Source organism: Onychomys torridus, chromosome 3 (genome assembly GCF_903995425.1).
Source record: "Onychomys torridus chromosome 3, mOncTor1.1, whole genome shotgun sequence".
NCBI lineage: Eukaryota > Metazoa > Chordata > Mammalia > Rodentia > Cricetidae > Onychomys > Onychomys torridus.
The window spans coordinates 35577805-35649893 of record NC_050445.1 but is presented as its reverse complement, the minus strand read 5'-3'; the positions used below and the strand labels follow the sequence as shown (position 1 = coordinate 35649893).

Here is a 72089-nt window from a genome sequence, read left to right as displayed (position 1 = left end):
AAAGAGGAAAAAGGGAGAACAATGACCAAGACCCACCAAAGGTTCATTTGAGGTCAGTGGTCCTAAGTTTAAAGTAAAAGCAGTTGCCCTGGGTTTTTCTTTCTCCAACTCTGTGCAGTTGCTTGGGTTCAGGCTTAAAATGAAGGTGAATTCAGTTTATCCTACATCGTATATACTTTACCCAACAGCTTCCAATATGTAATTTTGCTCTAGGATGAGATAGAGGAATTTGCTAAGAAATATTTCCTTAGGAACATAATCTCAAATTCCAAGTCTTAAGAACAGAACTTACTTGGGAATAAGGTCATCGCACTTGACTAAGTTAGGAATTTGGGGGTTAGATGATCCTGGATTGAAGGCAGGTTTGAAACCAAATGCCTGGGTCTTTGTAGGAGAAAGGGGAGGATTTGTGGCACCAGAAGGTGATGTGAGGATGAAGGCAGGGTTTAGAGTGCTGTGTTGCAAGGGCCCAGTTTGCTAGACACCCCCAGAAGCTAGGAGATGGCATGAGACCGTTCTCTCTTATCCACCCCCCAAAAGAAACAACCCTGCTGACAGTTTGACTTCAGATTCTCTCTTATTCAACTGAAAATAGACTTCTATTGTTGTGAGCCATTGGTCTGTAGTAATTTATTATGGTAGCCCCAGAAGCTGAGCCAGGGAAGGAACTCATACTTCAGGGAAGTGTAAAGAAAGTGGTTGGGAGATAGACAAGGAAGTTTTCTTGAGGCCAGCAAAAGAGACTGGCACCACCTGAAGTTCCTGAAACCTTATGACATTTCCAGTAGGATCCCTCTAGAACACCATGACTCCTTCAGAAACCACACACAGAAACAGCCTGGAAACCCTGCGGTTATTTTGAGTCCATTGTCCTATTCCCATGAAAGTATTTGCAAATATTTTGTTCTCCAGGAAGTCTTATCCCTGTGGCTTACTCAGCCTGGTTCTGCTGTCCTGAAACAGCTTACAGTAAGTCTGTGCGAGGTCCGTCCTGGAGGAAAGCAGCCTCCCACTCATCTGAATGTCTCTGGGTTCTCGACTTGTCTCATCAGGAATGAGAAGAGTCTGCAACCAGCACCGCACTTGGATGCTTCTCTTCACAGATGCCTTACTTGAATCTAGTTTCTGTGTCAGGTGCCCCCAGCCTCCTCAGGGAATCCCTGCTTGTCCTTAAAGATTTGTCTCAAGATCTTCTGCTTTCTTCATGCAAGGGAGACACTAATTATAGTTTCTTTCATTCTCTCCAAATTGTGTATTTCTATGAAGAACTTACTGAATCCTATAATGGCTTCTTTCATTTATGTCTACCTGAACCATTGGAGGAGCTATCCTGACTTATGAATCACTGGCCCTTAGTTTAGAATCCAGGTCAATACTTTTTGTATAAGTCAAGGAAAGTTATGTCAAGAATCTACAACCACCACCTTCAAAGTTCTTATAAAACATGCAACTTCAGTGACTGGATTTCTTTTATTTACTTGAGATTTCAGGTTATTCAAATTTGACAAAGAAACCAAGTGACATAGAAATTAGTGTGTCTTACACCAAAGAGTTCAGCAGAGACTTCTGAGGAGGTTAATGCTTCGCCCTACAGATGGAAATGACAATGTCATTCCCAAGATCACCATCTCCTTGCACTCAGAGCAGATGGGGTCTTCTATTTGAGATCAGTTTAGCAGAAGCGTCCCAGAATTCATCACCAAAGAAGCCCCCTGAGTCCCACTTTCCCATCTGGTCGATGCAGAAAGTGGGCTCTCCACCAGCAGATGGTGTCCTGCCTGATGCCATCGATCTGCACTTGATCCAAATGCCCCCTTTCATTGTGCTTCACTTGGGGTCACATCTGGAGTATTTGCATTTAGAAACACTCAAAGTGAGTCCTTAGCTGCATTCAAACAAAATCAGATGCTGTTCCAAGCATCTAAGCATCTATGTGAGTATGCTTCTCTGGGAAATATAAAAACATTCCAGTAAACAGGAGCTCAGGGCAGAAACATTAAAAGCAGTTTGGGGGAGGTAAGCGGTGTGTTCCTGTGGGACTAAAACCGTGGGAAAAGGCTACAGATTCCTTTTATGATTCAGACTAAACTCAGATTTATAAAAGAGTAAGAAAATACATGAGTCACCCCCACCACACTCACCATCATCGCTATCTCTAAATCAAAACCTGACCAAAAGTCACAATGAAAACCAGACTGTTGTACACTTACAGATGTTTACACTAGAGATTCTTCCCAGCAAGGCAGTCCAACAGTATCTAACATCCATCACATAATATTCCTTAGCTTATTAAGACTCTCATAATCTGACACAAGAATCTCTCTCACCTAATTGAGGACCATCTTTGCATTTTGATGAATGTGAGCTTCCGTCATGTCACAAAGGCAGGGAACTTATTCATCTAGGACCCCCCAAAACACACAAACCTCCTAGAATGGGCCTTTCTAGATAGCAAAGCCTAAAAACATAGAGCTCCATGTGTGGCTAGAGAGTACTGTCACATTGAATACTAACTGAATCCACAGTTCTTCCAGACACACACTGTATCCAGAAATATCCTTGGGACTTTTTACACACTGGTCTCAGGCTGAAATTAAAAAAAAAAAAAGAAAGAGAGAGAGAGAGAGAGAGAGAGAGAGAGAGAGAGAGAGAGAGAGAGAGAGAAAGAAAGAAAGAAAGAAAGAAAGAAAGAAAGAAAGAAAACCCCATGTGTCTTCTAGTCTAGTTGGGCTAGTTAGAAGCTAACTTTGGACCCAGTTCCTGTGGTATAACATTTTTCCTTCCCTATCCCCTCACAAGGGACCCTAAAAGAGCATATGTTGTTCTCCCTGAACAAGTTAAAGTTTTTATTTCAGAGCCTTGCTCTGTTCGTTTTAATAAACTCTTTGTCTGGAAGCAGAGTTGAATCCAAACCTATCTCGAACCTTGTTTCTCCTTAAAACTTAACAGTACTTTCCAAACATTCATGACCATTCCCAACTCCAGTGTTTTCTCCTGTGATGGAGCTTTCTACCACCTAGCTCAGTTTCCATCCTCTTCATCTATCTGCAATGATTTTTCCTCCAAGGGCTGGCCGCATCTGGGCTTTAGAGGTTGTCCTGCTTCTCCTTTCCATTCCCACCTGGCCTGTCTGATGAGCAGGACAGGGAGGAGAAGAGTGACCAGAGTTCGGTTAAGCAGAGTCAGGAGGGACACCCAGCAGCGGAGAAGTCCACTGTCAGAGTAACGGTGAGACAGAGTAGGACAGAATGAATATCGGACATCTCTCTTGTCCCATAGGCCAGAGCACAAAGAAACTTAAGCAACACATGTCACAGAGGTCAAGAAAAGGAGGTAGTGGAGCAGCAGAGAAGGGTCTGTGTGGAACCAGAATAACCAACACACATGTATTAACCCTTGCTGAGAAGGCAGGAGAGGGTAAGAGTTATGTTCACAAGGAAACTGGCTACAGGGAAATCATGAAGTCTTTGAGTTGCGTTCCTCCCAAATGGATAATTACAAAATTTGTGCCTCAGCCAGTTGCTATCTGTCTTTGTTAGAGTTTCTATTGCTGTGAAGAGACACCAAGACCACGATGATTCATATAAAGAAAACATTTAATTGAGGCTGGCTTTCAGTTCAGGGGTTTAGTCCATTCTTGCTATAATAGGAAGCATGGTGGCATGTAGGCAGACATGGTACTGGAGAGGAGCCGAGAGTTCTACTTCTGGACCAGCAGGCAGCAGGAAGTGACTATAACACACTGGCCAGGCTTGAGCTTCTGAGACCTGCAAGCTTGCCCCCAGTTACACACTTCCTCCAACAAAGCCACACCTACTCCAGCAAGGCCACACCCCCTATTAGTGACACTCTCTATGAGCCTAGGGGGCCATTTTCATTCAAACTACCACACTCTCCATGCGAGGTACTTGGATGGCCTCAAAATTATCTTTGAAGAGATCATGAGACATCCCTGTGGCGCTAGAAGGCACTGATAACATACAAAGTTAGAAACACATGGAAGAGGTTTATTGCCAGGGAGGCTATGGAACTTAACTCCAAGCCAAGTCCCTGGGTCTTGAATTGGTTGTGTTAGTGCTAGCAGACTCCTGAGCCACATAACCCTGATGCTGCTTCAATTCCACAATACTTCTCTTGACCTATGCAATTATTATGTGAATGCTTTATCAAGCTTATCAACCTAAGACAAGTCCATAAGCCCAAATCCTCCAGAGTCTTTTAATTATTAATGTTTGGGGAGGTGAGTGTGGATGGTGGGAAACTAATAACTTATCAGCTCACACCTACACCCTGGTATCAGCTATTTCTCACCAGCAAAAATTACTCTTTCACTCCATTTTTCTAATCTAAAATGGGCAAAACCAAAATGTCAACATATTAAGGATTTCTTTTATTGCACATACAAGTGAATACAGTAGGAAACAACAGTTTTCTTTGAGAAGTCAATTAGCTGACTGCCTATCTCAATACAAATATGAGACACATTTCCTTAGACTAAGGATTATTTCTTAATATAAGTCTGTATCTGAGGAGAATGAATGCTCTACAAATAATATCTTAGGAGTTGGGAATGATGTCTCATGCCCTATAATCCCAACACTCTGGAGGCTGAGGTATGAGGGCTGTTGTGTGCCAAACGTCAGTCTGAACCACATAGTGCCAGGTCAGGCTGAGCTACAGCACAATTGTGTAAGACCATGTCAGCAAACAAAACACCCTAAGGACAATACCACGTAAACTAAGTGAACTGTAAATACTGAATGTCAAGTGGGACATTAGAATATCAGAATATTTACTTATGTTCATCCTCGTTACTTTAGTAATGATTCTGCTTGATACTAAATTAGGCCTGGTCTATTTCTTCAGAGCAGCCCCCAAGACTTAGATTGAGTGTTGGTAGTTTATTTAGACAGGTGACTCTAGAGTTTGGATAGGAGCAATGAGTCTGAGAAGAACAGGAAGCCAGCAGACGATACAATAATGAGGAGGTTACTGCTGTAGGGAGCTCATTGCTACTGGGCAAATTTGGAAGGTAGAGTACAGCATGCCTTGGAGTCGTACTATCCAAAGGATGAGAAAGCTAGAGAACTAACATTTGTCTTTCACTGGAGGGCCATTGCCAGTGAGGCTAACTTCTGAACACCTCCTGCCGGTCTGGTACTCAAGTAGCATCCTGTAGTTAAGAAAGGATTATCGCTAAGAGATACAGGCATTTACTGTAGGGAAAAGGGGCTGGCTAGAGAAACCCACCCTGGCCCTGGAGCCCAGAATTTGGGAAGGATGGCTCAGGTAAGGCCAGTGAGAGAAACATAGTTCAGCTCAGATCAGAGCCATCTCTGCCCCTGTCCAACTGACTTGTGAAACCAACCAATCACAGAACAGGACAGTAGAATCCTGGCCCTAGGGCCCAGGACCAGGGGAAAAAACAGCCTGTGCTTGGATCTTGAGCCAGAGAAATAAACACTTTATCCCCAAACTCAGGAAACATGCCCTGACTCTGAAACTAGTACCAAAATAACACTCTTGGGCCCTAGAATCAGAGTCAGTGAAAGAAATGTGCCCTGGTCTTAGAGGTAGTGTCAAAAAGCCAAGAAAGGCCAGTGAAAGAAACACAGTTTGGCCCTGAAATCAGGGCCATCTCCGCCCCTTGCTCCAATCCTTGGGCAGAAAATAAACTAACCAATCACAGTTGACTCCACCCCCTGGACATCCTATATAAACTGCCCTGCCTGGTTAGTTGTGAGCTGTTCTCTCCACTCTGGTTAGGCAGCTACTCTCCTGGACTCCTACTTCCCAAATAAACCTCTTTCTCAAAAGAGTATTGGGTGAAGACCTTCATTGACGGCTGAACAGAAGAACTTTGCTGGGACATCCCATAGTGGACTGAGCAAAAGGAAGCTGAATAGAAGAACTTTGCTGGGATGTCCCATAGTAGACTGAGAAAGGGGGAGCTGGTAACACTGAGTCGGAGATTGTGGCTCTCCAGGAGAGGAGCAGGATTGCTGTGTCCTGTGGGATACCATCCCCCATCACACCAGGTATATCCTGACCTTCCTGAAGAGTCAGGATACCCTTCCTTGCTGAAGCAGTTCCAGGCCTGACTCTCCTGAGAAGTCAGAAATTTTCCTTTCCAAAGTTGGGCTGTTTCTTTGCAGTTCCAGCCATAGAGCTGTGCTAAACAGCTCCAGGTGTCTGGGACACCTTCAGGGCAGAGCTCTTGTTCTAAGTAGCTCGAGGTGTCCAGGATACCTCACCCTCTAGGGCTGAACTGTCTCCTTGCAGTTTCAGCCATCAATTTACTAACATTTTGGTGCTGAAACCTGGGACACCAAACCCAGAGTTTTTGCAGTTTACTTACATTTACTTTAGGCTATGAACTTCTAGAGGAATGTCAAATGTGGAGGAGATATCTAATAGAGCACATAACTGTGACTGATAATAGTCTGCTATAAACACTTCTCTTAATAGGAAAACCAGCCGAGCGGGGGTGGCGCACACCTTTAATCCCAGCACTCGGGAGGCAGAGCCAGGCGGATCTCTGTGAGTTTGAGGCCAGCCTGGGCTACCAAGTGAGTTCCAGGAAAGGTGCAAAGCTACACAGAGAAACCCTGTCTCGAAAAAACCAAAACAAACAAACAAATAAACAAACAAATAAATAAATAAAAATTAAAAAAATAGGAAAACCAAAAGGTTGGCAACCAAAGGTACTAGATGTGGAAGCATAAAGTGTATCCTTTCTTTCCACACAGGATCTTTGCATGCTCCTCCTCAACCCCCAGGTACTATATAGATGGCCAGAGAAAACAAGTTTCCCCTCTCAGAAGACATGAGGGACAGTCCAGAGAAGCTCTATAGAGCATACTCAGCAAGAGAATGCACTACTTTTCTTATCAATGAGAACTTAGTGCCTATATTGCAAGGAAATTGTTTTCATGTGCTGTAAATTTTAACCATATTTATTTACAGGTGAAAGCCACAAGATTATCATTTCAAAGGGAAATGCTGAGGCCAACATACTGTGTTTACAATCCTTCTCTTTAGATTCTTTGGATGCACCAATCTCCACTCAAATGTTAATCGCTTTAAGTTTTTTGTGTGTGCATGTGTTCATGTGCTTGTGAGGTTGTTACAACACATGTGTGGATGCCAGAGGGCAATCTTCAGGGATTGGTTCTCTTTCCACTGCGGGTTCTGGGGGTGGAACTTGGGTCACCAGCAATGCACAGCAAGTGCTTTTACCCATTTCTTCAGCCCTCAAATGCCACTCTTACTGAGAATAACACTTTATTTCAAATAAAATATCTTCATGCACCAGGCTGGAGAGAAGGCTCAGCAGTTAAGAGCACCTGCTACTCTTGCATAGGACCCAAGTTTGACTCCCCACACCCATGACAGGCAGCTCAAACTACCTGTAACTACAGTTCCAGATTTGACACCCTCTTCTAGTCTCTGCAGGCACTCATGTGCATATGGGCATGCACACATCCTCACATAAGTAAGAGTAAATCTAAAAAAAATCTCTCTATGTGGCTGCTATGGTTGATTATAAATAAATGTGATTATTTAGTTAAATTATGAAAATTCAATACAGATGTTGTTGAAGGAGTAATAGTAGAAAGCTTCTGTAACACTGATTGAGTAGCATGCCTGAAGATATTGATATTTCCTCAAAGAAACAATTCTTCCTCTAAATGAACAAGATGCACTCACACACTTATGACAAATGTGCAGCTATGAAGAACTCACATGTAACTTCTCATTTACTGCACACCTGATAAACAGATACAATGAATGATTAGAAGTCTTAATTAGTGGAGTGCCAGTAAATTAACTCTCTGGATTTATTTTTTCCCACTAATTTACAAGAAAGATAAGCAATATCACAGAAGGGCGGGGCTTTCAAAGCAATGTGCTTTACTTCTTAGCTTGATCTGTTTAATCCTGTATTTATGTCCATCCTATGGTGCATTAGCACCTTGTACCTCAGCTTCTGTCAAATAATAGTAATAGTGACTCCATTGACTCTGGAGTCACACTTTACAAAGCCCTTCAAGTACATCATTCCTTTAAGTCCTGTTTTATTATATTATATTATTTTGTGTATGGAAAAACTGAGTCTAAAGGGAGGCTAAGTTGTGTCTGAAATGCCAATTCTCCTACTCTATATTACTCCATGCTTTAGAAGAGCTAAAATTTAAGAGTGAGGACCTCAACTATTGGTAGGATGTGGAAGAAATAGAGCTCAATTATGTTGCTGATAGAAATATAAAATGATACAACCACCTTGACCATAGTGGCAACTTCTTGAAAGTTTAATGCACATTTAACCTTCAAATCCAGAAATACGGTCCTAGGTATTTATCCAAGATCACTTAAGCTCACAAAAGGATTTATTCAAGAAGGTTCGCTGCAGCTTTATTAGCAAGAGTATAAAATGGGAAATCACATAAGTGTCCATCCACAAGAGAATGGGTGAACATGCTATGGTACAGCAGCACTGAGCAATACAAAGACTGAACTGCTGCTGTACCTGTATATGGAATAATGTGAACAGATGTTAAGAAGAGAAGCCAGATACTAAAGAACACACTGTAAATTCCACTTATTTTAAGTTACAGAACAGGTAAAAAAAATAACCTAAGGTGAAAACAGATTATTGCTTGCCTGTGGGGTTAGGAGATGGACTCCAAGGCAGTACTCTTTCTCACGAGATAGAAATGTGATAAGCATGTAGGTATACACTTACATCCAGCTGTCAAAATAATTAAGACTTGTATATTCCAATATATGTAAACTTTTCCTTACAAATCACAATGTTAATAATTGAGCATCTGAGGACTGGGTGGCATAGATGAAACAAGAATGGCAGAATATCAACCACAATTGAAGCTGAATGATGAGTAAATGGGGATCATTGTATTATCTTATTTATGTTTGAAATTTTACACACACACACACACACACACACACACACACACACACACACACAAAGACAAGCAAAAATGATCAAAAGGCTTTCAGAGATCTGAAAATAGCCCAGCATGGCTGGAGCAGAACCTCTTGCAGTCTTGGCTCTCATAGGAATTTTCCAAGATTGCAGTGAGCTGAAAACACCAAATCTCTTAGTCACGACTCACTCTAGAGCATGGATGCTTACAATGACTAACAGAAATGAATAACAGGGTTGGAAAAACGGGGTTTTTTTTCAAATGTAAAGATAAATCAAACACTGTTCCTTGAGTTACCTGAAGCAACATGGGCCATGTAGCTACTACCATGGAATCTGGACATGTCTAATGGTACAGGTTCAGACCAGGATAATCCCCTAATTAAACTGCACCACACCCAACCAACAAATAGTAAAACAGTGATAAATGCCTCATTTATTTTCCATTTATTTCAATTTCTGGGAACTCACAAGAAGCATGCTCAACGAATCACCCTACTCAATATTATATCAACACTTTAGATCACTGACAAGACTGTTAAATTTCCTTCATTTTAACACAGTCAATAGAGAGAAAACAAGGATGAGCACAAGAACCATTGAGACTCTCTGGAGACTTAAAATGAATACATGTTTGTATAAGTGTGTGTGTGTGTGTGTGTGTGTGTGTGTGTGTGTGTGTGTGTGTGTGTATAAAATGAAGTCATGCCACTTGGACTGACAATACTACCCACAAGAGTCACAGACTATCTAATAAGACTCCTAGCACCTGGTATGAAAAACCCCATTGTTGCTCACTCCTAACATAATATGGGCTATTGCTGTTGCCCTTGGTAGCCTTTCAGAGGTTGAAGATAGTTCCCTATTGCTGAAGACACTGCACACTTTGGACATAGGATTTGGAACATTAGAGCTGGATCTAATCTGAAAGCTTGTGGAATCTAGATTTCATAGTACCAGAAGGTGCTAGCAAGATGACTATGGAGGAAAGCAATCAATAGTCTGATGAAGCTGTGATGCCTATGAACCACAGCAATGATCAGGGCAAGATATTCCTAAAGATGCAAGAGTGGCACTTAGACTTGGGTGCTAATCAACTATTGTCTAATTGGACTTAAGGCTCAACACTCAATAGGAAGGAAATCATATATAGTACTAGAAACTTAACAACTGTCTGGGACTAGTGAGATCATATATCTTAGAGGAGACCTTTACTAGAACAGCATAATTCCTAGCTGCATTATAAAACTTAACCTTATGACCACAGAGATGTGTAGATCTCACCCTACCCCCACCCTCAACCCCCTGCACCAAAGAAACACTTTGTAGCAAATGGATCATAGAAAACCACAAGTGGTCAAAATGCAGAGATCACCTGAGCCCAGTCCCAATGGATAAAGCTGAAGCATAAGTTTTGCATCTAGGACTCAGGGAAGAGTTGGTGAAGAGACTATAAGAGCCAGAGAACCAAGAAGTCTGCTATGAGATTGTCTCCAAAAAATGACAGAGAAGCTACACTCATGGTATTTCAACAATATTGTTGCCTAAACATGACCAAAATAATGACAATACCAATAGACTTACTAACACGAAAGTGGGGAAATTCCATGGGGGTCCCACCTACTAGACAAAGAACTACAGGCAACCAATGACTCTCTTCTGGAAGAGAAGAAGATAAGAACTTGGGGTATAATTTTATTTTCTTTATATATTTAATACATGGGATAGGGATATAACTTACAGCTTGTCTAGCATGAATGATCCCCAATACTACATAAAACCCTGCATGGTGGGGCATGCCTGCAATCCCAGTACTCAGAAGGTAAAGGTAGGAGGATCAGAAGTTCAAGGTCATCTTCAACTACATGAGTCTGAGGCCAGCCCATCAAAAACAAAAATGATCATTGCCTTTTAAAAGATTTGTTTTTATTGCCAGGCGGTGGTGGCACATGCCTGTAATCCCAGCGCTCGGGAGGCAGAGCCAAGTGGATCTCTGTAAGTTCAAGGCCAGCCTGGTCTACAGAACTAGTCCAGGACAGGCTCCAAAGCTACAGAGAAGCCCTATCTCTGGGGAAAAAAAAAAGATTTGTTTTTATTTATTTGTGTGTGTATGTGTGTGTATGAGCCAAATGTGTGTGTGTGTGTGTGTGTGTGTGTGTGTGTGTGTGTGTGTGTGAGAGAGAGAGAGAGAGAGAGAGAGAGAGAGAGAGAGAGCCATGTGTGTGTAAATGCCTACAGAGGCCAGAAGAGGGTGCCAGATGCCATAGAGCTGAAGTCACAGGCTTGTGAGCTACCCAAAATGGGTACTGGGAACTTGACTCAGGTCCTCTGGAAGAAGAGCATGCACTCTTAACTGCTGAGCTCTCTCACTAGCCCTCACTATTGCTGAAGTTCTAGCATACAGGTATAAATATTTCACTTTATTCTCAAAGTAGCAGTGTGAGTAGATGGAACAGGGTACATCATTTCTCTTTAGTTGGTGTGATGCCAAGGCTCGGAGACATTCTGTAATGCAGTGGAAACTACGCAGATACTTGTATGGGGATCTAAACCACCACCCACATCTTAAGACATCATGTACAGGAACGATCTTTTGTCCCGTGGCCCATGTCTTTTCTTACCCCTTTCCTTGATTTCCTGTCCTTTCCCTTAGCTTCTTCTCCTTCCATCTTCTCCTTCCTAACGATGTAATATTTTCATATATTTGTAAGTAAAATGAACTGGCATTATCTCAGCATTCAGCTAAGAAATGGGATACTGTCAATACCTCTGAAACCCAGGAACTGCGTGTTATCTCCAACATGTTACCACTATACTAGACTTGGTAGTCACTGTTCCCTTCTTGTCACTTACACATCCTTACAAACATACAGTGCTTTATCACCAGGCCTCATGTTAGGGGAACCACTGTATTCCTTTTTATTAAAAACTACATATCTGACAGTTATCCATGCTGATTTGCAGATACATCTCTTATTTGTTTTGATGGAGCTAGAGCATTCTGCTTCAGGACTGTGCTGTGTTTTCTTACTGATGGGCATCTGCATTATTTTCAATTTTGTGCTATTAAAGTTATATGACTCCAATCGCACATACACAAAGAGTTTCTCCAAGATACTCATGTCACATTGCATAAAATGACTACTTCATAGAATGTATGTACCTACAACTTTACTAGCTAATGTCAAGTTCTTTTCCAGATCTTGGTTCACATCTTGGTTTCTAAGCACTGTTTTGTAATCAAGAGAACAAGTGTTCCTTGAAGAAATATTTGATTACAGGGCCAGCACAAAGAATACACAAGAAACATGCTGTGATGCAAGAAAACAAGAAAATACTCCAGACAAAAAAACAAAAACATACTCCAACTTGAAGGAGCACTAGAAAAATGAGCAGCAAAATAAGTTAATGAAGCACTCAATCATAAACCATAAAATATAATAAACACCCAAACCTAGAAAAATCAGAACTCAGGGTTCATGAATTCATCTGATAAACAAGTCACCGAAGTGCTTGCTCTGGGATGCTGGGTGGAAAGGTCTGAGGAAGAACACAATTCACATCATTTTAAAATAATTGTGAAGATGTTTATTAAATACAAAGAGAAGAACAGTAATTTTAAAGGACAGGAACTTGGCCAAGGCACAATAACCAAGTGACTACCGGTGGAATAAGTTGACAGGTCAGTATCGCAAATTATGTGCTATGACGCTGGGTGGAAAGAACACCGTTTTGTAGCATTCTCAGCCCATGTGCATAGCTTCAGTGACAAGAAAACATCAAACTCAAAGCTGAGAGATGTCTGACAAAATAATGTATACACTTCAAATATATCAAAGTTGGGAAGAACAAGAAAAATGGAGGAACAAGTACAGACTGCAGGGGACCAAGGACAACTAGCCAACTAAATGCCAATGAGATCCCAGATAAGATCCGCAACACAAAAGAGCCTCAGTGGGAAGTCAGCGGCAAGACTTAATTGAAGATTTCAGTTAATGTTAATTTCCTGGCTCTAGCTACTGGGGTATGGTTATCTAAGATGTTACAGTTAAGAGAAGCTAGGTGAAGAATACATGTAAATTCGCTCATATTCTGGCTATTTTTTAAGAGTATAAATTCAGTTCAAACCTCTCAAATGTCTTTTGCTAGTCTGAAGCTGTAAGATGATAACTATGTCATGATGGCAGCGATCAGAACATCAGCTCTATTTCTGATAAGGCCATTGGATTACATAGCTCAAGGAAAAGGCACTTATAAGCTTCTTAACGCCAACTTCAGGTTAGTGCACACAGCAGAGGCGAACCTGCAAAGGAGGCACGGGTACTGCTAATACTACTCATGAACATTCAATTCCAAAGGAGGGGCTGGACCAGATCCATCTCAGCTTTGCTCCAGTCTCCTAAACATTAGGGGACAGAAAGAGCCTAAGTTACACTAACAGACCTCTTTCCACACTACAGGAAAAGCAAGCCTTGGGAGTAAGGTTCCCCTTGACCATCACCTATAAAATCATGTGGGCCAGAAGGCTTCCTTTCTTTGTATTATTATTTTTAAGGGAAGATTTTATACTATGAACCTCATCCCTTTATTGATTACAGAACTGGTTATGTCTCCTTCTTGAGTTCTTTTTAATAAATCACTGTCAATTCAGCTTTCATTTAAGAAGATAAAGGAATCAAAAGGAGAGAAGGATGAGCAGTAGGAACTGGTGAGTGGTGTTAAGGTCCATGAGAAAGGGTAGGAAAAAGATAATGAAAGAAAGCCCGGCTGATGAGGACTTTCAATTCTAAAATAAATGTGGGTGATGAAGATACAAAGATCGATTCAACAGAAAGAGGAAGGGGAGAATTGTGGACCAAAGAAAACAGGAAAAAGAAATCTTACAAGAAAAGAGAATATCCACTCATTCTAAAAACTTTTAACCACTTGCTAGACGATCACTGAAAGGTTCAATGAAACCCGAGGCCCTGAGATTCACCACAAAACTACAGATATGTCTGTTATCTGGCAAAATATGGCTGTTGCTAAATAATAAAATACTGGAAAACTATCCCTTAAGGAAGCAAATGATGCAGAAAGAAAGTACACCATTGATGGTCACATTTTATAGTGAATGCTGTGACTAATGAGACAAGGAGACACATGAGGATGAAACAAAGGAGCCCTGCCTTTAAGCTGAAACCAGGTCACGACTATAATCCCAGCACTTTCGAGTCTGAGGCAGGAGGATTGCCATGAGTTCCAGGCAGCCTGGCCTACATTGAGACCTTGTCATCAAAAAGGGAAGGGAACAACCAGACAGATTAAAGAGAAAGAATAAAATGCTAAAGGGAAGGATGGCAAAGATTCCTGATTTTCCAGTACATATTTGTGTGTCTGTGTGGTGTTTGTATGTGTTTGCTCATGTCTGAGCATGTGTATAGAGGGCAGAGATCTGGTGTCTTACTCGGTTACACTCTATAATCATCATCATAATCTCATAATCACCTCATCATCTTCTTCTTCATCATCTTCTTCACCTCCATCTTCATCATTGTCATCACTGAGACAAGGTTTCTCACCATCCCTGGAACTCACTAACTCAACTAGGTTCTCTGATCAATGAGTTCCAGAGACCTATATGACTTAGTTCCCTATCCCTGAACTTACAGGCACACATCACCACACCTGGTTTTCACATGGGTGTTGAAAATCCAAATTCAGGTCCTCAGCTTGTGCAGGAGGCACTTTGCTGAGTGAGCCATCTTCCCAGCCCCAATATTTTGTTTTAATAACAAATCCCCAAATGATGCACATTTATAATATAAAAGGGATTTACTATGTACACGTGCCTTCTATTTGATTCTGTCCACCATTTCAGGAGAAAATACTGTAAGCAGGCTCTTTGAGGCATTTAAGATGGACTGACCACAGAAACTTAACATTTGAAAATTTGAAACCATGAATCAACACCTACTGTATTAGGAATAGGGATGTAGACAATGTGTTTATAAAATGAGACTCTTCAATCTCATATCATGGGATGATGACATCGTCTCTACATATTGGTCAAAGCACTTCTTGCCAATGAAAATGGTCAGTTATTGTGTAAGTTATGAATGGAAGAAAGACTTGACTGAATCTACTCTCCATCACACTTTAATGCCAACACAAAAAACTAAATTAACTCACAAATTTGTCTAATTGAAAAGTTATGAAGCATAGCAGAATATCAGGGTGTGATAAATCTGAGTTTTACGTAATATTTTCTAGTCTTGTCTGGGAATATTACATAACTTTAAAATGACCAAAGTAGTAATTAATGATTAGTTCAGGGAAGAGGGTTAAGAAACACATTTCAGGGGTTGAGGAAATAGCCCAGTAGGTAAAGTGGTTGCTGCATAAGCATGAGGACCTGAGTTCTGATCCCCAGCAGCCACATATAAGCTGGGTGTGGTGGTGCATGCACATCTGTAACCCTAGTACTCAGGCAATGGAAACAGGCAGAAGCCTGGGAGCTTTCTGAATAACCAGTCTAGCATAAGTGGTGAGGTCCAGTGAGAGACCCTGTGTAAAACAATATCAAAATTAAAATCATAAGGTGGAGGAGCAATCGAGGAAGACATCCAGATGTCAACCTCTGTCCTATGCATGGATGCCTGCACAAGCAAGTGCATGCCCTCACTAGCATGCAATCACACACATGCATAATACCCCCCCCCCCATGGAAAAAAGAATGGGATGTACAAAAATACAGAGAAATATTACTAGGCAATAGGTAAGAGAATTGGTGCTTACAGGGAGAGAAAGAGAAAGAGAAAGAGGACAGTCAGTAGTGGGGGTAACAGAGTCACATTGTAGGCAAGGACACCAGAAGAAGCTACAGGTGCTTTCACTGCATTTCATGACCAGTAAGCAGGAATCTGGAAGACAGTGGATATAGTTACTCATGAAGCACCTCTGAGAGAGAAAGGGAACTAACAAATACTAGACACCTATGTAGGTAATTCTTTAAATTATCCTATTTTAGCTTCCAAACAAACCAAAGCTAGGTATTATCCCTGCTTCACACAAGAGTCCTGGAGATTAGGGAGGTTAACTAACTCATTCTCAACTAGGCAAAGGCAATAATTTGTCCACATCTGCTTGTCTCTCCACAGCCAATTGTCGCTAAAAGTTTTTAGATATAAATTATCCATTTGAAGAATACAATGGTAAATTTTGACAAGTTTAACACAACATGTAGCCATCACTATAATCCAACTTGGGAATACATGCTCATTATCTACTATAAAGTTCCCTAATGCCTGTTTGTAGTTTATCTCTGCAACTTTGCATCTTGTTAGTTTTATGTAACTGAAATCATACACTATATTGTCTCAAAGGCTCTTTTATGTCACATAAGTTCCTAAGAAATGCAAGCAGCAGTAAAAATCATGCACCATTTTTAAAAGAGCACACAGAAACTCCATCTATCATTTTATAAACAACTGAAGGGATGGTTCTCTCCTACTCAGTTTACGATGCATATCTTTAATAAACAAACAAACAAACAAACAAACAAAAAACCCAACCCTTAATGGTTCCCAAGAGTGCTACAAGAGAGTTTCTAGTCCTATCAGCCCTATTAAACTTTTAGTGACAGATGATAGATAATACATTGAATTAACTATTTCCTTTCAGTTCACAGGTTGTAAGTTATAAAGATAACTGATTAGAATGTTAGGGAAGGGTACTTCCTTGAGAATCAAGCCAGAGCCATCATTTATGTAGGGACTTAATTCCTTCAAAATTTTGGAGACACTCTGCATAGCTGATTATTTGCCAATTTGATGTGCTGCCTGAGATAGGGTCCTGGACATTTTTTAAGGAAACAGATGGATTTACAAAAGACATACATGTGGAAAGCATTTGCCTTAGTATCTTCTTAGGCTGGTCTACTCTTGTTTTGCTTAATACAATGAGTTTGGAGTAGACAGCACATGTCCTTTCCTCTGGGCCTTGAACAGATTTCTCCACAGGGAAAAATCTCTAGTGATGCATAGATATACTGGCCTTTGTACATATGCTTAGTGTTCCATTAGTGAAGAACGTAGGTCACTGGGCATTGAGGCTCCTTGCTTCAGCTGTCAGAGCGAACATGGATCCCAACAACCTGAATTTTGGTATATCATCTTTCTTAGACTAGAAGATTTTTCCTTTGTTCTCGATTCATAGGCAGCACATGTCTCAGAGCAGCTTTCTTCTTCTTGATTTCCATGCTGTGGTTGCCCACACATTCATCTATCATGTGTCTGATGCCTGACAGAGCAGTCATGAATAGCCAGGGCACTCACCCGTCACAGAGACAAACTTCAGATGTCAGTTTTGAATGAGGAGACAAGCCTAGTGACGAATTATGTGCTCTCACTTTTTCTTCCGTGGAAACTTACTAACAAAAGAAACCAGTCTATTTCCCAAATTTATTTTAGAAGGACCAAAGAAGGATGTAGATGAGAACAGAGTGAGTTTTGTCTGCCTCGTGTTGGAGTCGTGGATCTGTAGGTAAAACAGCTTCTCCTCAGAATACACTAATAGCACCTACAGATAGTAGCTACAGAAACAGCTCTCCAAGCCAGTAGAGAACATCATTTTAGGATAGTGCTATCTGGTACTGTGAATAGCTCTCAAATACTTACACCCCAAGAAAGACTATGTTATGCTCAAAGGGCTCATTTAAAATTTTCTTAATTTAAAATTTTTAAAAAATTTATGTGTCTAAGTGTTTTGCCTGCATGCATGCCTGTGTCTGGCATCCACAGAGGTCAGAAGAGGGCATCAGATCCCCTGGAATTATAAATATGGACAGTTGTGAATCCCTATGTGGGTCCTGGGAATTGAACTGAGGACCTCTGTGAGAACACATGCATTTAAATGCTCAGCCATCTCTCCAGCCCCTAAAAGAGCTAATTTATGCTTAAGATGATTTCATCATGGATTGACTTTTGTCGTCTGTTGCCATTTTTCTATGGCATTCTAGATGTCTTTAAAATGTTTATCTCACCATAAACTTTTCAAGTCCCCAAGGCTGCATTCTTTCTCACCTGACTGACATGTATGGCCCAGCACTTATTTTGACTCTGTGATCACATGCCTTTCTCTACTAGCACGGACCCTGAAACCTTATCTGCCAGGAACAGCCATCTGCTGCCCTGGAAGGCCTCCAAGTGCACACTGCATTTGTTTTTCTTAGAAGAAAATGAGAAAATCAACCAGGGTGATTTGACAGTTTACATAAGAAATTGTACTGGGTCTTTTACATTAAGACACTTTTTAAAAAGATTTCTATTTTATGTATGTGAGTGTTTGCCTGCATGTTTGTGTGCTGTATATGTAGCTGGTGCCTGCAGAGGTTAAAGGAGTCAAATCCCCTGGAACTGGAATTACAGATGACTGTGAGCTGCTATGAAGGTTCTGGGAACTCAATCAGAGTCCTCTGCAAGAGCAACAAATGCTCTCAACCACGGAACTATCTCTCCAGCTCCTATATTGAGACTTTTTAAAGCTAGAATTTATTGGCTGGATGGTGGTGGTGCACACCTTTGATCCCAGCACTCAGGAAGCAGAGGTAGGTGGCTCTCTGTGAGTTCAAGGCTAGCCTGGTCTACAGAGAAGTTAGAACAGCCAGGGCTACACAGAGAAAACCTGTCTCAAAAGCAAAACCCTGGAATTTACTGAGTTATTGCTATGCAAAGGAGATATTCTTTAAATACATAATTTTACGAGGTAATTAAAATTATTATGCCCATTATATAACCAAATGAGAGAAAGCTGTTAAACAACCTGCCACAGATTATACAGTTAGTCCAGAATAGTCCCTTCTGGAAACCAGGCAGACTGGTTCCAGAGTGCACACCCTACATGGCTGTACATATTTGAATCTATCATTACTGCTGTTCTCTAGTGGATCATGATTAGTTCCCAGTAATACATCCACATTTGCTCTTCACACTGGGACTCTCAGCTTTAACTGTTTTTATACCTACTGTCTTCACCCACTCTGTGCCTTTTTCTCAGCTGTAAAGTGAGGAGAGCTGAGGGGATGGAGCTGGAGGACACTATGTATATAGAGTAAGCAAGCCAGGACCAGAAATAAGCACACGTTTTCCTTCACAAGTGGATGCTAAAAAAGTTGATGTAGTACAAGTATAGAGTGAAGCAGTGGTTACTGAAGACTTGCAAGGGGAGGTAGGATATAGAGGGTTTGATAAACTGCTACCAAAATAGATAGTTCTGGTGTTCTACAGCATAGTAAGGTGACTATACGTTATAGGGACTATACATTTTTGTAATGAACTAGACTGAAGGAGTTCAAAAGATCCTAGCACAAAGAAATGATGTTTAGAGGGATAGAAATTATCATAGTATCCATGATACAATGTATGTATATATCAGGTTATTGTATTGTGCTTAATATACATTTATAATTATGTAAACTGGGAAAGGTAAACATTAAAGAAAAAAGTATGGGTGTAGCACATGCCTGTAATCCCACCACTTGGGATGCTAAGGCAGGAGGATTGATTATGAGTTCAAGGTCAGCTTGGGTTATACAGCAAGTCTGAGCCCAACCTAGGCTAGATAGTAAGATCCTGCCTCAAAAAAACAAACTGAAATAAACAGAATTACTTAGGGAAAAACATGGGTGAATCCCTAACCCCAGGAGAAAGAACAGTCTATATGAGGAACAATGGGAGGTCACTGTTCTAAACTAGAGGAAGGCAGTGAGGATGACTTGTGCCATAATCACAAAGGTTCCCTACTGTTACCAGCCGGGTTCCCCAAGAGTAGAAGCAGATTCAGGGAGCCTTATCAGTAGGCTGCTGAAAAACTGCAGGCAGAATGTGATGGCAGATGAGACTACGGGAATATATGTACATATACTCTTTAGTTTCAGGGAAGGGGAACCTGCACTCAGGTCAATGGCAGAAGGCAGACATGGGCCCACTGCACTAGATTAACCTGACTCTGAAAAGCAAGAGTTGGCGGGAGACTGACTACCAGCAGCAAACAGCTATCTCACGATGTTAAGATAAACAGACAGTCCTGCACGTGGGATAGAGGACCAACTCTGTAATTTACTGGAGAAAGACAATGGTTCTGCCAAACTAGATAAAGGTAGAGCAGTCCAAGTCAGTGGGTAATGTTTTTAGGCCTCATGGACCAGCTCAGCCCTACTTGTAAAAGACTAGGGCCTCTGTTTACACAGCTGTGAAATTATTTTGACTAGGTAACCATGCTACTATAAAATGTTACTTTGATCAGGTTATTAATGGGACAGTTCTTAATGTATCAATGGGCTGATAGCAGCATTTCAATATACAGAGACAATAAAGACAAAGAGGCAACAGGGTTAAAATAATTCATTACTTTTTCATTTATTTGGATGAAAACTACACGGAAAGTGAAATGAACCCAAACAGTCTTGTTTTCATAATACCTAGACCATATCAAAATGAAATTCCTCATTTTAAGTTTTTTAAAAATTCACTCTTGTTACTTTTCTTTTCCTTTTGAGACAGAGTCTCACTGTAGTCCTAGTAGTCCTGGAACTCACTATGTAGACCACGCTGGCCTTGAACTCACAGAAGTCTGCCAGCCTCTGCCTCCATAGTACTGGGATTAAAGGCACTGACCACCACGTCTGGCTTTCTTATTCTTATTATTTTTTAATTATTGGATAGATGTGCACATGTAAACATAGGTGCCCATGGAGTCCAGAAGAGGGTGCTGATCGCCTGGAGCTGGAGTTATAGAAGTTGTGAGACATCAGATGTGGGTGCTAGGAACTGAACTCAGGTCCTCTGCAAGGGTGGTATGCAATCTTAACTGCTGAATCTCTCCAGCCTTAGAATTAAACTCCTCATGACTGGAATATATTGCTTGTGGGAGTCTGGTTCAAGAAGAGAGCATTTCCCAGAATGATCAATTAGCAATTGGGTTTTTGTCCCAATCCTCTATAAATACTTAATGTCTGATCAAATCACTTTAAATTAATTTGTGCAAAGAACTAAATAGGTTTCTTTTGAAGGCCCTGTGAAGTAATGCATTAATCTAATATTTTTGAAGGTCATCTTTGCCTTAAATGGGTTTATGATAATCTTTGTGAGCACAAACTCACTCTTTTAATGTTCCCAAGGAAAACAGTCCATGGACAGATCAGAACACAAGGTCCAGGATATATTCTTATCTGGCTAACCATGAGAACAATCTTGCTGTGACAACAGTGACTCCTGACATTGTTAGCTTCTGTGAATATCTGTGTCACAAAGACCATGCTTGCGCCTAATATTTGCTTTTTAATTCCTATTTAAAAGAATCACTGTTAAAATTGTTTCTTCTATAAAAATACACATGCTATCGAGTCAGGTGGATAATTCTAAAAGACAAGTATGGTTAAAGTTTTATATGATAAGCTAACATTATTGGGTATTAAAGTAAATCAAATGAGTAAGCATCCTTAGGTTCAGAGTATCCCTAAATGTCAAATACTGTATTACTGGTTTTGTTTTGCTTTGCTTTGCTTTGGAGACAGGGTTTCTCTGGGTAGCTTTGGCTGTCCTGAAACTCACTCTGTAGACCAGGCTGGCCTCAAACTCATAGAGTTCTGCCTGCCTCTGCCTCCTGAGTGCTAGAATTAAAGGAGTGTGCTGCCGCCGCCACCACCACCACCACCACCACCACCACCACCACCACCACCACCACCTGACTAAGTATGACTGTTTCTTATGATTGGTTTTGAATGGCTGCCATCATCCTTCTTGAGTAGAAAGCTTTGACATTACCATGCAGTAGGAATGTTTTCTGCCTCACCTGTCCTCATCTGCACGAAGAACAGGTTGGCAAGTGTGTAAGATTGGGAAGCTTCCTTCTCCAAGTGTTCCAACTTGAACTCTCTTTAAATCTTGTTCAAGTTACAACTATTACTAGTGATTGGTGAGATGGCCAATCACCTGCTGGGAGCTGTCAGGCTTTGAAACGTCCAGAAATGAATGCCTGTTCTTTGAGAACCCAGGTGCAATTACCACACACTAAAATGGGTAAGTGGGACATACAACTTGCTACAAGTAGATCTAATGTCATCTAATGTCATGTTCATGTGTTATCAGTTCATAAAGTGTCACAGAAGTTTAACCTGTGGCAAGATTATCTTCCTAATGTATGGCTAATTGATCCGAGAACCTGTTAGCTGGTCACAAACCTACTGGACTTGTGTATTGGATTAACCAGGAAAAATTCAGGAGACACTAAATACTAGGCAGGGTTGCTTTTAGCAATCAAGAAGGGGGATTTTCCCGTGTGGTCAAGCAAATATACCATTTCTTATCTTTCTCATCCACCCTCAAATTCTGCCACACATGATTCAAACCTTCTGTGGTAGTTTAAGCCTGCTTAGAAGCTTCCAGCTCTGGTGCCAGCTCCGAAAAACAAGCTGGCATTTTCATAGGTTTCTCTACAGAAACTGGCTTTCCACGTTTACAATTCTCTCCAATTCCGCCCCATTCGCCACGACCCGTTCTGGGAACTTTTAGGATATTCTATTACTCGTTTCTCTTCCCTTCAGAATGTTAGGAGAAAGTAAGAATGAGCTACACTTTTAAATAAAGGCTTTCGTTTTCATCTCTAGTTACAACGCATACATATGCGTGGCAACCGAGCTGCCGTGAGGTTCATGAATCTCGGGGTTCATGAATGTTCGTGAATCGCCGGGGTTCAGCCCAGGTAGAATCTGAAACTCTCCACTGACTAAAAGAAATATCACCTCGCCTCTTCCACGGTTCAGCCGGTCCCGCTCTTCACGGCAGGTGTCTCCTGTGACACCTCACGCTTTCTACAACTTCAAACTGTCCTTTGAGCCTCCAGGCACGCCTCAGCCTTCTCAATTGCTCCAGAGACCTGCGCCAGGGTTTGACGGCCAAAACCCGCCCACCCACGCCGAAGCTATCATCTTATTGGTCTATCCCTACGTCCGTCTCCTCACTAAACCAATCAAAACCTCCCTTAGTACCGGAGGGCTTTGGGTAAACGGAAAGAAACCCTGGCTGGTCGCGGGTGGGGGGGGCGGGGCCGTGGTGAGTGACAGCTCTGTCCTCCAATACACAGCGCCATCGGTCCTGCCTTCTCTGGCTTCTGGGCTAGAAAAGAGCGTTGGTGTTGGTGGTAGAGATGAGTCCTTGCTGGCTCCCACGGCCCAGGGTCGCCGAGGAGCGGCCGCTGCTTCTGATTCTTTGCAGGTGAGTGCTTTCGTTGTTGAATGTTACAGTTGGGAGAGTTTCTTTTCTAAGAGGCGGGGTCTTTTACGGTGCGAAGGCCAATTCCTGCCCTGCCCGGCTTTAGTATCTGGTGGGAATCTGATGCCCGTTCCACCTTCTCAGCGGGGACCCTCACGGAACCCCACCCCCACCCCCAGGTCTCAGCTGGCCCTTTCTCAGAATGCATCTTTCAGGAACAGTAATTCTGTTAGCTGGAGGATGAACCCACCAGTGGAGTGTTGGTGGCTTTTAGCAATGTTGAACTCTACCTCCTGGACGGCTCGGACACGGTGTGGCAAATTGTCTTTGCTAGTAGATTCCCTGGACGGCAGCAGGGTCTGCACTGTGTGTAGGTGGCAGCGGACCTGACCCTAAAAGTGTAAGTTAATAAGGGGAAGGAGGAAAAAAATGCCATGGAAGGCAAAGAGGTCTCATAAGTAGAGATCTCAGGAGCCAAATTACAGGTTCGGGAGAGCACTGAAAACAGCCCCCCACCACCACCACCACCATGTCCAAAAAGTGTAATTCCTTTTGTTCAAGGGGGCAGGAGCCAGCATTTCATTACAGTAGGTCAAAAAGCAATGCAAAATTGTAATTAAGTTCACTATTAGACTTTGCAGTTCACTATTAGACCTCTCTCCCTCCCTTCTAAATTAGGAAGGATTTATAGCTTGTGAATGGTTCTAGAATTTTAACTAACAGAATTCAGACTCCTTCAGAAAGAAATAAAAAAAAAGCTGTTACATTTTGCCAACAGGGACTGATGTTTCTATAATAAAAGCAGAAGCCATGTCAATTTGTCTCTAAAACTGTCCCCCGTGAATCCAGAGACAAGGTTTTACCCATTTTCCTGTGCTGTAGCAAACTCACACACTGTGAATACTCCCTGCATAGTGTTGGAATTTTAAAAGACATAATTCCAACAAATGGCATAAATAAAGAACAGTGAATTAAACTGGGTGTGGCATAATTATAGAACAGTGAATTAAGCTGGGCGGTGGTGGTGGTGGTGGTGGTGGTGGTGGTGGTGGTGCAGCACACCTTTAATCCCAACACGCTGGAGTCAGAGGCAGGTGGATCTCTGCGAGTTCAAGACCAACCTGGACTACAGAGTAAGTTCCAGGAAAGATGCCAAAGCTACATAGAGAAACCCTGTCTCGAAAAGCTAAAAAAAAAAAAAGTGATTTAGAAGCCATGGCCCTTTTAGTTTAGAAGTTGTTACTATTTAAGTGATCTTAAATGATTTCAATGCTGACTTTTGATTTTCCCTATCTTTTAAAAAAGCAGAAGTTATATTTTTGAGGCCCATACCCTCATTAAAGTCTACTTAAAAGTAAGGATGGTTAGACAATTTTCCACTACCACAAGGAAAATCTCACTGTATTAAAGGCTGTATAAAGTCTGTATCAAATAAAAGTGCCCAGCCTCAAGGCCGTGTTCTTTTGTGCCCATATTTAAACTGAACCAAACCAAGCAAATCATTGTAAAAAAAAAAAAAAAAAGGAAAAGAGAAAAAAATTTTAAAGGAGAGTATAGAAGTATAATGTAGCAAAAAAGAGTCATTTTTAATACTGTTACTCTGAAGCAACCACTATTAGTGTTTGGATTGTTTGATTTTAGTTTCTCTTCCTCTTTACCTTTTATGGTTTGTTGAGATTAATAGGGTTGTTTTAGTTTAAGTAGTGATTGATGCATCTACATTCACCATCCATGAATCCAGCTTTGTGTGTTTAATCCAGAGAACACAAAAGGTTGTACTGGTGGCTTCTTGAACATTCTTGAAATTGAAATCAAGTGTGAAGTGATATTTTTATGGAGAAACAGAACAAAAGGTATTACTCTCTGGGCATAGTGCCAGGCTCCTGTAATCCCAGGATTTAGAAGGTTGAGGCAAGACAATTGCCACAAACCTGAGGCCAGCCTGGACCACACAGTGAGACCTTGGATCAAAAGATATCAATAACGAAACACCTTCATTAGGAAAATATGGTGATAAAATCCTTTATAGATTTAACATTGACCTCTTTACTAACACATTTGGATTGCAGAACCTAACAGTAGTTGGTGCGCTTCTAGGACTGCACAATTCATTCCGCCTTCCCTTTCATCCACATTCAATTGCATTTTCCTTTGTTCTGTTCAGGTTTCTCCTCTCTAACCTTCCTTTTGTTACTTTATTTCTAGATTTTGAGTATCTTCATACCATCAGCCCAGTAGAATCACTTTGACGGGCCTGCAGTCTATGCCAATCTTCATGAGTTAGTTAAAGCCTAGCCCTTTCTGCCTCTCACTGTTTGGTAGAGTGCTTTACCATAATTCATATAATATTCCTTAACAGTCCCTAAGAGAGTGATAGTTTTGTTATTTATGTGGACATGGAACCTGAGGGTCCCAAGAATTTAATATATTCATGATCAAACTGTCCATAAGCTTCTGCCCCGTTTTTTGGCTTTGAACTTTTGGGATTTGATGGACACTGTATTGACAAATCTATCATCTTAGGGAAGTAGCCAGAGATAGAAAGGAAAAATCTTGAGTGGGTGTTTTGCACACACACTGGTGATTCCAGGCAGGCTGGAACAAGTACCACAAAGCCACATCTCAGTGCAACACATGTGTTATCTCTTCCCTGGAAAGAGAGATCTACCTGCTATAAAGTGTTGCCTTTGCTACACATTGTGGGGGTCGTTAGTAGATGTAAGGTTGATGGATGGGAGATTTTAGTGTCTGAGACACTAGAACTGCACACATGGAAAAGTTGCCATATCAGCCTTTAGGGAAGTAATAGGTGTTAAGTGCCATTAAGACTTATGTTTGAATTTTTAATACTGAGCTTGAGTGTGGGGAAGGCATATTTTGTTAAGATGCTTGAAACTCTATGGAATTAAGTTCTGGGTTTCATTTGCCTCAAGAACCATTCCTTTTTAATTGATTAGAGACTTTGGTAGTCTTTCTCTTTGTCCTCAATTAGAGCTGGCTCATCTTCCATAAAGTTAAATCCCCTGTGCAGTGGGAAGTAAAGTTGCTGAAAGCTGCACAGTAAGGATCTGGACTAAGAAAAACATCAGAGTATTCTGAGGTAGTGTGGGATATTTAATTCTTAAAAGTAAGCTTTGGATGGACATGATTCTGGTTCCGTGTCCCTTATTTGATATTACTTGACATATCATTGCTGTTTCAAAAATAGAAGGAAATAAAAGGTTTAGGTCCGTTTTGCACTGTGATCTCTCCATTTTTTCATGAGTCTTATGTGTATATTACTTCCCAGACACCTGAAAGAGGAAGCACAGTCCTAGCAATGTTAATTTGTAAACAGACGGGGAAAGAATGCAAAATTATGTGGCTTAGTAACGGATGCATATTATTATCTATTCAGGTTTCTCCTCTCTAATCTTTCCTTCTGTTACTTTATTTCTAGATTTTGTTTTGTTTCTTCAAGACAGGGTCTCAGTATAAGCTGGCTATTTTATAATGTTGGGACTGTCCTCTGTGAGGGGATACTTGATTAAGGCCAGAAATACTGGTGTGAAGAACACATCCAAGTACGAGGTCTAGCTAGGCAGGATTTGCATACTAAAGCCTCTGGTCCATTATTTTTATAGACCACAGATATAAATGGGTGGGTTTTTTTTTTTTTGGTTTTTGTTTATTTGTTTGATTTTTAGATTTTTTTGCATTTTAAATTGATGAAATTGACCTAGTAATAAAAATATATAACATGAAAATTATATGAAATTCTAATTTTGATGCCATCATCATTTACTCACATATGCATTGCATATAGATAAATACTGTCAGCCATAGAGACAAGATTGTACAATTGTAACTTAGTTATGACAGAGATCATATAGTTTCAAAGCCAAAAAAAATTCAGTTTCGATTTTTACAGGGATTATTGACAACATCTTAGCATCTCAGCTAAATTATAGTTTCTTTGTCTCTGATCTATCTTCTATATTCCTTTTTAACAGCATCTTCCTGGTCCAGGCTGTCATTATGTGTTACCAGGGTTACTGCAAAACTCCTCACAACTAATATTTGTACTTCTCTGTGAGTGTAAATGCTGCTTGGTCCTCAAAATTCATGCTATTCAGCCTTTAGTGATGTCTCAATATTTATAGAAGAGTCTGCATTCTTTGGCACAAGGTCCTCCTCGAGCCTTGGGTTCCAGTACCAGTGTAGCAGAATGGTTCAGGGCTTGGATGTGTCCTTGGGGCCCAGCTGATGCTGAATTGTACTTCTTCCATTTACAGCCCATGTTGCTTTAGGTAAATTCTTCCTTTCAGTTCTGCATCTGTGAAATGGGCATAATAGAAATTACTGCATGAAGAATGGTTGAAGGTTGGGACACACACTCTGCTGTGGTTAAGATCCCCACCAGCAGCACCACCACCACGACCACCACCAGTACCACCTGCACCGGCACCATCATAACATAGGTGATGGTAGGATAAAACAAAGATCCGAGACCAGAATGTAAAAGTAGGAGAGCTGGAGGAAATAGTACCAGAATCCTAGATTTTCCCTGAGGACCTAATGGGCTTCATAGGAGTCAGAGCAGCATGGGCCCTGAGAGAAGATGGTTTCCGTGTAGAAGTGACTAATCATAGTCTCTTGAGAAATCACTTCAGTAGAGTAGACAAGGCACATGTTCATAGAGGACTAAGAAAATAATGTCCAGGACTAGAGAGGTGGTGTAGTCCTATGCAAATATGAAGACAGATATGAGCTTTGATCCCCAGTATCTATGTAAAAAAGCTAGGCTTGGTGGTACGTGCCTATTATCCTAGCACTGGGGAGGCTGAGACAGGAGGGTCCCTGAGGCTTCCTGGACAGCTAGTCTTGTTTAATCTGTGAGATCCAAGTTTAACATGAAGTCATGTCTCAACAATAATAATGATGTGAAAAACAATAGAAGAAAACACCTGGCCAGCAACCTCTGGCCTATATACACACAAGTGCACATACATACACATAAAGCGCACACACCTGCCATAGCCACATGCACTCATAAATCATAAATTTGGTACACACACACACACCCTGCCCTGTGGTGAGGAAGAAAGAAAGAACACAGGATCTAGGAAAGCTCCATCTTTCCCTAAGAGTTGCCTCTACTATGTTCATACCGTCATCGGAATTCACCATCATTCTGACTGCTGCCCATAGTCTGGTGGCACCTTCTTCTCACGACAGTCTTACTGGTAGATGCTTGAGTTTGCAGCCCCTGCCTTGAACTTGTCAAACTGATAAGTGTCTCATATCTGTTGCTGAACATTTTTGGTAGGCCAACTTCAACAAATACTGAGAGCTGTCTTAAAGGTTGCCAACTCAGCAGTGCCTTTTCAGTAGGAAATGAGTTGATAGTACCACGCTGTAGAGAAGGAAACTTGGTTTACCTGAGATAGACCGTCTAGTTTCCTACTTTATCCTTTGCTCACCTCCTGTAGGTCAGAGTGAAGGAACGTGCATAGTTTTGTGGCTGTTCTGCTCCACTATATATATATATATATATATATATATATCTTTAGTAAAAAGGAAATCAGAATTGTTTTTTTTAAAAAACCTAGAAGCATTTGTAGCAGATTAAGATACCGGGAAGCTTGGTGGTCGGTATCTGGGTACTGATAATGCCGTTGCTGCTTGTTTGGTTCCCTTGATATAATTTGTAATCCAAAACTGATTGAGAAGTGCTTTAGCTTATAGAATTTGTCCGCCACGCCTGTCTTAGTTTCTTTTCCATTGCTGTGATAAAATTCTCTGACAGAAGCAACTTGAAGGAGAAAGGGTTTACCTAGCTCACAATTCCAGGTTACAGTCCATAATTTCAGGATAATCAAGGCAGCAGGAACGGGAAGCAGCTGGTCACATTACACCCACAGTCAAGAGCAGAACAGTGCATTAATGCATCCATGCTAGGGTTCTGTTCCCTTTCTCCATTTTCATATAGTCGTGGGTCACAATCAGAATGTCCCCAGCCACAGTGGGTGAGTCTTTCCAGCCTCAGTTACACAGTCAAGGTCATCCCCACAGGCATGCTCAGAGACCCATCTCCTAAGTGACTCTAGATTGTCAACTGTCAGTTAGCACTAAGATACACCCTCCTTCATTTGAAGGGAAAATTCTTTCACCAGCTCTTTAGCCTGGAGGCTTCGTGCTTGATGTGGCAAATTAAGGGTTGAAGTAGAGGAACAGTTGATAGCATGCTTCTCATTTCTTACCCACAAAACAAAACACATGATTTACAAGATCGAGTATGGTTTTCAGTAGGCCAGGGGCTTCTATTACTTGGCTGATGGAGGCTTTTCAAACAGGAGTATAAAAAAAAAAAATACCTCTCTTGGGGCTGGAGAGATGGGTCAGCATTTGAGAGCACTGGCTGTTCTAGAGGACCTGGTGTCGATTCTCAGTACCCACATGGTGGTTAACCACCATCTGTAAATCTGGTTCCAGGTTTCTGACACCCTCCTCTGGCCTTTGAGGGTACCAGGCACAGATGTACATGCTGACAGAACACACATACACACACACACACACACACACACACACACACACACACACACACACACACACACAATCTCTAACTCTGTGTACCACACCCATCCACATGAATTCATTGCTTGGTCTTTCCCGGATGAAGATCCTTGAAGCTGGAGCTTCATCCATGTGATTATCCCCTGGGCTTGCAGTCACCTGACAAAGCCACTGCTCGGAAGACTTTCATCCTCTTTGCCACCTTGATGCTCCTCTGAGGCCGAGAGGGTAGGCATTGTGCGGCCTCCCTGCAGTTTCCCAGCCTTGTGAGGTGCTTGCACCTGAGCTTGGTTCTTCTAGGCACTGGGTTTGCCCTTCCTCCATGTTCACCAAAGATTCAAACCTGATGCTCAATAAAAAAAGAGAAATTTTAATTCTAATTCGTGTAGCCTTTCAGCTACTTACAAACCACCTCAGCCACCACCACCCCTGTTCCCGAAGCCTTATTTTATTGACGCTTTTCCCCTTCAGACTCTCCAGGAATTACTGAAAAAGAGTACAATCTAGATAGAGGCTCCAGTGAACTCTGTCACTGCTTGTTCTATAACCGTGGGTGAATCACAGCTCAAGCAGGACTGAAAATCTCCAGTTACTGGAAGTTGCCAAGAGTGGCAGAAGCCAGGCCCTGGTGTTCATCTAATCTTTGCTCCCCAGTGTGGAAAAAACCCGGGTGGAGATGGAAGGTGCCAACTGAGCAACGTATGTCAGTCATGACCCACTCCTGTCCCCAGCAGGAGAGGCGGTCTGATGCAGCCCTGTCTGCAGGCTCTCCATGGGACAGAGTAGGCCCACAGATCTTTGGGGGAGTAGCAACAGCGTAAGGGTGTTCGGAATTGCCTTAGGGCTGCTTGGGCAACTCTACTAGCTTCTCACAATGTGTGGCTGATGTGGGTAGAATTTGTACAGGAAGCGGGAGGAGGAGGAGGAGGCAGGCCTTCTTATGGGCGGGGTTCCCTGCACTACCACAGACCTGTTCTGTTAATCTTTTCCTACAGGCAGCACCTCTCAGCTGCTTACATTTGATAACTTGTTTTGCATCCGGATTTATTCCTGCCAACAGCAGGTGAAAAATTACTTCAGTGACTACTACATTCGCTCTCGTTGAGGGCACTTATAATTCTGTTTGAGTGTTGAACCAAAGTATCTCCCCATTCCCTAGATTCGTGAGCATCAAAGAGTTGGTTGCCACCTGTCAGAGAGGTGTATGACATAGATGCAGTGCTTTCCTGAGTTACCATGTTTATAACGTCCATAATAAGGCAAGACTGGAAAAACTCTGAACCCCCAAAGGAGAGGGATGCTCTGGGTAGAGTCAGCTGCTAGGAGCTGGGCGTTCCCAGCCACCAGCCACTCTTTTTGAGATCTATAACTCGTGTATTTTGTCCTCTCCTTAATAAGCATAAACTGCCTACTTGTTGGGTAGAAACACACCATTAGGATGGAGTGCGTCATTTTAGGTCATACAATTAACATACTATCTAGCCATCAGAAACTTTTAAGTCAGCAGGGCTGTCTGTAATTATCTGAAGAGTGTGCCTGTATGTGCCATACATAGTATATGAACACCAGACGTTTGACGTCAAAACTGTTCAAAGGAATTTCAGTTTATCTTAGAAACTGGCTGGTGTTTAATTGTTCTCCATTACTGGGTAGTCATTTGAATAATGAATATAATTTGTATTTTTTTTGTCTTCTCTTTCTAGATATACTCCTGTTCTTGAACATCATCCCACTGAGAACACCAGGGAAGTTCAGCCACCAGCATGTCCAAGCACAGACTCATTGTACTGAGACATGGAGAGGGGGAATGGAATAAGGAGAACCGATTTTGTAGCTGGGTGGACCAGAAACTTAACAGCGAAGGACTGGAGGAAGCTCGGAACTGTGGAAGGCAGCTTAAAGCCCTGAACTTTGAGTTTGATCTCGTCTTCACATCCATGCTTAACCGCTCCATTCACACAGCCTGGCTGATTCTGGAAGAGCTGGGGCAGGAGTGGGTTCCTGTGGAGAGCTCCTGGCGTCTCAATGAGCGTCACTATGGAGCCTTGATTGGTCTCAACAGGGAGAAAATGGCTCTGAATCATGGTGAAGAGCAGGTGAGACTCTGGAGGAGAAGCTACAACGTGACCCCACCTCCCATTGATGAGTCTCATCCTTACTTCCATGAGATCTACAGTGACCGGAGGTATACTGTGTGTGACGTGCCCCTGAATCAGCTGCCACGTTCAGAAAGCTTGAAGGATGTTCTGGAAAGACTTCTTCCCTACTGGAAGGACAGGATTGCTCCTGAAATCCTAAAGGGCAAAACTGTTCTGATATCTGCTCATGGGAACAGCAGTCGAGCCCTCCTGAAATATCTAGAAGGTACTGCCTTTCCATCCTGCTTTAGAGCTTGCTTAGTGTTGCAGTTGGGTCTTCCTCTAGAAAGTGACAGCACTTTTCACTCCGTATGCCCCTTGTCACTTCGTATTTAAGAAGCCACCATCCCATAAACCAAAATTCCTGTAGTTTTTATGGTCATCGTGGCTGGAGCAGGAGTTTTCAGACGTCAGTGTGCGCCAGTCAGGTTCCGGGGAGTTCAGTATGACAGAGCTGTGGGTTGGGCCCTGGGAGTTTCAGAATCAAGAGGTACACTTAAGACCTGGCATTTCTCAGCAGTTACTGGTGATGGCTGCTGCTTTGGGGGCTCTGCGCTTTGACAAGCTCCGATCTGAAGGGTCCTGTGGTTTCTGCTGTAAAATGAAAAGAGGCTAAGAATTGAGAATAGATTTATCTGAGCCTTTGAAGTAAATTATCTAGAATTCCGTTTTGTCTGTTTCTTCCACTTTCAAACTCTTGTGGCTGTGTTTGCCGACCTGGATTTCCTGAGCGGTTCTTTTGTTCCAGTTTTCCAGACTAGGCTTAGTCACTGCCTATGAGAATGTTAGAGGGGGGAAATCAAACAGCAGTTGGCTTCTTTCCGTATCTCTGCTAAGAGCCTGGAGAGGAGCAGAGCCTCAATTTATTTCAGTCACCTGATGTTGTGTTCTAAACAAGAACTCTCGAGGACTCTGGGCTCACCATTTTGGGGTGCCAGTGATTGAGGGTGATAGTTCTCACTCATGCTCTCCCTTCACTAATCCCATGGCTGTGCCTTGGATTGTTCTGCACCACATGCCCCTGCCTCATCACTGGCCACACACAGCTTGCTGGGGGTGAATCCCTAGCTTCACCCTTCCTTCCAGCTGCCTCGCTTTCCCTCGAGAGACCGCAGGATTGGAACAGTGTGAGGTTGTGCAAAGTGTAGCAACACTAAAAGTTTCTGAGTGCACAACAGTGACAAAACTAATCCACACTCCGAACATGATGACTCTGAGGTGTCGAAGCATGTGGCTTCACGCAGCCTTGGTTTTGAACACACAGGCAAGAATTAAGCATCAGTATCTTCCCAGGATGTGAAGAAATGGTGTCTTGAAGAACAGTGTTTCTTCCATATTGCCTTTGTCAATCTGATGGGATTTCAGAAGTTTAAAATTCATTATGGACATATCCACTCACCGATATAGGAACCCAGCCTTGTCTATTGTCTTGCATGTTGACTTTTCAGAAGGTTACGTTTATAGAGCTTCATGTGCTATTTGACAAATTCTTAACCTAGCTTTTCTCCAAAAAATTGAATGAATTTCAACTAGTTTAGGGGGAACATCTCAACTCCCTCATAGGAATCAACAGTTGGAGTGTGTGTTTTTATTATGGCAGTTTACCTCATTGCCAGTTTACATGACTGTCGTTACTTACTCCACAAAGCCCATGTCAGATGTATAGTAATCATCTTCATGTAATTGCTATCACCTCTTGCTTTTAGAATTGCTCTGGCTCAGACAATAAATTATAAAGTCACCTTACTTTACTGATATTTTCTTAATATTAGAGTTAATGACTAATCTGAATTCATTAGCATTGATTGTCTTTGAAATGTATACTTCTTGTAAACACAAAAGTTGCCAAATTGCTTACACTAATTTTTTTAAAAGGTAAAAATGCTTGTTGTAGATGCATCTGATTCCTACTCATGCTTTCCATAGGTATTAATATTTCTGTAAAAATTTTCCCCTATGAAATAGAGTCTTGCAAGGGACTGGGGAAACTTCTCATATTGTCCTTCAACTGCTTGGCAAACATAAAGCATGTTACTGATTTTAAAACCACTTTCTTCATTGTTTAAGAACTAACTTGGAGATGGGAACAATCTGCAAGAGAAGTAGCCATAGTATTGTTCTTTAGAAGTATGCGCGCATCGTTCAGCCGCTCTCTGATCTCCCGTGGTAGTGTGTGTACTTCAGCTGTGTGGCTGTCGATTCTTAGGGTACTGTTTTGCTTCTCGTGTTTTGGTACTGCAGTCCGATCCCCACTGTGCTTAGAAGACAGGTCCCAGTGAAGTCGCCCCAGGAAGCCCCAGGTAACTTGGCCATGACAACCGTTATCTTCAGTCAGAATTGTTAACTCTGCCCCAAATCCAACTTGCTCAGCTCCTACACAGGATTGCAAACAGGATTTTTTCGTTTTAAATTTTTTTCCTGAAAAATAGCTCTTTCCTTGATTATTCTTTATTCAAAACATTATAGTGTGAGCAGAAGAGTCAAGAGCACCCCTAGCAGATAAACCACTTTTTTAAAAAGGTAATTTAATGCAAGGAAGCAAGTCTTTAATTATTGCTGCCATTGTAACACTGTGGTCTGTGAATGGCACTCCCTGGCACAGCTGTACAAAGAGGCCTTTTTGGGAGCCCATGCTTCCTGCCAAGCATAGTCCTAGACATTTTACATAGATATCTTGTTTCATGTAGAAACCTGAATATGGCTTTTAGCTCCCTGAAAAGCAGCAGCTCAATATTAGGTTTTGTTCTGTTTTTACTGTCTCTATATTATATATATATATTTCATGGGATCAATCACTGATCAGTAAGTTGCTCCACTTAATGAACTGCTTCAATTAAAACAAGCAAGCTTTTTCACATCCTAGCACCATGGATGACTCCGTTACATCATGCTAAGTGAAAGAAACTTGCCTGAGAATGCTGTGTACTGCCTCACCCCATGCATGTGGCATGTGGAAAGAAACCAGACTGTGAGGACCAGGCAGAGAGAGGTGTGTGGCAAAAGGCAGGCTGCATGACGGTAAGGGACCTTGGGGGCAGGAGCTGCAGGGCTGTCGGGCGTCCTCACTGAAGGTGTTTATACATCTATATACAAAACTTAACAGAGCTGTATTTTACACATTTAGGGTAAATGTAGTGAAATTCTTCAGAAAACACCTACTTTATCCAGCTAGTGAAGTGCCCTTAAATTGGGACCTCATTTTTTGTTCCACAAAGTAATCATCTCAGTGTGATTGTCAGTAGAATTAGGTGAAGGTTACTTAGCACACCTCCCTGTGCCTTTGAAAACTCACCATTTTCAGTCTTCTGGACTGCTCAGTGCTGACTCTTCAGCGTCTGAGCCATCAGCAGCACAGGGCACCCTTTACAGTCCTTCTTCATGAAAAGTTAGTTATATGAAAGATGCTAGAGGTTGCTTACATTTTTTTTTTTTTTTTTTTTTTTGCTGAGGATTGAACCCAGGACTTCACACCTGCCAGACAATTGTGCTGCCACTGAGCTACACCCTATCCCAACTGTATATTTTGTTAGTCTTGCTGATGTTACTTATATAGATTGTGAACCCTTCTAATAATGGCTCTTCATCACAGACCTATGACCCTTATTTGCCACCATGTGGTATAGCATTATGCTTTCATCTGTTCCCCCCACATATACACACACCCGTGTCTTACAACATCTAGTCTAGGAATAGTTTTATGAACCTCTCCGAGCCAATACATGCAGATAATTCAGTTGACGACAACTGTTGTTGATTGGAAGTTAGCTAACATTCTTACCTAAGGGTTGTCAGCTTAGGAACCTTGAGGCAACATCTATGCTGTCATATTCCTGATGGATGAGCCTGGCCTGTACCCTGCCAAGTGACTTATGTATACAGAATCTTGACTTGTAAATTGTATGTAACCTTGAGGCCACTTTACTTTTAACCTGAGAATGATTAATACTTTCAGAAGACAAAACAAGGCATGGGATATTGTATAGTAAGAAAATTCCTCCTGGGATTACTTTACTGGTTTGGGGAAGCATAAGTAATTACCTGCACGTTGTCAGTAAGCCCGAGTTAAAGCAGGTCCCACCCCTGACTGGCTCAGATACACTCCTCGCTAAGCTGCAAGAAAACTTCCAACACAGGCTAGAGAGCTAAGAGCATCCTGTCCAGCACAGATCCAGACAGGCGTGTGTTTCTTTTTCTTGTGGTTGGCAGAGTCACTTCCTGTTTGTTTCCCGCTGCTCCACACTGAAGGAAAAAGCTGGGTACCAAACCATGTTGGATGTGGTCTGCACCTTGCCGGAGGAAATGGACTGTTTAGTCTGGGTGTAAGCACAGGATTAGGCAGTCGCAGTCTCTAGACTGGGGTAAGAGAGTGGCAGGCAAGACTTTGTGTAAGCCTTGGACCTTGTCCCTGGAGAGCTGTGTGCAGCTGCATACACAGCAAGGATACGGTGACTTGAGATGAGAAACGGGAGGAAAGGTCAGCAGAGCTGGTTGCTGATGGAGTTGGTCACCTTTGGCATTTAGTGTGATATTTTCAGAATCATGAGTTCAAGCCCTCTTTCCTGGGAGGCAAATAGTTGCTTAGTAGTAGAATTCATCTTTCTTTTTATGTAAAGCTACCAAATCTGTAATAACCCTTATTTTTAAATATCATAAGATTTTAACTATAAAATTTAAAGGTAAATTTCTCTCTCACTTTATTTTAAATCAGCAGCTGTTAGCTTACAGTATATAATACCCTGTTTTCTTTGCTTCCCCCAATCTGTCTTTAAGTTGTATGTATGTGAAATTCAGATTTTAAGGACCTAATATTAAATTTAGCTGTATGGTCACCTGTAAAGTACCAAACCAGGTCTCTTCTTTGATCCCTTACTGATAATAAAAGAATACAGAATTCTTATCACACAGGTCCAGCTGGAGACTGGGTGGGGAATGGGTGGAATCTCCCAGTTGAAAGGGCTGACTGGAACTGTTTTTTGTTTTTTGTTTTTTGTTTTTTGTTTTTTGTTTTTTAGTCCCAGAATATGGGTTTTCCTTTTGTCCTGTAACAAACCCTTCTGTGTTCCCAGTGAATGCTGCTTCTCTCATTTCATTTCCTGCTGTTAAAATTGTAGGCAATTTAGAGAAAAGCCAAAGAACATCCAGAACACATTTAATTTGGGCTTGATTAACACTAGGTATAAACACCTTTTTGTTCCAGGCTAACCAGCCTCCTCAGCACACCCCCACCTCCTTTCTTGTTCAGTTCATAATGGGAACAGTCTTTAATCAGGACTTCAACAGTAAAGACTAGACTTAACTTGAAAGCCAAAAAAGTTAGAATTCATTCAGTTCAACTATATGCCCAGTCCCGCTCTTGGCCCAGGGGCTAGAGTATGTATGAATAAGTGAGGTCCTGCCTGCTGTGGATCTTAGGTCTTTCTTCTAGTCTTTCAGAAATTTAACCAAATATTTGGCAAGACCTTCCTTGGAGTACTCTCATGCAAAAGTTAATACTGCCCAGTCTTTAACCTTTATTTCTTTTAACCTCCAATCACATGTAAAAAGTGCACTCATAGCAAACCCAGTTGTGATGTACTTCATGTATTTGATGGACCATATGTCTAAATATTCCTGCATCCTAGCAGGCAGCCCCTGAAAGCGCTGTGCAGACATGGATTATATTCTTACCAGAGTCACAGAGGAACAGGTAGAGCAGAGTTCTCAAAGAACTCATAGTCCTGGCAGAAGCCAGATGTGTTCAGGCACTTCTCCCAGAAGACGGTGAGTGGAGCATTGCAGTCAGAGTAGAGTGTGTGTCCTGTGTCCCATCTCTTACAGTGACTTAGAAGGGGGTACTTGTAAGTGCAAAGTTGGCTTTCTGAAGTTACTCCTGCATAAATACGTTTGTTTAAATTTCTTCCCATTTTTGATATGGATTTACTCCCTTGGTTTTTTCCCTAAACTTTCATTATTTCTTATTTGAAATACTTCAATCGTTTCAATTAGTTGTGGTGATGGTGTAAGTATCGCAGTGCTTGCCTGGATGTAATCCCAGCCCTCCAGAGGCTGAGGTAGAAGTCAAGGCAAGCCTGCGCTACTTTGTTAAATGCTAAAGACACCAGGTGTGTGTGTGTGTGTGTGTGTGTGTGTGTGTGTGTGTGTGTGTAAAGTAACATGAAGAGAGGGCTCCAGAGCGATTGTGATGGAAAGAAGATAGAGTAAGGACTTGGTGTCTTTTCTAGAAAACGTTCTTGGACTCTAGTAGGTGTGAGCTAGAGCCTGGGAATGTAGCTCAGTAGGTGCAGCACTTGACTAGAGTGCATGAAGCCCTGCTGTTTGATCTCCACACTGCATAAAGCTGGGTGTGGTGGTGTGCAGGCTTGGAGTCACAGCTCCTAGCAGGTGGAAACAGGAGAATCAGAAATTCAGAGTCCTCAGCTACAAGGTGGGGTCAGGACCAGCCTGGGCTGCATGAGACGTTGTGATTTAAAAAATAAATGACTAAATAAAAAATAATAATAATCAAAACCTTGACTAGTTACCAGACAGGGGATGTGCTGTCTGGCTACAGATTTTAGCTTCTGTTTGCTGTCCCAGTGAATACATGTTTCATAGTAGAATGCAGAGTTCCTCTTGTGCTAGTTTTCTTTGGTTGCATGCAGTGCAGCTGCATTGTTCCAGCTTTGGGAGTTTGGCTACTCGGCTCTCTTGGGATGAAGCCTTTAGTATATGCCAAATCTTAGTACCAAAGTAATGGCTTCCCTGTGGTTTTTCTTAATTTGCTATTTTAAAATATCAGCTGTTTAAGTCTCATTGCCTGATTATTAACCTGTCTAAGTATTTTAAATATTTGTAAGTAATTAGTTTACTATGTGAATGGGTCAAGGAGTTATTGAAATGGAATGTTAACTTCATTGAAAACACATCATTTTTCTTAAAGCTCTCTTGTAGTTAGTGACATACTATGGTCTAGGGGCTTTTGTACACAAAAATGAGTCATTAAACTACTCGAGCCTGGGCCATGGACTCAGCCTATTTTATCCAGCTGTGTCTAAGTCATACCATTGAGACCCACGTGGTGTGTTCTAGGTACCTCTAAACCTGGCCCATGCTCCCTATGTTTTGAGCTCAGACAAACCTGCTCTACCCCCTTTCCAGTGAGAACACTGGGACTAATGTCCAGTTAGTACCCAGCCTTTCACCAGAGCAGAGCAAAAATGAAAACATTCTCTTTTACCATCGGTGTTCGAAACAACAATGGATAAGGTGGATGACCAGGGCTGAAGTACTGAGTCTAAGAATGGTTCTTTTTTTTTTTTTTTTTTTTTTTTTTAAGATTTATTTATTTATTCTGTATCCCTGCAGGTCAGAAGAGGGCACCAGATTTCATTACAAGTGGTTGTGAGCCACCATGTGGGTGCTGGGAATTGAACTTAGGACCTCTGGAAAAGCAATCGGTGTTCTTAACCACTGAGCCATCTCTCCAGCCCGAATGGTTCATTATTATAGCCTTAATATCTTGTGATTTGAACAGGCTCATTTAGCCTTTGGGATCTGCTTAGTATTTTTAACAGCTTTACTGAGCTGTAATCTACATGTAACTGACCGTTAGTGTATAATTGTCCTTAAGTAACCATAGAGGACTGGTTCCAGACAACCCTGCAGTTACCAAAATCTGTGGGTAGATGTTCGAGTCCCTTACATGAAATGACATGGTATTTGTGTATCACTTACGCACGTCTCCACACTCCTCAATGTATTGTGTATCATGCACGTCTGCACACTCCTCAGTGTCGTGTGACACCTAGAACTGTGTGAATCATTGTTCTGCGCTAATGTTTAGGGACTGACAAGGGGAAGGTTTAGGTCTTTGGGTACAGATGCGTTTGTTTCCACATTTTCATCTGTGGCTGATTGAACCCACATGTGGGGATCCAGTGGACACAAAGGGCAGCCTGTGTCACAGTCATCAGTCCATCACACAATGAAGTTTAGAAGGAAGGAGTGGGGTCAGCATTGATCAAGGGGTGCTAAGCACAGCTGTATCAGAGTGAGAAGTTGTGATGTGTTGTTGCATAGAGGAACCTCAGTAGCTACTATGTTCTGGATCACTTGGAAAACTAGAAGAAAGGATTTTGAATGTCTTCACCATAAGAAATAATGATAATAAAATAAAATGTAAGGCAGCCAGTTTGTTTAACTTGATTTAAATGTAGATACAGACTTTTCATTTCCTCCAAAGGAAACTGTGTTCCTATTCTGTCAGTGTTTTGTTCTCCTAGCCCTGGACAACAGTTAACTTTGTGTTATTGTGGATTTATCTTCTCTGAATGTTATCTGTGAATGGATTTGTACAATAAGTAGTCTTTTGTGGTTGACTTTTAAAAAAAGCAACTATTGTTTGGAACTGAACCCAAGGTCTTATGGATTCTATGCAAACACTACTAAAATCTATATTCCCACTACAGTGTTTTCAAGGCTTATCCATATTGTAGCATATATCAGTACTTTATCCCTGTTCAAAATTAATATTCCATTGTACTCTTAGCTGACTTATTGTTCATTGGTTGATAGTAGTTTTGGCTATTAGCAGTAGTGCTGCTGTGAGGTGTTATATATAACTTTTGATTTGAACATCTGTTGCATTTCTCTTAGGCATATGCCTGAGGAATTTCCAGACTGTGTTCCAAAGAGGCTACAGCCTTCTGACCTCCTGACTTTATACTATGTTATAATTTCTGTGCATCTGTGAAAATGCTTCTTTATAATCTAACTTTTTCTGTAGTTATCTCCTTGACACAGAATGGTATCTCCTTGTGGCTTGGATTTGCGTCTCCAGGAAAGCTGAGGATGCTGACCATCTCTCCAGTGCTTTTTGATGGTTTATGTTTGGAGAAATGTCTGTTCAGATATTTTGCCTATTATTTCATTATGTCATTCTTTTTTTTTATTTCTTGTTTTATCTTTTTTTGTTTTAATAAAGATCTTATTTTTAAAAATAACTTTCTTGGCAGTGCTGAGGCTTGAATCCTGGGTCTTATGCATCCTAGGCAAGCCCTGCTACTGGGCTTACATGCCCAGTCCACATGAGTATGGGCGCTGAGGGAGGCCAGAAGTGTTGAATCCCCTGTGGCTGGAGTCCCAGGTGGTTGTGAGCTGCTCAGTGAGTGTTGGGAACTGAATTGGGAAGAACAGTAAGTGCTTTTAACCACTGAGCCAGCTCCCCCAGGCACTGTCTTAATTTTGAGGCATAGTAGTTCTTTATGTAGTCTAAATGCAGGTCCCTGTGATATAGCAACGATAAATAAATAAAATTATCCTGTTCTCTGCTTTGTCTTCATCTTCTTGATGGTGTCCTTTAAACCCTAGACAGTCTTACACATAGGTTTCGTTTTTTCTTCTTTTCTGTTGCTGTGTTTTAGTGTCCACTAAGAAACATTGCCTTCTTCATTCAAGGCCACGAGGCTCTTCCCCTGCCCGTGTTTACTCTGGTCTGTGCTGTAGTTTCAGCTAGATCTCTGCTCCAGTTTTAAGTTAATGTCTGTGTGTGCATATCCTGTGTGGAGTTACTCCTTCTGCACTTAATTGACTTAGTACACGTGTAGAAGTTAATTAACTGAAAATGTGAAGGCTGATTTTGGTCTCGCTTCTCCTCAGTCTGTCGTCAGTCCTTAGGTGAGAACCGCGCATCACCCTCAAGTACTGCAGTCCTTGGGCTCCAGTAGACTCCTAGTAAGTGTGGAAAGCAAACACTGAATTTTTCACTTTCGGATTTGCGCTATTCAGAGTGCTTTGGATTTCCCTGTGAAGTTTGAGTTTCTCAGTTTCTATAAAAAGATTTGAAATTTTGTTAGAGATTGTGTTGGGCCTATACATTAACCTAGGGAAAATTGCCATCTTCTGTGTGTGCATTTCTGTGTGTGTGTGTGTGTGTGTGTGAGAGAGAGAGAGAGAGAGAGAGAGAGAGAGAGAGAGAGAGAGAGAGAACATGCACACATACAAATGTGTGTAAAAGCCAGAGGTGAAATTCAGGTATCTTCCTCTTTTGCTTTGCTGTTCCTCTGATTGATTGGTTGATTGATTGATTGATTGGGGTTTTTTTTAGATTTATTTATTTATTATGTACACAGAAGAGGGTGCCAGATCTCATTACAGATGGTTGTGAGCCACCATGTGGTTGCTGGGAATTGAACTCAGGACCTCTGGAAGAGCAGTTGGTGCTCTTAACCTCTGAGCCATCTCTCCAGCCCTGATTGGGTTTTTAGAGACATGGTTTCTCTATGTAGCTTTGGAACCTGTCCTGGAACTCACTTTGTAGACTGGGCTGGCCTCAAACTCCCAGAGCTCCGCCTGCCCCTGCCTCCCGAGTGCTGGGATTAAAGGCGTGCACCACTGCCGGCCCCACCTTATTTTTGATGCAGTGTCTCTCATTGAACTTGGAACTCGCTCGTCAGGGTGGTCAGTGCCTGCGGAGATGAGCTTGTTTCCATTCTTCCAGCACTGGGGTGACAGACTGTACTGCCATCTACAGCTTCATCCCTGGGTGCTGGGGACTCCAACTCAGTTGTCGTGCTCGCATAGAAAGCCTTCCAATCCATAAACATAGAATTTCTTTAAACTAGATGAAATATTTAAGTCATATGCTTTTACGTTGTCCCAGTCCATTTTTTTAATTCATTGGCTAATTGATTCTGATTTGAGTCTTTCTTATATTACTGTGAGTAGGATTGTTTCTTGATTTCACTTTCATGTGGGTTTCTGTGCTGGTGGTGGATCGTGAAACTTAGCTTGTTTACACTGTTAGTTGCCATTGTTGAGTGTGTTTGTGTGGAGGGGGATGGTGGTCTTGTCGTTTGCAAATCAATGGATGTACTTCTTTTCTAACTTAGGTGGCTGTTACTTCATTCTCTTATTTATGCCCTCTAGCTATAGTTCCTATGAAGGGTGACTAGAAGTGTGACGCTGAATCTTAAAGGAAGGTCCTGTCTCCTAGAACTTAGGTAAGGTCAGTGGTTACAGGCCTTGTAGTGTGTGTGAGATGCTGGTGGACATGCACACGTACGTAGTAGTTCTGTATCTCCTGACAGACTTTAGTGTGAGATCCTGGGGGACATGGACACACTCTCTCTCTCTCTCTCTCTCTCTCTCTCTCTCTCTCTCTTTCCTGTGTCTTCTGACACACTTAGTGTCAGATGCTGGTAGACATGCTCACACACACACACACACACACACACACACACACACACACACTTCTATGTCTCCTGATACTTTAGTATGAGATGCTGGTGGACATGCACACATACACATAGTTTTGTGTCTCCTGACACACTTTAGTGTGAGATGATGGTGGACATATACATACACACACACACACACACACACACACACACACTTCTGTGTCTCATGATATACTTAGTGTGAGATGCTGGTAGACATGCACACACACACATATAGTTCTGTGTCTCTTGACACACTTTAGTGTGAGACGCTGGTAGATATGTACACACACACACACACACACACACAAACACACTCCTGTGTCTCCTGATATGCTTAGTGTAAGATGCTAGTGGACACACACACACACACATATACACACACACACTCTTGTTTCTTCTAATATATTTAGTGTGAGATGCTGGTGGACATACACAAACACACATACAGTTCTGTCTCTTGACACAGTTTAGTGTGAGATGCTAGTGGACATACATGTAGCAGGAATATTAAATTGTCTTATAAAATCAAACCTTAGACCAGTTTTTGGGGTGAACGCTGGAAGATAAGAAAAGCAGAACAAGCCACAGCCACCTCACCTCGCCAGTTCCTCAGCTGATCCTGTTTCCTCAGACTGGAAGCCTCTGAGTCCTCATCCAGAATGAGTCTCAGCTGAACTGCTTCTTGAAAGCCTGAAAGCTTAACCAGCCAGTTCCTGGTTTTCACGCCTTATATACCTTTCTGCTTTCTGCCCTCACTTCCTGGGATTAAAGGCTCACTTTGTGGGATTAAAGGCGTGTGTCACCCTGCCTAGCTGTTTTCCAATGTGGCTTTGAACTCAGAGATCCAGATGGATCTCTGCCTTGGGAATGCTAGGATTAAAGGTGTGTGTGCCACCATCTAATGGCTGTTCTGTTCTCTGACCCCAGATAAGTTTATTTGGATACATAATATTTTGGGGAACACACACACACACACACACACACACAGAGTTCTGTCCCTTGACACAGTTTAGTGTGAGATGCTGGTGGACACACACACACACACACACACACACATACATACACACTCACTTTAGTCATTTCAGACATTTTTACTAGCTATCAACTGATGAATTGAGTTATATAGAGGAAATATATATGGATTAGATAAATCTTTAAGTCCATCTCTTCAGTTCAGTGAGCACTGTGCTTGCCCATTAGAAATACAAAGCCGTGCCTGGTAGCTGAGTGGAAACAGTACTCAGTGTCCCCCTGTTTCTCATGCCTCTAAGGTACCTTTGCTTTCCCTGCCTATTAAAAGTAAAACAAAGGAATTTTGATGCTGAAAGAGACTATCCTCTCCCATTGAATAATGAAGTAGTTCACTGTAGGTAAAAGCCGCCCAAGAGAGTTAAGTGCTGTTTATATGAAAGGCTGTTGGTTACTGGGGGGTTGGGCAGGTTGGGCGCCACAGCCTCCAGGGCTTCCCCTGAACTTGGGAGTGAGTGGCAGTGGGTCTAACCCTTAGTGGTCCTCTGGCTCTGGTCCATATGCTGATGAATCTACTGCCCTGCCTCCTCCAGGGCAGCCATGTGGCAGCTCCTGTAAAGACAACTAGCTGGCTTCTCACTGATGGAGTCAGAGGGCCCTGAGAATCTGGGGCAGTCATCTCCCTGCCGAACAGCCGGGGCCTGAGCTGAGTATATCTGCTCTTGCCAGCTTCTGTTTGTGGTGGTAATCCTGTGTGATGCAATGTGAGGCAGGGGCTTGGCAGTCGCAGCAGTGGTTCAGCTGCATTCTCTTTAAAGAGAGTTCGTGGATGGGAAAGGGAAACATTGCTGCATTCTTTCCTGTATTACTCTCCTTTGAGCCCTGTCTTCTACCCTACAACCTCTCTATAAATGCAAGGACACACAGAGAATATGAGTGAGTGCATATGAATGTCTCGTTATGAAGGCTCCTTCCCTGACTGCATAGGATGTTGAAGCCTGGGGCGGTGTGCTTGGCAGAAACAGCTTTCTAAAGTTGCGAGTCTCCCCGTTGTTCCAGAGCTGTGCAGATGTGGGTAGTTTGTGCTGGGCCGGACATGAATTTGGGATAATAAAGAGCTGCTGCATCATCAGTAGGGACCCAGTACGGTGATTCTGTAATTCTTGGCGGGTACACACAGTTGTGACTGGTGACTAATTAGAATAACAAGGGGCATTTATAACTGTAATAGTCTATTCTGCCACTGCCAAGTAAAGACAAGCCCTTGCCCTCCTCAGAACTTCTACACTGGATCCTTTCCTTTCCACAGAAGAGAGGCCGGGGATTCAAGTTTACACGGCTGGAAAGGCATGGAGTTTTTCTTAAAGAGAGGGCTGCTTGCTTTTTCTACTTTTATTGATTCTTTATGGATTTCACATCATGCATTCCAATCCTACTTATCTTCCTGTCCCCTCAAATTCGCCCTCTGCCCTTGCAACCTCACCCCCCAAAACAAAACCAGATTTAAAAGAAAAACCAAAACTTTTTAAAGTTTAACCAAAACTTAAAAAAGAGAAGAATTAAAGATAGGTTTTTAAAGTAGGTAATTTGAAAACTTTTGCTGCCTTTTAATTTGCTGGTCTCTGACTCTTTTTCTCTTTACTTTCTCAGCCTATTTTGAACTCCGATTTTAGTTGCTGTGGGTACCTGGGTTCGAATCCAGGCCCTGTCATTTACCCTGTGAGTGATCTTGAGTTGTTCGCTTAAGTTCTTTGTGCCACAACTCATTGTTGGAGAAAACAATAGCTTGCTTATCTCCTCATGGGCTGGCAGTGATTAATTCGTGAGTTATTTACTTCATAACATATAAAAGTGCTTAGAAAAATACTGTCCTGCAGTATGATGCCAGGATTCTGGATGTTTAAGTTAAAATTAGTTGTAATAATAAAATTTTACAACCACAGCCACTGCCCCCCCCTCCTGTAGTCAAAGGTGGGTGACCTATAATGTGCTTGCATTCAAGTACCAAAGGGCCGTCCCATGCACACACCTTCCTCCCTTAGCAGGTGGGATGTTAGGGCAATAGGAGGAAGAGGCCTTGTTTGCAGGGGCCTGCAAAGTCTTTCCTGCTCCTCTGAGCTGTGCTTCGTGGCCCTCTAGGGGAGAAGTCAGTCCTGCTTCACTAGGTTTAGCCCAAATTCATTAAGTACTGGAAAACCAACCACATTCTAATCAAGTGAATTAGATTCTGTGCTTAATGAAAGAAAAGCCCTGATTTTTTTTTAAAGATTTATTTATTTATTATGTATACAGAAGAAGGCGCCAGATCTCATTACAGATGGTTGTGAGACACCATGTGGTTGCTGAGAATTGAACTCAGGACCTCTGGAAGAACAGTCAGTGCTCTTAACCTCTGAGCCATCTCTCCAGCCTGAAAAGCCCTGATTTTCAGACTAGTGTTCAGAAGACAGTTTTCTGTTTTCTTCAGCTTTAGATAAGAAACAGCCAGGAACGAGTTGCCCCAGAAGGAACATATAGTTCTCAGACTTAGCGCTGTCTAAGCTTTGTTTTAGTTTCTTGGTGTCTTGAAGCCTAGCTGGGACTCCTCATGGTTCGGGGCATGGCTTTAGGCACGTAGTTAATATGGGGCAAGTTCAGTGTGCAGACAGTAAAGTAGGACTTCCTCCAGGTTCGTCTGTTGTTGACACCGTTTCCTCTCTCCTGCTCAACAGGTATCTCAGACGATGACATCATCAACATCACTCTTCCCACCGGAGTTCCCATTCTGCTGGAGTTGGATGAGAACCTGCGTGCTGTTGGACCTCATCAGTTCCTGGGTGACCAGGCGGCCATCCAGGCGGCCATCAGGAAAGTGGATGACCAAGGCAAAGTGAAACAAAGCAAAAAATAAAACTTCCCCAGTGTGGCCAGAGTGGAGTGCGGTGTGTGCCCTGTGGGTTTCTCTCCCCCACTCTCCCCATTTTCCCCAAGGCTCGGCTCTGTGGTAGAGTGTGTAGATAATTAGGTAATTTATCATGACCTTAGGATACTGAAGAGCTTTCAGCTTAAGCCTAAGTTAAATTTTCTGCTACTCCTGTTTGAATCAGGTTCACAGACTAGTAGCCAGTGGGGTTTGACCAGGCTGCTTTATGAGTTTTGGAGACAGGAGAGTAACCAGTGGAGATAAAACCATTTCTCACTTAACAAGTCATTATTGAGTTACTACTGACAGGCACTATTCTAGTGAGCAGTTCACCTTGTTATGTAGCAATTCTGGGATGAGTAGTGCTGTGGTAGTTTAGACCAGAGGCCCATCAATGGGAAAGCCACAGATGGGTCCTGCAGAGGTAACCAAGTACCACATAATGCCAGGCACTTTGATTTCCCTTAGCCCATGCCACCCTGTTTGCCAGCAGTAGAAATCGTCTTGGGCCACTAGAACGACCAGGATGTGCACAGCTGTGGCAGTTTATGTTCTCTTTCTGTTTCCTTTTGAGTTTTGAACTTTAATCTTTGGATACTTAACAGATAGTTTAAAATAAAGTTTTGTGATTGCAAGCAACATGTGCAAAGTGTCTCAGTGTGTGACAAAATCTAGGGCGGCCTCTGAACCTGTCCTTGACGCTGTCTCCTGTAATGCTCCAAGGGTTGCATTTGCTTCAACACAGGCCACTCCTGAGTTGAAGGCTGGGTTGGGGAAGGAGATTGTGGTGCATGTAATTTTAGTCACCTGATCATGGTGATGGGTATATGGGAGCTTCTCGTGTACATTTGCTATTCCTCAGCTCAGTACAACAGATTATGGTGTGTGCCCTAACTGAGGTGGGCTGTAAACCCCCAGTGTGACTCTTGTCCACAGTGTTTGTTCAGGTGCTGTGACATGTCAGTCATCTTTTTTCTTTTTTAAGCTGTTGCCTCCCTGAATACAAGTCATGGGCATTAGGCATGATCATGTACAAGTGTTGTAGTCACAGTAGTTACCATAGCTCTTATCTTCTTTTATGGTTTTCCAAGAGGAGATTCGTTTACTTCTATCTTTTTGTATTAAAATTGGTCGTTGACAGAAACCAGTCATAAACCCTTGCTGCTCCTTGGTATCCAGCTGGTTTTTTTTTATTTTTGATTCAGTATCTTTAGGAGTTGGCGGAAAAGATGGCTGAATCGTTGAACAAGGCATTTGGAGTCTTAGAGACGTCTATAGATGATGTTTGCTAAGACTTTCTGATATTTACTGTTTTTGAGATTTGACTGAAATATATGTGAACAGAAAAAATATTAATGGGGGAAAATCATGTAAAATTACTTGTAACAAGTGCAGGGCTTCAACCTCAGGACAAGCTAGTAAAGGTCTTTTCTTTGCCTTGTTAGCTTATTCCTGGGATTTCCGGAAGTGGCTTACATGCACCCTAATCTTGGCCTCTTTCTGAAACTGGGACAAACACGAGTCCCTTTTCTTCTTCTAAAGCAAAGGAAGACAGCCCTCTGTAAATGTGGTCCCTCGAGTATGTCGTGAGTTCCCCGGGGGCAGCTTGGCAGGTCTCCTTCACTGTGTCTAGTGTGGTAAGATGAGGCAAAAGCAGCAGCAGCAGGTGTGTCCGGTGAGTCATGCATCCCGAGACACTGCAGATGTGTCTTCTCAAAGGGGTTCTGTTCCAGAAGATGAAGGTTTTTACACTGTGTAAGAGTAATGTTGCCACTGAGCTAGCCTCGCACCCTGGGATCGGATTTTTTCTAAAGTGTGTTGCCTTGGCCACAGTGTGTGGGAAAACCAGGGAGATCTGTTTCCAGGTTGCTCTTTGCCTCCTGTCAGCAGGTTGTTTATTGTCTTAGACTCTTGCCCACTCTTAGTGAAATGCGGTGTCTTCCTTCTGTCCCTGCGGCTCCTCCCAGGAGAGGTGTCAGATCAGGAATCCACCCTCCTTGTAGACATTTTTTATTCTGCAATGGTGGCCCTTTGTTTTCCTAGCCTCTTTCTGTTTTGATAAAATGAACCGGAGGAAAACAGAATTACAAGACAGAAGCCTCCTCATCCACAGTGTCAATTTTAGTCATTTTTATTCTGTAGCTACACATAAGAAGTTTCACAACGTCAGCTCCTCTTAGAAAAAGGCTTTCCTTCTCATAGGAGCACCCCATTGTTTCCTCAACAGGCTGATCCTGGTTATATGTTCCGTTTTTATCTTCTCTACGGTTGGTTTGCTGCAAATTTGGGGCTCACTGAATGCATTTGTTGCATTAAGCCTTGCCTCACAAGAGATCTGGTTGTGATAGATGCCAATTTAAGCTAAGGTTTTCACATTGGACTATGAAAGAAGTTTAAACCACTGAATCCAAGGCAAATAAAGAAAATAAATAAGATGAGTTTATCCCGTATCTAACGGCAAATAATTTGACAGAATTAAAGGTTGAACTGAAGTAATTCTGTAATTGATCATTGCTCAAGAGTGCTGTGGATGAGTGTGTCCTCCAGAAGATGTGTTAGAAACGTAACCCCCAAATTCCTGCGTTGATGGTTTTTGGAGGTGGGGCTGTTAGAGAATTAGGATTAAGTGAAGTCATGAGAGTGGGCCAGAGGGTAGTTTTAGTGGATTTTTCTCAAGAGAGAGACCTGAACTATCATGCTTGCTCCAGTTCGCCATGTGATGTGCTCTGCTGTGTAAAGTTGGCCCTCACCAGATCCTAGCAGCATGCTTTTGGTCCTTCCAGCCTCCAGAACTATGAGCTAAATTAACCTTTTTATTTATTTATTTTTTTACAAGCTGTAAAGATAGAAACAGAAACAAAGACTGGGTGACCTAACTATTACTCTTTAAGAGCTTAGAACCATAAGTTGAAACCAAAATGTTTTGCTCCTTTGACAAGTCTCAGTATGTGTGTCTGTCTGTGTCTGTCTTGAGACAGACTCTCTCTCAGGTCTGGAGCTCAAGGGCAGGCTAGGTTGGCTGGCCATTTGCTCACCTCGCCAGAACTGGGATTACAAATGTGTACCACCATGCCTGGCTTTTTTAAAAACAAGAGCAACAAAAAACAGGTTCTGTGGCTCAAACATCACTTTAATGCTATCTCCCCAATTCCTACTTTGACGAAGTTTGAAAGGGCAGCACCACTTACTGTGTATACATACTACAACCACGGGTTAATCCTCTCTTACTTGAGTTGGGGCTGACCATTTATTGTAAATTGTCAGTACACTGAAAATCTCATAACAAAAAACTCAGTATCCATTTAAGTAGAGCACTGTGGTCACACAACTACAGTGTCAACTTATAACCACTACCGTGTTCTTTTTCATCTCTTTCCTCCATTCCCCACTGACTATGTTGAAACAAAACAAACAGCAAAGATGATACGTTTTCAAAAGACAAAGAGCTCAAACAGTCTTTCAGGTAAAGTGAAAGTTGGCCTTTGCTTGTGCCTTCTTGGTGCTCTACAGAGTGCCGAAGCAGTGCTTGAGAGAGAGTGTAAAAGGCAGCTGGGACAGAGTACAGCAACTCAAGTTTTCATCTCTACCTGGTCTCTATTATTTCTCTATTATCTCTTAGCCTGTTAGGTGTGGTTTCTGAAGGATCGTGTGGGCACCTCCATCATGAGATGTGTTTAGGGGTAATGTTGCAGAGATGCTTCTTAGCTTGTGTGTGATTTGTGTGGAATGTTGTGATTACCTCCAGATGACACTGTAGAGACTAATGTGCCCCTGAAATGCCTTTCTAGTATTAAAGGTGAGTAAGTTTACCAGCATTGTAAATCTGATATCGTTATGGGAGAAGAGAGACAAGCTAGAAGAAGTCAAAGTTGGACCCTTTGCTACTGTTTTGGAACTGGAAGCATTTGTAGGAACATGTGTATGTATTTTCATGTGTGTGTGTATGTATTTTCATGTGTGTGTGTATGTATTTTCATGTGTGTGTGTATGTATTTTCATGTGTGTATTTTCCCCTGTTGCCGCCAGCCCTGCCAGCTTGCTCTGATCGCATCCTCCGAAAGGGCCTGGCAGCCATAACCCACTGATCCTTAGCACACCTGCTTCCCTTTGATCTTAGTCCTTAGTACTTTTACACACAACTGGGAATGTTTAGGGAAATGGTCCCAGATCTGAAACAGACGGCGCACAAGGTAAGCCTGAAGTCTCCACCAGGCAGAAAGGAGAGATATATCCCAAGACGGATGGGACAGAAAAGTTGACTTAAAGGAACAAATTTGGGATAATTTAAGAAATTAATTTAAAAAACAATTATGGTGATGATAGTGATGGGTTATAGGATATTGAATTTTAAAAATAACCAATCAAATGATAGATTTTAAAGAGAGGAGCAAAATGCTACAATTTTCTAAAATAGAAAAATAATTGACAGGAGAAAACACTTGATAAATGCAACTTTGTATTGAATTCAGTCCTTGACTTTGCTTTCTTATATGAAGTGACCAGATAAAGGCAGCTAGTTTCTGTCCCCTTTGTCTTGACCTCTCAGCCTTTGGAAGATAAGGGAAATAGAAAACTTATTAACATTTATTATATAGAGTATATGTTATATACTCAAGCGGGTCACATGGCTGTGAAGATAAGGGCACTTCCTGACAAGCCTGAGCACACGGTGACCAGAGAGAACCAAACCCCTCATTTGTCTTCTGACTTCCATGTGCTTGTTGTAGCACTCACATGCACACACACTAAAGAAATAGAAAAGAAGAGGAGGTACAGAGTCTTTCACTTTTTTGTTTCTTTGTCTTTGAAACTATAGCTGTGTATCAGACCACATTAGCTTGTCTGCTGATGACACACATCAGAACATGATTGTTACCTGAGGAAAACAACTTAAGATTTCTTTGGCTCAGAGGTTTCAGTCCATGATCCCCATAGTCCCCAGGTTGTGATAGGGAGAAAGAATATCATGGCAGGAAGCATTTGGGAAAGGAAGAGGGAGAGAGAAGTGAGGAAGAGGCCAGAGACAATATACACACTTCAGAGACATGCCACCAGTGACCAGGCTCAAAATGGGCTCACACCCCACAATTTCTATCTCTCAATAGTCCATTCAGTTATATCTCTGTCAATGCGTTGGTGCTTTTTATTGCTTCAGAACTATTCAGTTTTAATTTAATTTTAGCTTTAAAAAATGAAATGTCAAATCCTCCCCACCTTTCATTCTTTTCATATTTTCCCCACTGCTATTCCCATCGTGTGTGTGTGTGTGTCTGTGTGTGTGTGTGTGTGTGTGTGTGTGTGTGTGTGTGTGTGTGTAAAATGCACTGAGTCTACTTAGTGTTGCCATATTATGTGCATGAGTGTGGGATCATCATGGAGCATGGGTAGCCTCTCAGGGACTGCATCTCTGAAGAAAACAGATTGTTCCTCCCTAAGAAGGGATTTCACGACTCCCTCACCCACCCATGCTGAGACTTTTTCTGGCTTGCTTATGTGCATACTGACCCAGCTGCTCTGTGTTCATGTTACAACAGCCTTCTTATGTACAGAAAAGACTATTTTGTTGCTGTCTATAACAGCCTCTGCTCTTAGTTTCTTTCCATCTCCTTGTCTGATGATTTCTAAACCTTGAGAGGAAGGAAAGGCACCACATATCTAGTTATAGTACATGGAGGAATGCCTGGCAAGATATGCCCACTGGCACAATAATGGCACAAGTGCTATAAAAGTAACCAATCACTTTCTGATTGGATTCAAGGCCCTCTTCAGAAGATGTAACCCATGCCTGGTACTGTTGTGGAATAATCTGTTTGAACACTGTGAAGATGTGTCATTCTGGGTAGTTTAATAAAAAGCTGAAAGCCAATAGCTAGGTAGAATTTCAGCCACATGGGATACTGGAAAGAAGAAGGGGGAGTTGCCAGACAGAGAGGAAGCAGCATGGGCAGTACAGAGTAAAGGTAATAAAGCCATGAGACAAAAAGTAGATTGATAAAAATGGGTTAATTTGTAAGTTGTAAGAGCTAGTTAGTAACAAGCCTAAGCTATTGGCTGAGCTTTTATAATTAATAATAAGTCTCTGTGTCATTACTGAGGAGCTGGTAGTCCCAACAATAAGGTCTGACTACAAATGGCATCCAATGTCCAGCCATGTATATCCACATAAAACCCGAGAAAGCTTAAATAAAAGGTTCTAAACACACAAAAGCAGAGCCAAACATGGCTTCCTAGTCTCATGTCTCTCATGTCGGCCACAGTACAGAGACACAGCTCCTGGCAGGTGCTTGAGCCACTAGTGTGCCATGAGCTAAGCCACATGGCATGTTTAAGGTTTTGCTCGTGCAGACAGAAAGGTAACAGATACACAGTAAAGCAGGTTCAGATGGAAAAGACCTCTAACCAGGTTACAGTGTGTTTAACAATGTGCATAGGCTTAAGAAAAAAAAAATGGGTATAGACTTAGAAAAAATATTTTGAAAATGATAGAACAGTCTTTAAAGGAAGAATAATAATTTAAACAGAATAAGCCAGGTAGAAATGGGAAATGCACAGGGAGTCTGCATCCCGTATGTTATTGTGTTGCCTTTGATTTTTTGATTGCTGATGAACGAACGATAGTTGCTGAGAGACACTGGATTATGGAGACTGCTAAATTAAACCAACCTATATATTTTAAAAATGTCTTGACTTCAAAATGGAAGTAAAATATGTTGCATTGGAGAAGTGTTTTGCTTTTGTTTCCATAGAAAACAAAAGGCTATGGAATCATTCAAGGTTAAAGAGGATCAGGTTTGATCAGGGGAGACCTCCTGAAAATTGTGGCTATAGACACAAAGAAATCAACCTAGAAAAACTACAAGACAGGTAGTATGTATCTTATCTGTTCAAACATAAAACAACAACAACAAAATCTGGCTGGCTTATGTACAATGCACAGTATATACTTGTTAATGTAGATATATATGTTACCTTTGAAAGTTTGTGTTTTCAGAGCAAGGGGACCAGACACCAATGAAAATGGGTGGCCCAGGTGATCCAGCCTCTCAGAATGCCTCTGTGGCAGTTTCCTCAGAGTTTGTATCTGGAACAGCTTCAAGGCTGCTGGCTGAGATAGTCTAGCCTCACAGACTATTCTAGCTAGGACTTGACCATTATCCTCATTTTCTCAGGGTCCCTGAAAGATTCCAGCACTCCCAGACAACAGGAAGCAGTCTAGAGAACACAACTCCCATATCCCAAAGAGAAGGACTGGGTAGTTTTTCATTGTTAAGTGGATTATGGAATTTGTCATCATTTATGGGGTTTGGTTAGACATCGTTATTTGCCATGGTCAGGAAACAGAGCTAAATAAAGGAGTTAGATTCAAGGATATATTTCTGAAGGAAAAAAAAAGGGGGGCTATAGTATAGAAATGATCAGATAAAAGGGTGGATTGTTGAGTCTACTTTTAAACAAATATTTGACTCTCAAATATTTTACATTCGTATGGGTTTTGTATATTGATATAAATTTAAGGTTATTTTTGTTATACTGTATATATGTTTCTATTCTTGTGTAAGGTAGTGTCCCTATGCAGCTCATTTTAAAAGGTTATGTAAATTTTAGTTTTGAAAGCTACTTAGGATAATAAATACAGGTTAATAGTCATCTATAGCTATCAAACTTATGGTAATGTTTGGTATGTTTTCAAGGTCATACAGAGAGATATATTTTAGATATATAGGTGATCTTCAAGTACTTCAAAGACCTATAGAATATGGCATTTAAAATGTTTTAATAACATAAGGCGTTTCATGATAGTGAGACATGTCTGCTCCTGGTAGCACCAGTTTACTTCAAAAAAGGATGATGAGCATCAAGGAACTTCCATATGGAGTTTGCTTTTATTGTGGCAAAAGCTAGCTATTTGGGCAAGAAACTGCCCTTGCCTCAACTGCTGACAGTATGCTGTCCAAACTGGACCAATAGGATACAAAGGAAAAAGACTGCTGAACTTTGCCAAAACAGAGTAGGACAGTCCTTCAAAAACTCCTGATTCACAGAAAAGTCTGTCAGTTATTTTAGGCCTGTAAGCCAAAGATAGATGACCCAACATTGCAGTGGAACCTTGGGTGATTGTCCAGGTAGTCAATTGTTTCTGTCATTTCTTTTAGACAAAAAGAGGAAAATGTTGTGAAATAATCTTTTTGTACACTGTGAAGATTTGTCATTCTGATTGGTTTAATAAAAAGCTGAAAGCCAATAGCTAGGCAGGATTTTCAGGAACACAGGATGCTGGGAAGAAGAAGGGGGAGTTGACAGACAGATGGAGAGGAAACAGCATGGACAGTACAGAGTAAAGGTAATTAAGCCATGAGTCGAAAAATAGATTGATAAAAATGAGTTAATTAAAGTTCTAAGAGTTTGTTAGTAACAAGCCTATTGGCTGAGCTTTTATAATCAATAATAAGTCTCCATGTCATGATTGGGGAGTTGGTGGTCCTGATGAAAAGGTCCAACTACATGGTAGCATTAATTTGGCCAAGAACCCATGGCTGGGTAGATCATAGGCTCTAGAGGAGAACGTACTAACATATAGTATGTTAAATGTACATAGTACTAAACTGCCCCCTACTTTTAATACTTATTTTTATACCTGCAGATTGATGGATCTATCTACCCTCATCAAATAGGCTTTTTTTTTTAAGTAGGTGGCTATTAATGCAGAAACCCACAATTAACGTACGGAAGCAACTGAGAAGTACTCGACATTTTTTATTATATTTATTAAAGTGGTACATGCATACCACAGCGCATGTAACATTGGGGACTGGGTCCTCTCCTTTTGCCATATGAGTCCTAGGGATCAAACTGAGGTTATCAGGCTTGGTGGCAAATACCTGCTGAGATGTCTTGCAGGCCTTCAGTGCATTCATCTGTTCAGATCAAAATCCTCATGATCCAATTACTTCCCCCAAATCCCTATCTTAAAAACAAAACAAAACAAAACAAAACAAAAAAACAAAACAAAAAAAACACGTTTTCTTACAACTAAAATATAAGTACATAATTCACCCCTCCCCTTTCCTCCCTTCAACTCCTCACATGTCCTCTCTCTCCAAAACCTTCTGTGCCCACTGCCCTCACTCCCTCTCAAAATTCATGTAAGTATGTGTGTGTGTGTGTGTGTGTGTGTGTGTGTGTGTGTGTGTGTGTAATGCATAAGTATATCAATATAGCCTGTTGCTTACTGTTGCCCATATGTACATGATTTCAGAGCTGACCACTTGGCTTTGTATAACCAATTAGAGGACTGATTCTCCCCTCTCAGCTGTCATTAATTCCCTGGGGTTCTTAGTCTGGAGTTGAGGACCCGTTAGATTTCCCCCCTTTGTCGGCATGTCTGTTGGTATTGGAACTGTTCACCAAAGCCCCATCTTAAGGTGAGCCTTGCAGCAACATTTCACGTCAGAACTGTAATATCTAAATATATTATTCAGAAATATATTTCAGAAATATATTTATGAAAATGCATTGATTTTCTTGAAGAGATGTGTTAAGTCAGCACCTCTCAGGATGTGACATCAGTGTATGTCCAAAGTACCAAAGAACCAGTGTCCCAAAGTAGATGTCATTCACTAGCAACCCTGTTGGCTCTTAGCCAGGATGCTAGATGGCTACTTCCCTCAGGAATAAGCCACCACAGCAGAAGTTGTTCTGCTGCCAGTTAATTCACGATTTTATGAATTGTATAATGGTGGCTGACACTCAGTTGAGAAGGGCACTGTAACATGAATTACTAAACAGTCTTATTAATTAAAAACCCCAGAGACAGATATTGGGGTAAAAACCTGAGCAATCAGAGAGACAGAACAAGCCACAGCCAACCTCACCTCGCAACTCCTCAGCTGATCTTGTTTCCCCAGACTGGAAGCCTCTGAGTCCTTACTGGAATGAATCTCAGCTGAACTGCTGCTCAAAAAGTCTCTAGTTTCCTGGTCCTCAGCCTCCAGAGCATGAGTTCCTGTTTCCTCACGCCTTATATACCATTCTGTGTCTTGCCATTTTACTTCCAGGGATTAAAGGTGAGTGTGCTTCCCAAGCAAAGACATGAGATCTCAAGTCCTGGGATTAAAGGTGTGTGCCACCACTGCCTGGTTCTGTTTCCAGTATGGCCTTGAACTCAGAGATCCAGACAGATCTCTGCCTGTGGAGTGGTAGGATTAAGGGTGTGTGCCACCACTGCCTGGTTCTGTTTCCAGTGTGGCCTTGAACTCAAAGATCCAGACAGATCTCTGCCTGTGGAGTGGTAGGATTAAGGGTGTGTGCCACCACTGCCTGGTTCTGTTTCTAGTGTGGCCTTGAACTCAGAGATCCAGACAGATCTCTGCCTGTGGAGTGGTAGGATTAAGGGTGTGTGCCACCACTGTCTGGCCTCTATGTCTAATCTAGTGGCTGTTCTGGTTCTCTGACCCCAGATAAGTTTTATTAGGGTACATAATATATTGGGGGACACAATATATCACTGCAGGGCACATCTGCCCAATTGCCTTGCTTGGCCTCTACTTAAAAGGAAACCTCACTGGAAGGCTTATTGAACTAGGTGGGCTGTCAGATGGAGCTGAGATTTGTATCAGTGAAAGGAGCTGCATAGAATCCACTGTTCTACAAGGTAAAGACTAGGAAGCAGCTGAGAGTAGGCCTTGGCAAATATAAGCACTGCACCAACAGGCAAAAGCCAGCACAGAGCTCTGTACCTGTATCTGAGGCCTCGGGCCATTCTGACAGAGTCCCCCAGGCAGCCTCTAGCCCCCATAGCTTCACTCCCACTGTCTTTGTTTCTGAAGTGTTCTGGATCCTGACTCCGATAGCACAGTGTATGTGCAGCCAGAGGAGAATTTAATCATTTTTATTTCTGCACATGGACACTGGGGGTCAGTATTTATTCACAAATGCTCCTGTATTTGGCTCCAACCCTACCTCTGGCAATTTACTACAACTGGTCATGTTCAGGGAGGCCTGGAATTCCTCTGTGGGATTTCTTTCTGTGGTCATGTAACTAGAGAGTTCCACCTATGTAACCATAAACATAAATAGAAACACTGGGTCCCCATGAGATTTTAGCCTGGGAAAGAGGAGGCAGTTTTGAATCTAATAAGCTTATACCAAGTCCTTCCCGGTTTCTGGAGACTTGTCTGGCAACACTGGCCATCTCAGGATGTTCAGCCAGCGTCCTAGCCACCACTCGACTTTTCTCCTGATTAAGTGTGGTGTCATCCCCACTTACAATTTTATCACTTCTCCATACCCATTGCTCCTGCTTGAATAAAGCCTCCATCTCCTCCCCAGAAGTATTTCAGCAGCTTTCTTGTCAATTCTTTGCCTCAACTTTTCCCACTCCTCTCCAGACAGGGGTCAGAGTCACACTTGCCAAGCCTTGCCCCGCCAGCCTCATACAGACTCCCAGAAAGGCTAGCACCCTTCCAGGCCCTCCCCTCCACTTCCCAGCTCTCCCAATCCCATGTGCTGCCTCGTGTCTGTTCATCCTTTGGGACTGATAGGAGAAGTAGATAGGGTTGGGGTTAGATACCATGGGGCAGGGCAACCCTGCAGTTCACTCTCACACAAGTTCGTTTGTATGCTTGTCTCTTTGCCTGGCTGGCCAGGGAAGTGAGTGCATTCATGTCTGGGTACCAAAGCCATGCACGCTTGCCCTCTAGAATTCCCCATTTCTTCCCCTGCAGTGTCAGTGTGGTTTTTAAGGCATTTCTTATAACCAGCCCTCGATCTTTAACCTGTCTAGACTCTGGTTAGTTACCCTCTATGCAGAAATGATCCCCTTGCTCCTGGTTCACCAGCAGCAAGGGAGCCCTAACATATCATCAGCTCAGAGGATTTCCCCTCAGGCAGCTGCTGTAACACCAGCGAAAGTGGGTATTTACAGAGATCTGCCATGTTGTCATTCAAATTACAGAGTTACATAACAGTATGACTATTTGGAGAGTGGAAGGGATTCCCTAGGTTTGTCACTTATTTCATTATACACATTTCATGTGGATCCATACTTAACTCATATTCCATATTGCATTCTTTTATTTATCATAAGCATCTCTCTGTGTTTCAGAGGCTTTATCCAAGCAAAGTACATCTGGATACTGTTCTATTATTTGAATAGAACTTAAAATGTCCTGGAGGCAGTACTTTCAATTTTTCTATAATAATAACATTTAAAAATGTCAATCAAGCAAACATACTGTTAAATTTTATATATTTATATATATATATATATATATATATATACATGTATCTTAAAAGATACACCTTCATAGTAAGATTTTAAGATATGTAAAGCCATTTTATAAGACTAAATCACAAAGCGTCAACAATAATGGTTGGTCATCTCTGAAGAGGGTTTGTACATACTAAGCCTTGTGTGATCTTTATGTATGCCTGTGAGTACACTTGGCTGAAGAAATAGCATCTGCAGTAACTCCAAGGCAGAAAGTGTTTAAGAACAAGATAACTCTGAGCATTCAATCCCTAACATTATAACAGCAAAACAAACAAATAAAAACAGGTAATAGAGTCCAGACAGATGGCTCCAGGAGTAAAAGCCTTTGCCTCGCAAGCCTGATGACCTGAGTTCAATTCCTGGAATCCACATAAAGAAGAAAGGAGAAAATCTGCTCTGCAAAGTTGTTCTCTCATCTCCACAGTGTATGCCTTGGCAGATGCACTCACACATCCACACACACATATCCTCATGCACACACATATGCTCATATAATAACAATGAAGGGTTTTTTTATTGTTGTTTTTTTTTTAAGTAGATAATTGTTAGGATCAAGGTAGCTTAGCCCAGTGTTGTGGCACATTCCTTTAATTTCAGCACTCGGGAGGCAGAGGCAGGTAAATCTTTGTGAGTTCCAGGGCAGCCTGGTCTACAGAGTGAGTTCCAGGAAAGACTCTGCCAAAAAAAGAAGGAAGAGGAGGAGAAAGAGGAAGAAGAGGATGATGAAGGTGAAGATTATCAGGGTAGTTTGGACATAGTGATGAGGTCTGACTGGCGTGGAATGGGATGGAATGGAGAGATTGGCCAAAGCAGACAACCATGGTCAGTTTCATGGGAGTGGAGCTACCAGATCTCCTCAGTAGAGGAGAGGCCAAGGAGCCCAAATCTTTTTTTTTTTTTTTTTTCTTGTCAGTAAAAAGCTTCACCATTTAAGAATGCAGCATCTCCACTTGAGGGTAATATTATACCCCTCTGAGATATAATTTCTATGAGAACTGGAAATCCTACCGTAGTTACAAAGAGAGTAACAGGGAACCTCTAACTCTTCACTGCCTCTAGCTGCACCATTTCCAAATAGCATCCTAATGCTAGTGGAAAATGGCAGTGACTGTTTGTATGACTGTTAAAGTCATAGGCAAGTACCATATTTAAGATCTTGATTTTAAGGGCTGGTGAGATGACCCAATGGCAAACAACACTTAAGAGTTTCCTTTTAAATTTTATTTATTTATCTATTTTTCATTTATGTAGTGTGTGTGTGTGTGTGTGTGTGTGTGTGTGTGTGTGTGTGTGTGTGCATGCCAGGCCATACCATACCACATGTGTGGAGGTCAGAAGACAACTTGAGATAGTGAGTTCTTTCCTTTCACCATGTGGGTCCTGGGGATCCTCAGATTTTTAGGCTTGGTGGCAAGCACCTTTACTGGCTGAACCATCTCACCAGCCCCTCTATGCTGGTTTTAGTAGAGAAAGAAAAAAAAGAGATCCACCCACAATTGGTCAAAGACTAAGGCTGTCCAGTGAAGCTACCATGAGCACGTTCCTTTTTCATTCGCTTACACATCCGCCCAGTGCCCCTTAGTCCTGTAGGACACTGTGTGGAGCCAGAGAGCTGAGATTTTCTCCTACATGAAATTTAAGTCGATGCTTTCCTGAGTGGCTACAAGTTTGCTTTCATTCTTTCCTCAGATCATCTATTTTAATATTTGGAGAATCCAGAGCATGTGTGTTAACGTCTGACCGAAGTACAGAAATAGGTAGAAGTAGATGTACAAAGTGTTTGATATCCCAAAAGGGAAACAAAACAAAGCGAAACTGCGGGTTTTTTGGCATGGAGGGTGTAGAGGCAGTAAGCTTCAGCCTCAGGAGACCACCAGTGTCAGGACACAGAAATGGCAGTCACTGCCCTAACTGCTCTAAACTGACAAGGACATTAGGAGGCTCACAGAGCCCTGGGGATGGCCACAGAGCAATGCCTGGAAGGACACACAGCAGAGAGCTGACTTGAGTAACACCATAGGATTGCTCGGTGCCCCAAGTGCCAGGTACGTATGCTGCCTGCCCTCCTGCTGGCCGTGCAAGACCAGGGTGCCAGGCACAGGCATGGGCACTGCCCTCTGCTGGCCGTGCAAGACCAGGGTGCCAGGCACAGGCATGGGCACTGCCCTCCTGCTGGCATGCCGGACACTGGGTGCCAGGCACAGACACTGCCCTCCTGCTGGCCATGCTGGGCACTGGGTGCCAGGCACAGACACTGCCCTCCTGCTGGCCAGGCTGGGCACTGGGTGCCAGGCACAGACGCTGCCCTCCTGCTGGCCAGGCTGGGCACTGGGTGCCAGGCACAGACGCTGCCCTCCTGCTGGCCAGGCTGGGCACTGGGTGCCAGGCACAGACGCTGCCCTCCTGCTGGCCAGGCTGGGCACTGGGTGCCAGGCACAGACACTGCCCTCCTACTGGCCGTGCTGGGCACTGGGTGCCTGGCACAGGTGCTGCCCTCCTGCTGGCCGGGCTGGGCACTGGGTGCCAGGCACAGACACTGCCCTCCTGCTGGCCGGGCTGGGCACTTGCTCTAGAAATTGTTGCTATTCACTTAGCAATGATTGCAAAAATGGCCGCACATTCCTTTCTCCTGTGCCCATCCATTCTCCCTTCTCATGGAACTTGGTTTTCTCAGATGACATGGGACTCAGACACAGAGCCACCTTCTTTCTCTTCATCTGCGTGTTAGTTTAAGGCCAATACTAGTTACTGAAAGGCCTGTGCTGAAGCCAATAGCAGGGTTGTGAGCAAGGACAGACGACTAAGAGGCTGCTACCGTGAGGGCCACCTACTGGTCGGCAGCGCCACGCCCTTGGCCCAACAGCTGCAGCACACACAGGTCCTTTGTACAAAGTCTGACTGCTCAGGGTCTCCCAAGCTCCCAGCTGCCCTTCACTTTTTCCAGCTACTTTCTTCTACAACGTTGAAAGGTAAACTCCATAGCAAGAGACCCTGGGCAATGCAGGCTGCCGAGGGTGCGTGCTTCCAAACGGATGAGCTGAATTTGCTCACGGATGGGCTTCGACCTCAGAGGCAATGCTGTGGTGGCGAAGTGCTGGCGCTGCCCACTTCCTTCGCTTTATTCGGATTCAGACTTCAATGCTGGCCTTGCCCAAGGCTCATGCTGAGACCTGGACCTCAGTAACTCCAAAACACACACCCTTTTCAGAAATCTGTAAGTTCATCATTTCTTGACCAAATGAATCTAGCCACAGAGAGACACACACTTTCCATTGGGATTTATTTTGCCGCTCTATTTTGGCGAGTATGATTTTTTTTCCTCCTCTCTTGCTTTGGCAACCCTGTTCATTACAAGAAATATAGGTTTTTCCAAAACTGACTTTTAAAGTAAACTTATTATTAAACACATACATCTTGCCTTTCTGTCTTTTAAATCCTGGTTTATAGGTTTGAAGGCTGGGATTCCGAACAGTCTATGGCTTAGAAAGTGAAATTCAGGTTGTATTTGGCCCCAAAATGCTAATCTGTGCTTTGAAGTCTAAAGATCCAGGATGATCACCTCCCCTCAGTCTCAAAGCCAGACCCTGCTCATTAAGTCAGGAGCCTCGGCCCCCAAGCACAGGCAATCCAAGGCTTCCAGCTTCTAGCCGCAAGTGAATGCTAGGAAATTTAGGAAGCAGGGTAGAATTGTTTCTTGTGCAGATGAATAATTTATAACAAGAAGTATGAAGTTAAGGAAAAGCAATTAATCCAGAAGCAAGGCTTGTTGCAAATTTTCATACCAAAAGGGACTATAGGATGCAAGTGCAAGTCAGTTTTAGAGAAAGAAGACAACAGGGGAGTGATTATTAAAAATGGAATAAGCTCCCCCGCCCCCCCCCTCTCTCTCTCACACACACACACACACACACACACACACACACACACTCCAGAAGATAGAAGGAATGCAGGAGCCCTGGGCAGAAGGAGAAACAAGGTAAAGAGGATAGAAATGTGCAGGGAGCACAGGAGGGAAGGGGAGGAAGGAAGGGGGAGGAAGGAAGGGGGAGGAGGGAGGGGGAGGAGGGAAGGGGGAGGAGGGAAGGGGAGGAGGGAAGGGGGAGGAGGGAAGGGGGAGGAGGGAAGAGGAAGGAGGGAAGGGGGAGGAAGGGGGAGGAGGGGAGGGGGAGGAGGGAAGGGGGAGGAGGGAAGGGGGAGGAGGGAGGGGGAGGAGGGAAGGGGGAGGAGGGAAGGGGGAGGAGGGAGGGGGGAGGAGGGAGGGGGAGGAGGGAAGGGGAGGAGGGAAGGGGAGGAGGAAGGGAGGAGGGAAGGGGGGAGGAGGGAAGGGGAGGAGGGAAAGGGGGAGGAGGGAAAGGGGGAGGAGGGAAGGGGAGGAGAGAAAGGGGGAGGAGGGAAGGGGAGGAGGGAAAGGGGGAGGAGGGAAAGGGGGAGGAGGGGAAGGGGGAGGAGGGAAAGGGGGAGGAGGGAAGGGGGAGGAGGGAAAGGGGGAGGAGGGAAGGGGGAGGAGGGGGAGGAGGGAAGGGGGAGGAGGGGGAGGAGGGAAGGGGGAGGAGGGGGAGGAAGGAAGGGGGAGGAGGGAAGAGGGAGGAGGGGGAGGAGGGAAGGGGGAGGAGGGATGGTGCTGAGATGCTCTGGCATGTTGAGGCAGGCTCCTGGCTGGCTCTGAGCCATGCTGAGGGGGAGGGAGAGAATGAGAACTATAGGCTCTAGTTAAGCCTCCTCCCACCCCCACCCCCACAGTGTTCTGAGCTCCCCCCTCAGCCCCCACTGGGAGGAGTCTCAGTGTTCTCCTTATGAAGCAAGAAACGCAGACTGACCTGACTCTTCCCTTCCTGCATTACTTGAGACCACAGGGGAGTTGGCAGAAACTGGGCAAGTTAAGATTCAGAGTCACACGGGAAGAGGGTGGGGTGGAAGGTGGCACCCCCACTTGCATGTCCCTTTGACCAAGCAGAATTCCAGTAAAATGCACCGAGGGGATTTTGAGAGCTGGCCTTGGTGACTCAGTCCTATAATTCCAGCACTAGGGAGGTTGAGGCAGAAGGATTACAGCAACTTCAAGTCCAGCCTGGGAAAGACAACCTTGCCCCCACCAAAACAATCAACCAAGGATGCTCCAAGTTTTACTCATAGGTCCAGATTAAGAGGGAGAGATTTCTGTCTTTAAAATATCAGAACTACCTGAGGATGCCTTGATTTAACAGCTGATATCATCTTGAGGTTTTCTGCTACCTTAGGGAAACCATTGACCCCATCACCATCAAAGACACCTCAAATTGTTTTTGTTTTTTTGGTTTTTTTGTTTTGTTTGTTTGTTTTGTTTTGTTTTTGAGCTGAGGATCAAACCTAGGGCCTTGTGCTTGCCAGGCAAGCTCTATACCACTAAGCTAAATCCCTAACCCAGAGATTGTCTCCATTCTTTTTTTTTTTTTTTTTTTTTTGGTTTTTCAAGACAGGTTTTCTTTGTGTAGCTTTGCACCTTTCCTGGAACTCACTTGGTAGCCCAGGTGCTGGGATTAAAGGCGTGTGCCACCACCACCACCCGGCCCTGAAATTGTTTTAATCAGTACAAAAATCTTTCTGAAATCATTAGAGATAAAATTTTGTAACAATATTTATTTATTTACTTATTTATTTGGTGTGTGTACCAGCATGAATGTATATGCACAAATGCTTATGGGGCCTGCAGAGGTTGGGGAAGGAGTTGCATCAGCTAAATTGGAATTATAGATGGCCATGAGCTGTCATATGGGTGTTGGGAAGTGAACCCTGGTCCTCAGCAAAAGCAGCAAGTGCCTTCAACCACAGAACCATCTCTCCAACCCCTAGAGATAAAGTTTGGACAGCAAATGCAGAGGAATAAGCCTCCTGAACACAATGAATAGGTCGCCAGCTGAAGCACAGGAGATTACGAGCGACAGATTCCTCCTTCTTGTGACAGAGAAGGATGATGATGAGGTTGCTGCTGAAGAAAGACCTGGAAACAAAGTTGTTGACTAGTGGATTTTACAAGGGCTTGGCCTTGTTTATCTTCTTGTGGGGTGGGAAAGACAGAACAAGATATTGCCGAGCTGGGTGTGTCCCCTTTGTCTCCTGGACTGTTGGGGACAGATAATTGTGTTTGCTCTGTGGGCATTTTGGTGCTTTCTTTTCCAATGCCTTCCCCCGCCCCAGCATGCCCCATGGCATCATGAGTTGAGGGATATATATTTCTGAGGCAATTTATAGCACAGTAAAACGAGGTGAAATGCGCCTGGATACAAGGAACCCAGGATCTGGGTTCTGTCTGGGCTCGGCCACTGAAGGATTCTTGGCCAGTTGTTTCGTCTCTGAGCCTTAATGCCTCAAAAGTAGTGGCTCTGGCTGGGCCTGGGGGCACAGGTCTACAATTCTAGCTTTTTAGGAGGCTAAGGCAGGAAGGTCACAAGTTCAAGGCATGTCTCAGCTCTGGAGTGGGTTCAAGGCTAACCTAAGCAACTTAGTGAGACCCTGTCTCAAGATTTAAAAAATAAGAGAAAGGAGGACAAGGAGATAACTTGGTGGCAGAAAGCTTGACTAGTATGTGTAGGCCCTCATTCAGTCCTCAGAACTATAACACACACACACACACACACACACACACACACACACACACACACACACCAAGCAGTGGCCCTAGATGCTGTTTTGTTTTATTTTTCCTTCCCAAATTGTGGCACTTTCTTAAAAAGTAGGCCAGAGGATTCCAGAACTCTACCCTCATGCAGAAGGCAAAAGTCTGAATATCCTGTTTCCTTTAGCACTAGCAACAAGGGTATCCCATAGGCTTCGGGGCTCCTAGTGTACTGTAGAGCAGGCCCAAGTCCCATGCACAGGATCCAGGGCACGCTGATGCCAGAGGACCTTGGGCTCATCAAACAATGAATTTCTCTCCTGGCTACACAAGATGCCAGAGGGCACAGGAGCTCTGGCATCTCCTTTAAGAGTTCTCTGAGTAGGAATAGCTCATATTCATTACAATCACACAATTTGCTGACTTCTTAATCAGACCTATTTTGCTACCCTAGGTGACCTCAGGTCCCTTTCTCTCTCTACTATCTCATGGGACTTAGACAATAACTACAGCCTTTGATGTTCCTACTGTGTGTCACAGTTGGCTCAAGTATCAGAATAAAGCCACCTTCTGGATCACCTGAGAGAGGTGTCATCCATTCTCAGCCTACTCCTGCCGTCCAGAGAATGGAGAGGGGAATGTCTCTCAACCTTGAGGCTACTGACTGGCTCAGTCTGGGAGGTAATTTTGGATGTGTCAATCAACCTTGCTGTGTTCCTGCCCTCTCTGTTGGCAATAAGCATGTATTGCAAACCTACCCTTTGGGAAGGCTGCTTATTAACCACCAGAGGGGGTAAGTGACATAAAATGAGACCTAACAAAACTTTTTCTTCTTGTTGTTGCCTTGTGAAAATCAGTCATGCAAAACCACATCATACACAGGAAAGGAGCCTGCAGACCTTCAAATACCAGAGTGGGTGAGACATAGTTGATTTTGAGCAAAAGGGTTTCTTCAAAGAAAGGTAAAGGAGGAGAAAGTCCCAAACTCCCTATGTGTTCTATTACCCAGACACACAAGCCATGATGTGGATCTGGCCCAGGCATTGCAGCCTTTCCTAGGAGAGACAGCCATGAGGAATGGGGAGGACTGGGTGGGAGACCCAGGGGCCAGCACTAGTCTGCTCTCAACTTGTCAGCAGTGTCTAGATGGGTCTACAGCCATATGGTCTGGATCCCCTGACCTGAACAGTCCGAGATTCTCTTCTCCTTCAGCCCTTTTTGTTCTTGAAGCAGAGTTTGGCTTTAATAATTACACACACACACACACAATCACATATAATTTTTTTTGAAATAGTCTCTACATAGTCCTGACTGTCCTGGAACTCACTATGTAGACCAGGCTAGCCTTGAACTCACAGAGATCTGCCTGTCTTTGCACTGGGGCTAAAAATATCTACCACCATGTCTGGCTTAAAAAAATGATTATTTAAGCTTCAACACCAGGCTCAAGAGAAAGAGAGGTATTCATAAGAAAGTAAGACACACTGAGAGCATGGGTGTGGGCTTCTGGAGAAAGAGTATAGGAGGTAAGATAAACCAAAGATGCAGTACAGGCTCCTAGAGGGACAGCCTCGTCCATCAGCCTTTCCAAGATTATAAACTAAATAGCCGTAGGAGAACCACAAAACCACTAGATCATTTCCCTTTATTCTCTGCATGCATTTTGGTCTGTCCCCAGATCATTCTGGAATCTTCCATGTTGATGATTAAAAACCAGGAGTGATTCCCAATTACACAGAGCAAAGCTTGGCAATAATACCTAGCACTTATGCCTGTATGGAACTTGTTCTGTGAATGCTCTGCTTGAACACACACACACATGCATATGTATATACATTAATGTATAAAGTATGTGCTATTAACAATGCCACTTTATAAATGGGGAAACTAAGGCACAAAGCAGTCACATAGTGATATAGCTTAGCTTCAAGTCTAGGTAGTGTGGGTCTGGGTCCCATAAACACAATGCTTCACCAATTCTGTGTTAATTATACAAATAATTATACTGAGCAGAGGCTCAGTAACACACACATGAATTTCTCAGACATTCTGAATGAGGAGTCTGGAGCCCTTAGGAGAGAGCCACCAACATGGAGATGGGTGGTGTGTTGTTAAGTTTCCTTAGAATGTGCTCAGAGGCTCATAGCTACTGTTTACATGAATTGCTGACATTGTGTCTATTTCTTACTTAAAATTAACAACTACAAAGAAATATGAACATTTGCAACTAAAGTCAGAGAAAGAAGAAGGAGAGAGAGGGAAGGAGGGAAGGAGGGAGAGAGGGAGGGAGGGAGGGAGAGACAGAGGGGAAGAGAGAGGGGGAGAGAGAGGGAGAGAGACAGAGACAGAGAGAGAGACAGAGACAGAGAGACAGAGAGAGAGAGAGAGACAGAGAGAGAGAGAGAGAGAGAGAGAGAGAGAGAGAGAGAGAGAGAGGAATCTGGAAATAATATCCCCTAACTCAGGGGACTAATGGCATTGGTTTAAAAGGGGCTGACTTTAAAGCTGGTATGTGAATTTACTGGGGCCATTGGCAGGGATGCTAACAATTTATGGAATGCGTTTTTGGAAAGGATTAGGGGGAAAACATGTTGTGTCTTACAAACCCAGAGTTAAGAATACAGCTCTAAGGGGTGAGCATTAAAAATCACGCGCTCAGCATGTGTAGTTTTTCTTTTTTTTCCTTAAGGGAAATGGTTTGCCTTCTTTCTTTTTCTTTTTTTCAGATCTTACCCTAAGGATCAAATTCAGGCCATACCGGATATGGCCAAATCATTTCCATCTGCTGCCCAGAACGACCCAGGAGGCCTGGCCTTGAGGAGCAGCTCCCATCGAGAGCTGTTTATGAAGGGACCGCATTAGAATCACGTCATTCCTTTCTATTCTGCCTGGTCCGGGGCCCCACCAGCCCTGGCTGGCTCCTGCCAGTTCAGTTTTAAAAATGAACTGCTTTGCATTTTAGCCACAGATTAAAATAAGGAAAAAGAAGGCCTTTATAGTTTGTTATCCTGCCTCCTTCCCATCCCTCCCTCCCCAGTATATAAAACATCTTTACCATAGAGTAGAAGCTCAGAGCAGATGGGTATACTGAGTTACAGAGTTTGGCTTGTGTGTCCTGGACTGACCATAGATCTCTCTGTTCAAAGCAAAAGCCCAGGTAGCTATAGGAGTGTTAAAGCAAAAGAATCCCAGGCCTTTCAACAACAACAACATTGAAGAAATCCTTCTGTGGCTATTTCTAGAAAACCTGCTGGGAGCTTTCCTGCCTGGATTTGGATTCATCTAACACAGAAGCTATCCGAGCTCTCTGCTCACCTTCACATTGATCAGACATGACCAGACAACACTCCTGGTAGGAAGGATTCCCAGCTGCTCCTGATGGCTCAACAGTTATTTCTAGGTGGCAAATTGGCTGTAAGAGCATGGTCAGCCTTCCATGTTATAGGATACAAAGCCACTGATCCAAACAGCCTCAGAGTAAATGTATGTGCAGAAAAATTGTGTTTAAGCTGACTATAGGCTGGGCGGTGGTGGCTCACGCCTTTAATCCCAGCACTTGGGAGGCAGAGGCAGGTGGATCTCTGTGAGTTCGAGGCCAGCCTGGACTATAAAGTGAGTTCCAGGAAAGGCTCAAAGCTACACAGAGAAACCCTGTCTAAAAAAAAAAGCTGACCATAACCAGACTTTTCATACCCCTTTTCCTAACACACAGCACAGCACCTATTCCTTCAGTGTTACCATTGTATTAGGTTATAAGTAATCTAATACATATTTCAAAGAGGTGTGTAAGTTATAGGTAAGTGTTACCCTTTTGGATATGGGATTTGAACATCCCAAGATTTTGGTATCTGTAGGGAGTCTTGGAATCCATTTCCCAAGAAGGTATGTTTATGAGGAGGGCAGTGTCTACTCTGAAAGAAACCTGGAAATATGACCAGCAGCCCAAGGCTCTGAGCAGGACATAAATAGCCCCCCAGCCTCTGCTTGGTGGGGTCTCATAGAAGCTACTTTTTCTACAGCCCATAATGGTTCTGAACCAGACCTCTACATCCAATCTTCAATTTTTCTTTTAATATAAAAATTTGATGCTATGACTTTATTTTCTTTCTGAGAGGGTCTCACAGAATAGCCCAGACTAGACATCAATTCTTCTGTCCTTAGGTTACTTCTATTTCTTCAATTTAAGAGATGATCCTAAGTATTCCAGGCTGGTCTTGAACTCACTATGTGGTTGAGGTGACCTTGGATTTCTAACCCTCCTGGCTCCACCTGCAAACATTGATTCTAAGTGTGCAGCACCACAGACCCAGTTTACGCAGTGCTGAGTATCCAAGTCAGGGACTCATGCAGGCTAGACAAGCACTCCACCCACTGAGCTGCATTCCTGGCCCCTTTGTGTTATTTTTGAGAGTAAAATGTTACCATTATTTTCAGTTATTTTGTTTGGGTACTTAAACTGAGAGACTATAGTGAGTTTTCTCTGTCACATAAACCAGTCTTCTCAGTGCTGGTCACATTTCCAATCATCTAAAAATCAAACCACTTCAAGACCTATTTATTGGAGCTGGATAGCAGTTAAGAGCACTGGCTGTTCTTGCAGGGGACCAGATTCACTCCCTGGCACCCCCATGGCAGCTCACAACCATCTATAATTCCAGTCCCAGGGGATCCAGGGCCCCCTTCTGACATCTGCAGGCACCAAGCATCCACACAGTACACAAGTGTACACTCAGGCCAAGAATTCATACACACAAAAATTTTAAAGTATTTATAAAGCATCACTTATCTGCCTTCTGCCAGGGAAATTGCCAAGTAACGTATCTCCATGGTGGCTTTTAAACTTTCTACTCTGTAATAATTTTTTGAGTTCAAGAGAATTGCTGAAATTCATGCCGAGGGTTGCTCTGCATGGTCCTCCACCTCAATTTTGGTGCACCATGCAGAACTATGGGATAGTACCAAAACTTTAAAATTCTTCTAGAGTTACAGATTAAAAGAAACATTCTGAACGGCTGAGAACTTGCCCAAAGTCTTACAAATGAGTGAGAGCATTTGGTGATCTCCAGGGACACATCTTTCACCCCATTAGGGTAGGTGAGATGTGGTTGGTAATGTCAAGGCTTTGTTTGAATTTAGCTTCTGTCATTGGTGAGCTGAATGATGCAGGCCAAGTTCCTTAAACTCTCAGAGCATGGGTCTTATCTGAACAATGGAACTGAAGACAGTACTTACCTGGAGGGATTGTTCCAAGAACCGCAAGAGGGCTGGTCGGTGATGGCAAACGCCTTTAATCCCAGCACGAGGAAGGCAGAGGCAGGAGGATCTCTGTGAGTTCAAGACCAGTCTGGGCTACAGAGTGAGTTTCAAGAAAGGTGCCAAAGCTGCACAGAGAAACCTTGTCTCAAAAAAAAAAAAAAAACAAACAAACAAACAAACAAACAAACAAAGGAACAGCAAGAGGTATGTACAAGATGCCTGGTATACGTCAGGAGCCCATGTGCCTGACTCCTTCCTCTGCTCCTACCATGGTTCTAGTTGAGTATATGTTAAATTATTTTATCTTTATAGAAAGCCTAAGGACACAATTATTATATTCGTCACAAGGAAACTGAGGCCGAAGGATGTCAGAAGCATCATGAGGGTCAGGGCTGGCACCCAAATCTAGGCTATCTGGGCTAGGACTGCCCCCCCTCCCCAGGTCAAGTGTTTGAGCAGCACAGCTGCAGTGGCTGTCTCTGCAAAGGTCTCTCACCTGGGCGCACTGGCTTGCTCCGGCAGCTTCCCAAACCTCTCCCTGTGAGTCGTGGATCACGTGAGTGAGCTGCAGTCTAGGCACAGAAGTAGTTAGTTACAGGCTGTTAGCATTCGGCCAGCCGCCACAAGTCTTGCAGTGAAACAGTGTTGCATTAGTTCTTCCAAGCTCCTTGATTTGAGCCCTCCTCGTTTCAGAAGAATTCTCCATCGAACGAACCATTTGCTCTTCAGCTGATCCATGTTTCCATATCTAAAAACAGTTGTTCAAAGATACTCAGGCACCTTACCAGTTAGAGAAACTGAGCATCAGGGCGAGCCAGCACCGTTGCCCTGGGCTAATGGAATGCTAGCTCAAGACCAACAGCAGTTGGCATTTTCCCGAGCCTATGCAGGCTTAGCAGGCAGAGCCTGGGGCTTCAGGACACCTTTAAAAACCTACTGAAAGTAGTTTGAAGGCTCCTAAGGGTTTAGAAATCCCAGGGACTTAATCCAATCCCTAAAGATTCTAAAGATT

The 72089-nt window shown here is 42.9% G+C and overlaps 1 protein-coding gene across 1 annotated transcript; it reads left to right on the top strand.

Annotated features, from left to right (window-relative positions):
* The first annotated feature begins 23068 nt into the window (after positions 1 to 23068).
* Bpgm (bisphosphoglycerate mutase) lies at positions 23069 to 47599 on the top strand. The gene is made up of 3 exons (XM_036182790.1): positions 23069 to 23199; positions 31455 to 32115; positions 46768 to 47599. The coding sequence occupies exons 2-3, from the start codon at positions 31515 to 31517 to the stop codon at positions 46944 to 46946; spliced, it is 780 nt and encodes a 259-aa protein (XP_036038683.1). The 5' UTR covers positions 23069 to 23199; positions 31455 to 31514; the 3' UTR covers positions 46947 to 47599.
* Positions 47600 to 72089: the final 24490 nt, after the last annotated feature.

Excerpts from the sequence above, each read along its gene's own strand:
- Bpgm (XM_036182790.1), top strand. The coding sequence starts at position 31,515 with ATGTCCAAGCACAGACTCATTGTACTGAGACATGGAGAGGGGGAATGG. Across the intron at positions 32,116-46,767 it reads CCTCCTGAAATATCTAGAAG|GTATCTCAGACGATGACATC; the intron begins GTACTGCCTTTC and ends CCTGCTCAACAG.